The sequence below is a fragment of the Oncorhynchus nerka genome, linkage group LG2 (assembly GCF_034236695.1).
Source record: "Oncorhynchus nerka isolate Pitt River linkage group LG2, Oner_Uvic_2.0, whole genome shotgun sequence".
Classification (NCBI taxonomy): Eukaryota; Metazoa; Chordata; class Actinopteri; order Salmoniformes; family Salmonidae; genus Oncorhynchus; species Oncorhynchus nerka.
Genome location: NC_088397.1, coordinates 64804691 through 64865638, shown reverse-complemented (window position 1 = coordinate 64865638; position 60948 = coordinate 64804691). Strand labels below are relative to the sequence as shown.

At 40.8% G+C, this 60948-nt stretch overlaps 1 protein-coding gene across 1 annotated transcript; it reads right to left on the bottom strand.

Moving 5' to 3' along the window:
• Positions 1–1073: 1073 nt before the first annotated feature.
• LOC115139757 (complement C1q-like protein 4) lies at positions 1074–24821 on the bottom strand. The gene is made up of 2 exons (XM_065001562.1): positions 24070–24821; positions 1074–4213 (listed from the first exon to the last, which is right to left on the bottom strand). The coding sequence occupies exons 1-2, from the start codon at positions 24604–24606 to the stop codon at positions 4034–4036; spliced, it is 717 nt and encodes a 238-aa protein (XP_064857634.1). The 5' UTR covers positions 24607–24821; the 3' UTR covers positions 1074–4033.
• Positions 24822–60948: the final 36127 nt, after the last annotated feature.

Below are 60948 nucleotides of genomic sequence, written 5' to 3'. Positions count from 1 at the left end.
TACATTTTCCCTGACACCCAAAAAAGTACTCATTACATTTTGACAGGAAAATTGTCCACTTCACACACTAATCAAGAAAACTTCCCTGGTCATCCCTACTGCCTCTGATCTGGCAGACTCACTAAACAGAAATGCTTTGTTTGTAAATTATGTCTGAGTGTTGGAGTGTGCCCCTGGCTATCCGTCAATAAAAAAAGAAAATAACATTGTGCCGTCTGGTTTGGAAAACCTCCCTGGTCTTTGTGGTTGAATCTGCGTTTGAAATTCACTGCTCGACTGAGGGACCTTACAGAAATTGTGTGTGTGGTACAGAGATGAGGTAGTCATTCAACAATCATGTTAAACACTATTATTGCACACAGAGTGAGTCCATGCAACTTATAATGTGACTTGTTAATTAAGCAATTTTGTTACTCATTCATTTATTTAGGCTTGCCATAACAAATGGGTTGAATACGTATTGACTGTAGACATTTCAGCTTTTCATTTTGAATTAATTAGATTTGATATATTTATATATTTTTTACATAATTCCACTTTGACATTATGGGGTATTGTGTGTAGGCCAGTGACAATTAAAAAAATAAAAATAAATCCATTTTAAATTTGGTCTGTAACACAACAAAATATGGAAAAAGTCAAGAGGTGTAAATATTTTCTGAAGGCACCTAAGGTTTATCCATTAAATAGTTGGGAGCATATATAGAGTGAGCGACTTTCTTTACTTATTTTTAGACAGTTTACTCTTTGTTAGTCAGCACTTCTACAAAACAATGGTAGACTGAATGTAATGAACATCAGTGCTTGACTTGGACTGAAATAGCTGCCAGTGCTCATTTTGGGTGCCGGTACTAAAACATGTAGAAGCCAGTATTCAGTTCCTGTGAGCTCCTGAAGTACATACATAAATGCAGTATTAGTCCTTATGTCTGTAACATGTCATTTGTTTTCTCAACCCACTGCATATCAACAAAAGAGAATACATTACTGCAGTAAAAAATTGAATCATTCTTTTGAGATTGTAAATAATGACAGCTTTGGTGTAAGTCAGACAGTGACTCAGAGGCGTCTTCACATTGTTTTATTGTAGGTCTTATATATTACCTTAGGGTAGATTAAATTGTTGTTTATAATATTATACATAAGATATACACACAAGGTACAATGACAACAATCAATTCATACCGTTTATAAACAAAGACCAGGTTTCCTTTTCAACAGTAAGTTATTTAACATTATTTAGTGCCAGGGAACACAGTAGAATGCAGCATGACACAGAAGTCATGTACAGACAAACAAATCAGTACATTATGTTGGTTTAAATAAGATGGTAAGTGGTTATTGTAATACTGTCAGTTAAGATATAGTGCAGGAATAATGTTTTCATCTGACTGATGCAGTTTGATAATAACTGGTGTTCTGTCTTTAGATCAAGCCCAAAGCTCTGTCCTGTAGTTGGACCTGAGACACGACACACACACCGGTCATACTGTGTTGCAACAGTAATGCACACACATGGAGTAGCAGTATCATCCCTGCTGCAGCTGCATTTATTCAGTAGTTTTCCTAATACAACAACTTGTTACAATAGAGGCCTCCTCTGAAGTCCTGTAACATGTACAACTACTTACATTAGGTACATGTATGATGCTATGAACTACAGGAGAAGGACCTGCTTTTCATGGTATTGTCTAGGCAGGGCATTCACATTGATGTAAAGATATATATATATATTTTTTTTTAATGGCCTGACAAGGTAATAATGCCCCCAATCTAAAATGTCCATGAAATCCATTCTTGATCGATAACACAAGTGACACAATATAGTCTCATTGCCACTGTGTCAAGGGTTTGCATAACATATTTGACAGACAGCATCAACCTGAACCTGCATATTTGAATTGCATTTACACAATTAGTAATGTATGGTACATTCGATAACACACAAAGATGTACATTTCCATTGAAGACACTCAGTCCGTTTCTAGTTCTACGGTAGCAGCGTACATTTTAAAATGTGAAACTAGTTCTGTACAGAGTACAAGATGAATCCTCAATGTCCGTATCCACACTGTAAACAAACAGGCTGCTTTACCTTAGAAGAAAAGAAGACTCATCATTATACAAATAACCAACTGGCCATGAACAAAAGCATCATCTCTCCATGACCTAAAGCATCATCTCTCCATGACCTAAAGCATCATCTCTCCATGACCTAAAGCATCATCTCTCCATGATCTAAAGCATCATCTCTCCATGATCTAAAGCATCATCTCTCCATGACCTAAAGCATCATCTCTCCATGATCTAAAGCATAATCTCTCCATGATCTAAAGCATAATCTCTCCATGATCTAAAGCATCATCTCTCCATGATCTAAAGCATCATCTCTCCATGATCTAAAGCATCATCTCTCCATGATCTAAAGCATCATCTCTCCATGACCTAAAGCATCATCTCTCCATGATCTAAAGCATCATCTCTCCATGATCTAAAGCATCATCTCTCCATGATCTAAAGCATCATCTCTCCATGATCTAAAGCATCATCTCTCCATGACCTAAAGCATCATCTCTCCATGACCTAAAGCATCATCTCTCCATGATCTAAAGCATAATCTCTCCATGATCTAAAGCATAATCTCTCCATGATCTAAAGCATCATCTCTCCATGATCTAAAGCATCATCTCTCCATGATCTAAAGCATCATCTCTCCATGACCTAAAGCATCATCTCTCCATGATCTAAAGCATAATCTCTCCATGATCTAAAGCATCATCTCTCCATGATCTAAAGCATCATCTCTCCATGATCTAAAGCATAATCTCTCCATGAACTAAAGCATAATCTCTCCATGAACTAAAGCATCATCTCTCCATGATCTAAAGCTCCATCTCTGATTATGTCTGGGTTCGACACCCAGTTTAAATTGCTCCGTTATCAATTTAATGTAATGTGAATATAGGAATAGGGTTTGAGGGTTTAAACAAAGGATGGGCTCATTAGTGGAACACGATGATGCTCTGTCATCCACCATAAGGTCTGGAAAAATACTGTATCTGTCTACCATAAGCCTCATCATTGATATCCTGTGTGTGAGGGGACTACCATCACCCCTCCCCACCCCCCTTAGCTGTAGGCAGGGGCCATGTAGGTAAAACTAACAACATGATACTTATCTTACACACACCACACTGGATGATGTTCGTGGTGTTGGGTGTATTATCAGCTCCGATCAATATATTCATGACTTTTCTCATTTGGTGTCTTCAGCCGTATTGGAAATCCATCTTGGAGCGAAGAAGGGAGGCGGGAAGCCCCGCAACCAACCTCGCAGTCTTCCATTTACAGTCTGCAATCTGAGACCATTTTACTAAATTCCACACTGGTGGCTGAAATGGTCAGCTCATGTCAATGCAACACTAGATAGGGGAAGTTCAATGAATCACTGTGTATGTGTGTGAAAGAGTTGTATGCGAGTCATGTAGGTATACTTTCACATACATGATCATACCCACAGATGTGTGCGCATCAGAAGTGAATATATATGTAACTTTAAGAATACACACGATATCAAGATGATGTTTAAACAAGATTTTGTCTTGACATAATTCTTGTTTGTCACCCCATACTTACATGTTAGTTTCATTTACATATCTGTGATTCAATGATATCATGAGAATGACAAAACACATGACAAACAAATGGGTGTGTGTATTAAATAAAAATGTGTATAAACAAGGTCTATATGCACATTATATGCCTTGTAACTACACTTGGTTTGGAATGTTATGGTATGACCATTATCTAGATATTAAAAACACAGAGACATTATACATTCCCTTTTCCCATTGCATCTGTTTCTCTAAATACTGTGTGTTTTAGCAATGGCGTGAGAGAGAGGGGAAAAAAGAGAGAGAAGAGAGTGGTTGAGAGAATCAGATTGGATGAGTATCCTGAAAAAGTTGCTGTTTTTGTTTGCCTGGGAGAATGTGTGTGTAGTTGTGTGTGTGTGTGTGACATGTGGCTGCCTTCAGTCAGGGTAGATGAGGAAGCCAGAGAAGGTGCTGTATTTGTTGGTGTTTCCTCCGTGAACTTTGCCCCCGTCGAGCTGCACGCACACCTCGTCCCCCACATCCAGGTGCAGGATGACACTGTTGGAGGCATAGTCATAGTTCAGATCAGCATCCTGGGCAATGGCACTGGCCCTCACCTGAGAGACACACAGAGAGTGAAAGAAAGACGGGGCGGGGGGGTGAAGAAAGTGAATAACATGCTGACCACATAATCATTTGTTTTTACACATCCATGTTATCCAATCATTTCATCCAAATTGCTTGCGCATGTTAAAACCTGTTAGGGAAGCTGTGAATTTTCGCAGCTTTTTGTTAAAAATCGCGCAACATTTCAGCGCCCTGCTATTCATGCCAGGAATATAGTATATGCATATGATTAGTATGTGTGGATAGAAAACACTCAGACGTTTCTAAAACTGGTTAAATCACGGCTGTGACTATAACAGAACGTGCGTTTCATCGAAAAGTGCAGGAAAATCTGAAAATGGAAATAAATATCCATGCGCCACTTCCAGGAATTGTTAAAGGTGAACCGGATTAAATGAGGTGGAGGTTGCAGTACCTACAGCTTCCACACAATGTCTAGAGTCTTGTCATTTGCTTCGGCTTTGTTTCTTGGTCAAACCCACACAAGGGTGCCGATTTCCTCCGGTCTCCGACCGGATGTTTTGGTTGAGATTTCTCCGGACATTATTTCCAGACGGACACCTATAGAATTTACATCGCCTCCTGATGAATTTTATCGCTTATTAACGTGTACTAATACCTAAAGTTGCATTACAAAAGTATTTCGAAGTGTTTTGTGAAAGTTTATCATCGACTTTTTTAATTTAAAAAAATGACGTTTCGTTAGGAAACGCTATTTTTTTCCGTTGTTCACACAGTATTCATAGATCGATATCTAGGCTATATATGGACCGATTTAATCGAAAAAAGACCCAAAATGATGTTTATGGGACATCTAGGAGTGCCAAGAAAGAAGCTTGTCAAAGGTAATGAATGTTTTATATTTTATTTCTGAGTTTTGAGTAGCCCCCGGCTATCGCAAAATCTGTCGTTAGGTGACGTTGCTGTATTCTGGGGGATACATGCTATCAGATAATAGCTTCTCATGCTTTTGCCGAAAAGCATTTTACAAATCTGACTTGGTGGATAGATTCACAACGAGTGTAGCTTTAATTCAGTACATTGTATGTCCATTTTAATGAAAGTTTGAGTTTTATCAACCACTATAGGTGGCGCTCTTGAACATTTCCGCTGATTGATGTTCCCACCACGGGACCACGGCCCTAACAAGTTAACGAATGTCTGCGTAGCAAGGCGCTAAAATAGAACTTGCTTCTCCCTCCTCCTTGTTGGTTTTTAGGAGTATACAGTATACCCACGTGGATGATTGAAAGCTGAACCTTTCAGTTACTGGCCCAATGCTCTTAACCACTAGGATATCTGCCGCCCTATAGCCTGAGGTTGAGCCTTCATCATGGTCATCTAAATGTTAATTCCCAAGATGAGGAGGAAGAGGAAGACACATGGGGAATTATGGCTCATCCCTATGTCTTAATTTACAACTACCTTTCCAAGATGGCATCATCTCCCCCAACACAGATATACTATAAATCATAAATATTCACAGGTAATAGCCCAGAAGAAGGTATATCGGTATATACTGTACATATTACCAAATCCTCTTGGTGATATTTTCTTGTATTTTCCTCTTTCCTTTATTTTCACCTCTCTTTCTCTCAGCTTCCCTCACCAATCTTCCCTTTCTATTAATCAGTAATCTCTCTATTCCTCTCCCTCTCCTTCTCTATTCTCTCTCTCTGAGCCATTTAATATTATTTCCTCCTTCACTCAGGGGTCTTGGTATAATGTCATTGGTACAAAGGCCTTCCTGTCCAATGGGCATGTATCGCTCCAAATAGATGAGCTGTGCATTGACCGTTGACCCAGAACCTCCATTGAGAACACAAACTTGCACTCTATCGATTTACTGGGATGTTCAGCAACCTGTTGCAGTGGGACAATTCTAGAGATCGCCTCCTAGATGGTTTAGTTGGGGTCAGGGGAGACATGCTTCACCAGTGTCAATCTCAAAATCTGAAATTGTTGCATTTATATTTTTGTTCAGTATAGTATCTCACCAGTCATGCATTTATATGCCTCATAAAATTATACTAGTATATTCCATTTATATTCAATATACATGGTATAACACAGGAAAAGATAGTGCTCACGATATAACATTCTTTTGTACACAAATGGCCTGTAATGAGTTGCACTACATCTTAAGTTGTGCCATTTATTAATTGTATGTTTGTATGCCTAATAACTAAAGCTGCTTATAATGAATAGTACCATCACCAGATAAATAGCCAACTGCTCAAGCATGGGATCTATTTAATCCTGGAAAAAGAAAATACACATATTAATGATTGCAAATCTGACAACCTCACTCCATCCTTGTCTCTCTCCCAGGGTTTAGCCTGGCTGAGGATATGTTCCATCATCTCAACCTGTCAGACGAGACTAAACTAACCATTTCTCCACAAACTTGTTGGCAATAATGAGTTGTTTTCTTTTGCACATATAATACAATTAACTCATTAGTTTACTATAGTATAATAGCCAGGCTATCTGTTTCTATGTACAGCTTGTTGCTTGGGTCTTTTTTCTTCTTCCCGAAGACTCAAATTAATCAATACATTCCTGTTGTTTTTAATTCAGCTCACATCACTCCATTAATTGTTATGTCTCTCCCTCTCCATCTAACATCTCCTCTATCATCCTTCCTCCATCCGCACCCTCACTATCTCTTCATTCTGGACCCATCTATCCATCTTTTTTCCTTCTTTCCCCAGAATGAGATGCAGGTCACGCTCACAGTTTCTTCCCCCACCATGGCAGTGTTGGCGGGAGCTGCGGCTAAGCGTGTCCCTGTCCGCTCTAAATCGGATTGATTAACAGCGCGCTGCTGTGGCAGGTCTCCATGGACCCCCTCCACCAGCCCCCAGATGCGTTAGGCCAGGCTACAGGGTTCGGTAATTGGTAGTGGAACAGCCATGCCAGCTCCCTCCCTAATAGCTCCCACTCCTCAATAACTCCATACAATCACAATAAGTGGTACACACAATAGGCTACTGCGGTCAAATGGGCTCAAGAAACAGTGGTGGGAGGTCAGAATACAAATTCATTATTTTTGTCTATAAAAGCTGCTGGACTAGTAGTTTTTATTTTCCTTAGTAGTCTACATAGTTTATGTATCTCAGGTGGACTGTAGATATATACTGAACAAAGATATGAACGCAAAATGTAAAGTGTTGGTCCCATGGTTTCATGAGCTAACATTTGATTTGATTTGATTTGAAAAATAAAAGATCCCAGAATTTTTCCATACACACAAAAAGCCTATTTCTCTAAAATGTTGTGCACAAATTTGTTTACATCCCTGTTAGTGAGCATTTCTCCTTTGCAAAGATAATTGTGGGGTGGCAGGGTAGCCTAGTGGTTAGAGCAGTGGACTAGCAACCAGAAGGTTGCAAGTTCAAATCCCCGAGCTGACAAGGTACAAATCTGTTGTTCTGCCCCTGAACAGGCAGTTAACCCACTGTTCCTAGGCTGTCATTGAAAATGTTTTGTTCTTAACTGACTTGCCTAGTTAAATAAAGGTAAAATAAAATCAATCTACCTGACAGGTATCAAGAAGCTGTTTAAACAGCATGATCATTACATAAGTGCACCTTGTGCTTGGGCATTTTCTTGTGTGACAGAACTGCACCTTTTAGAGTGGCCTCAAGTTGAGGGAGTGTGCAATTAGTATGTTCACTGCAGGAATGTCCACCAGAGCTGATGCAAAGCTGTCATCAAGGCAAAGGGTGGCTACTTTAAAAAATATATTTAGATCTAGTTTTTGTAGTAACTAACACTTTTGGTTGGTGATTCCATGATTCCATATGTGTTATTTCATAGTTTTGATGTCTTCACTATTATTCTACAATGTAGAAAATAGTAAAACATTTTAGAAAAACCCTTGAATGAGTAGGTGTATCCAAACATTTTACTGGTAATGTATAACCTTGGAATGTTCCAACATTCACTAAAATATAGTGTACCACATCTGTAACAACCACCACATAACATTCCCCAAAAGTTCTCATTAGGCTTCCAGGTAAAGTAGTAAAACACATTTCCAAGTAATGTTTTAAGAACATACTGCCACAACAAAATATATTGCAACATCAGGTGAATGTTTTATACAAACATTGTATAATCATTAGCATAACTGGACAGTTGTGTTATGAGAACATTTGCAGCAACCTAACAAATGCTCTGGGAACTTTCACAGAAACCATTTTCAAACTTTCAGAGAAATTGACCAGATTTGATTTAACCTATGAAACTGCACACTCTTGAATTCAAGGGCAAATGCGATGAGCGTTCGGTCTATTTGAATAGCCCACATGTTAAAGGGTCACAACAAGAACTATGACAGTGCTGGTGTTTACCCCTCCTCCCTGCAATTACCCTTTAAACATGTCATTCAGTTAATTATATTAGCTAAGGCCTGGTTATTTATGACTTTTCTGGCATGGGTCCATAGGGGACATTACTTCACTAAGGCTCAGACAGCAGAAAATATATGCAGTCGCTGACATTTAATGTGTCATATTTTTGATTAATGTATGGTTGCATTGTACTTCCTATATAACCTAGTGGCTCAACAGCTATTCTTCCCAACAATGAAGCTTCATTATATTACATTTTAAAACTATGTTAGTGAAACCAATATATGAAAATGAGTGTACATGTATATATACAGTGTTATTTATGATATTACCCTCAACTCTAAAGTAATTGCATTGTCAAACAGCAAAGAGTAATTTGTGTAAATGAACAGAGCATAGGCTACCAATTACAGATGAAAGATGGTTCTGTTTTTGAGTCCACAAGCTCCAAAAAAAGTCAATATGAATCATAATTTAAAAGATTTCATTACCAAACACTGTATTTTGTCAAGCCAGGGGGCCAACAGGAACAGGCGGAGCAGTCTGAGAGAACCAGAGCAGTGAGTCTGATTTTGGTCTCTCAGTAACTATCAAAATGAAACCTTGTTTCCTTTAAGAGGGGAGGAGGGGGGGTGCAGTGGGAATGTGAAAGAGAGGAAGGAAAATCAGGATTATTGTCAACTGCAGTGGAGATTGATATCGACAAGGGAGTAAATTCTTGTCTGTTGGCCAAATGCTGTGCCGACTTGAGCTGCTGCTGGGGAGAGCCCGTGGGATGACAGGGAGGATAACACTGCCTCCACTTTCATATATATATATATGTGTATATATATATATATATGTGTATATGAATGAGAGAGAGAGAGAGATGTATGGCGAGGGGGAGCTAAAAACACAGAGTAGAGCTCTGAGAGGTGGTGCAAGGGCGCAAAAGACACGGGAGGTAGAGGTGGAGGCAGAGAGGCCGTGGAGAACAGGAGGCAGAGACGTAGAGGCAAGTACAGGGGAAAAAGGTAAAGAGAGGAGAGATACTTTGAAAAAGAGAGGAAGTGAGAGAGATTTAGAATGAGAGAACATAGGAGAGAGCAGCTGCGTGGCACTTTAACAGTCTAAGCACAAGACGGGGGTGAGGGGAGCCAAACTGGAGGGGGCCTGGAGGGATGGAGAGGGAGAGAGCCTGTTGGATAACAAACTGATCAAGAGAACCTATTTCTGGAAGGCAGGAATGAGACTTGGGAGGTGGGGGTCTGTGTAGTCTCTGTTATTTTGGTGTTTTGCAGTGGTGCCTTGCTCCTCTGGTAATAAAAGTGACAGGATTCATTCACCGTGATGTACAGACCTCTCAGAGCGGAGCGAGACGATTGAACTCACCTGTGGGACCACTATATATATGGGTAGAGAGGCAGGGGTCGAGGAGGGGGTATGGAGGACTGATGGAAATATCCAGTTTATACAATGCTGTGGTTCTCTCTCTCTCTCCTCTCTCTCTCTGTGCTGTGTTAAGGTGTGCTCTTATACCATTAGGGTGGTGGTTGTGGAAGCCTTTTAGCAGCCGTGTGGGTCTGACCCCTAATTGGCATGCTAAATGCTAATATATTGCCATGACACTCTGGACCTATGGGTGTCAAGACGTTGATTAGAAAGTCTCTAATTGGCTCTGGGCTGGAATGTTCCAATGGTGGAGACAGTTTAATTGGATATAAAGGGGTTTCAGCTACAGATGACTCTACCTGCAGAGCATCAACTATGAAGCAGCCAAAGGTTGTGCAATGACATTAAGTAATGTGCCACTTAGTCAGTGACTGGTCATTTGCTGGCTCCTATTAACAATTTGGAAAATATTAATATTGGAATTATTGGGATATTTACCAATACAAGCACGCAGGAAGGCAGACACACAAGCTTGCATGCCCGCAGACACGTACACATATTTTCTTGGGCCTTGCTAACCAGCGTTTTCTCCTCCATATCATCAGATTACAATGCCACCTATGTGTGTGGTCAGGTCATGCAAACATCACGTGACTGATTTACTTCACATGGTCAGCCAATTCTAAGACATCTCACACTGATGATATTTTCACAAAGTGATCAGGCTGTCATGGTGGGGAGAAATTATTAATTGTCTACCTTTAGGTAATGCCATACTATTAGCCTTTACTGTCTATTCTAGCAAATGTTATATTTCTAATGTCATATATATTTCCATGATCTCTAAGGGCTAAATGTTCTTTATCCCCCCTTACACAAAAAATGGCATTAATCAAACTAATTCTGACATTTGAACACTACTCAATGAGAAAACCCAACCTTTGGGATGAACTTTTGAAGGACTGTGCGAGGCAAAATGAGAAGGAAAACATAGATGAAACAAAAGAAGGAAAAATAAAGCGAAGGGAGGCCTAAGTCTGCAATGTATTAATGCCTCAGTGATAATTAAAGAAATTAATGGAAATACAGTATAATGGCTGTGTGTGTGAGAGAGAGAGATGGCAAAACTACATTTGTGGTGTACTGACTTATTAATATTAATAAGCTGGGTGATTATATTTGTCCTATTTCACACATGTACACGTGTGTATTAATACGCATGTGTGAATTGGAAATGAGACATTATCAACAGCGACCCGGGAGCAATTAGAATTAAGTGCCTTGCTCAAGGGCACATCGACAGATTTTTCACCTCATCAGCTTGGGCATTCGATTACTAGCTCAACGCTCTAAGTTAGGGATGGGCAACTGGCGGTCCCCTTTTGTAGGCCCACGGGTTCTCAACTTATTGTTAAGAGTTACAATTGTAGAGGTGCAATTTTGAAATTTGGTTGTGCATCAGCAGTTTTTCTCTTGTTATGTCAGTCACGGACAGTCAATCAATTAGCCCATGTCAGCTAACATGTTTTAGATTGGTAAGTTAGCTGGCTAGACTATCTAAACTTGTAGAAATCATTGTCAAATTACTGACCATGGGGCCCCCATTGACTTGTAGTGACTCACTCACTCCCCATTGATTTTGTTAGTAACTCTCACTCAGATATCATATTAAAAACAGCAAACATCACAATCTACCCTATGGCAAAATGTGTAGAATTGCGGGAAATTAGCTGTAAAACTGCAATTTTTTCTCACTGCCACATGGCAAAACGAGTATAATTGCAATTGCCTGATATTAGTTATACAATTGCAAAATCGTCTCTCTACCCCATGGCAAAGTGTGTACATTTGCAGGAAATTAACTCTAAACTTACTTTGTCTTTGATGTCAAGAGGGGCTGCTAAAATGTTTTGCTCAGAAGGTAGGGGGTGATCCCACAACAAAATTTCACTTGGGACCCCCAAAAGGGGCCAGCTCTGAATGCATGTGTGGATATAGATGTGAATACGCAGACCCGCGAGCCACTGTGACCCATTGTGATGAGTTCAGATTTTTTTGTGGCCCCCACCCCCATCAAAGTTGCCCATCCATGCTCTAACCACTAAGCTCCCTGCCACCCTGACTTATGAAACATTGTTTGGAAAATATGCCCTACTATATAATGTAGTGATGTAATGCAAAGTTGTGTTTATGGTTATACAATAAATGTACAGGAAGAGTAATGAATATGCTATTAAATATAAGCTTTGCTGTTACAGTTTCAAAGTCACCTGTATGTCTTACAAAAGCTGGATGACAAGTAATGTCACGGTCGTTTGTAGAATTAACGGAACAAGGCGCAGCGTACGTTGAGTTCCACATAATTTATTAAAGAAGTGAAACTTAACAAAACAATAAACAAACAAACCGTGACTACTGAGGTGCTATGCGCACTAACTCCAAACATAAACAATATCCCATAACCCACAGGTGGAAAAAATGCAATTAGAGACAACAATTACCAGCTGCCTCTAATGGTGAATCATACACCTCACCAACATAGAAAATAAACCTAGAACCCCACATAGAAAATATAAACTAGAACAACCCCTAGTCACACCCTGACCTACTCTACCATAGGAAATAAATGTTCTCTATGGTCATGACGTGACAAGCAAGGGAAAGGCAAAACAAATGTAGTCATTAATTCCTGTGTAGCAGACAATATCTGGAAGGCTGTTCTAAACCTCCACTGAAACCCACAGTGATTAGTAGCTACTAATCCTGACAGCGGACACGTCAGGCCCACTAAATAAGATATAGCGATTCACACAATGTGTCACACAGTTGCCCAGAAATGAGCTACTAGCATCCTTAATTAATGAGCTAATTGAGTTGATGTTGGACCGGATCCCTTCTGAAGTGAACATGACTGTGTTTTCGTATCAAAAACACTGATACGAAAACACAGTCATGTTCACTTTAGAAGGGATATGGTCCAACATTAGAGCAGAGGACATATTATGTCCCATATTGACACTGCACTATCCAACTGAATGGAAAATACACTAACTCTCCAGTTGTATATCCTCTGTGAGAAGTGCAAAGAGTTGAGCCATGTGAAGCAGGAATCAGGGCAGCAGTTCCAATGTTGTGTTGGGCTTAATCAGTGCTCGGTCTGTCCTCCAGGTCTCTTTTCCAATAGGTCAAATCAAACTAAATGCCACAGTCCTGTAATGGGGACATGGTGTCACAAGTGGCACAAAGCTTCTGAGCAGACATGTTGGGTCTAAATGGGTTAGCAGCAGCACTGCACTGGACTCATCATAAACTATTAGTCATAGAAGAAATATGCGGCCAACATGAGGGATGGGCCTAGACACTCCCAAAATGACCAATCCATGCACCGGCTATAAATATTCATGATAATCCCACTCCCAGCTCATCATCGCAAAAGGGCAAAATCTATATTGGTTGTAAATTATAAATTCATAGGAAAGGTCACTTGCTTTAACAAAAATCGTTTGGTGGCTTAAGAAACATGGAGAGTAGAGATCTGACGGCTCAGTAGGGTATGCAGGCTTGTCAGTTGTGAGGATCAGATGTAATTTCCCTCCTAATCATAGATGTCTAATAGGTACACTGGAAAGATGTCAAGGAACACGTGAAGGATTCATCATCCATTTAGCAATATCAGATATTCAGAGATCTACGATTGTCAATAAGGTCTTTGATTCATTTAACTTCTTCCACCTTTCTGTCCTTACACTGGCCTTGTTCTCTTTCACTCCATCTCCCCTTTTTCGTTCATTCTATCCATCTTCATCTTTCTTCTTTATGTTGATCTGATCCTACCCTCTCATGTTGGCCTTGCTGTAGCTGTGTCTCTTATCCCCCTATGTCCGCTTTCCTCTGTTTATCCATCCATCTTTCTCTCCTCTCCTGATCTCTCTGTCGCCCCACTTGTCTGCAGCCTGCCTCCCTTTACAGTCATCTCTCCCCCGGCTGTGTCTTAATCCCACCTCCCTTTGACATGCTGCGGATAAACTGCATCTCTGTGTCAATATGACATCATTTAAACACACAACCTAGATCTGCCCTTTGAGTTATAGTCAATGAAAATCACACTTACAGTACATAATAATTCTCCCCCCGATGAAAATCGGGGAGGGAACTGTATATCTGTCTCTGTCCGTTAGTACATTCGTACGTTAGTCACATGCGATATCTCAGACCGCACTGGCCTGATTTTAATGAAACTTGGGTGAATGTTGCATCTTGCCACGGCATTTATAACATTACACTGATTGGCCAGATGGTGGCTCTATATTGATTGAAAATGCTAACTTTGAAAGGCCAAGCCCCTCACCCGAATTGACCTAAAGTCATGAAATTCGGTACATAGGTCCCTCTCCTCACAAGGAACAAATATGCCTCAGGAACTCATTTGCTCCGCCGTGACAGATTTTTCACTTTTTAGGATTTTGTGAAAAACACTTAAAACGCTACTCTTCTGTTACGGTATGACCGATCTGCACGAAACTTATCATGTGGCATCTATGGACAAAGTTCTCTCAAGTCAATATTTTCCATACTAGTACCCAAAACAACACAACCGCTATTGACCAATAAGCAAATACGTGGGTGTGGTCTGGCACATAAATGCATATAAATCAGTCAAGGATATTCGTATTGTAACATGCATATAAATCAGTCAAGGATATTCGTATTGTAACATGCATATAAATCAGTCAAGGATATTCGTATTGTAACATGCATATAAATCAGTCAAGGATATTCGTATTGTACATGCATATAAATCAGTCAAGGATATTCGTATTGTAACATGCATATAAATCAGTCAAGGATATTCATATTGTACATGCATATAAATCAGTCAAGGATATTCATATTGTAACACACATATGTTGCAAACACTGTCAAGACTCAACATATGCAAGAACATTCATATCGACCACACTGTGGCGCTATAACGGGCACGTGTTTATATCTCTTGATCTGTTTGACTCTTACTGCTTTCACATAGGATTTACTGTATTTTGGCCTTAAAAATGTATTGGGCCATGTTTATATGACCCCCTTACAAACAGGCCCATTGTTACCACATTCTTGCCTGCATACAAATGTATACCTCCCGTGAACATGTCGGCAACAAGTTGTAGCAGTAGTAATATACACCATCAAAAATACATTCATTATTAATTTGTTTAGGCAGGTCCTAAGAAATATTATAAGACTAATAAAATGTATTTTCAAAACAATAGAATGGTATATTTTGGGTTTAATTATGTTATGTCCAAATGAATGAAATCAATAGTTTATTATTTTGTTCATTAATACCCCAATCACAGTTAACACACATATTTTGTAGAAAAAATATAATGGAATACAACAGAATAAAACACAAATAATATTTTTTCCTACACAACTTGTGTCACTGGAATGTGTGGAACCGCTGTCTTATAAAAAAGTGATATTTTGAAAAAGAGCCACAATTCATCTCTTTCCTACCCTCACTCCACTTCGTTAGGGTGCAGGCATACATTGACAATATCTTCATCATGATACCCATAGAAAATAATAGCAATCCTATTTTCAGAAGCATGTGAGACTCGTGTTCATATTTCATAACCTCTGCGGACTTTTGGAGTTGCCTATAAGTGATCGAGCAAAATAATAGGCCTCCACTTGGTTTCTGGTCAATTATTGCATGCTAAATGTGTCAGTGTTAGATGAACAAATAGATGAGCTACCACTTCCACGTATTTGCCCAGCCAGAAACTACTTAACCAAATAGCCTACAGACGGAGATTCAGTGAAACAAAATCACATTAATTGAGACAAGTCAGTGAAGTCACAGGCTTTTGGTCGAGAGTAGGCCTAGGATACTAAGCGACTGGGAGTGAAGAGCAAAATAATGTGTTAAACTACATAACATGTTGGAAAAATGTTCTAATAAATGAGCCAACTAGACAAGATGACCATGAGCAGCACTCACCTCAGCTAACATTTCCCCAGCCTAATTGTAGCCTAACCAATATCCAAACAGAGAATCAGTAAAAACAAAAATCTGACATTGATTGATTTATCAAGATGAGTCCCCAACGCTTGTCTCAAAGCAGCGCAATAGTGCTGTCCCAATAAAAATGATGCTGAAATTATTTTCTAATTGACCACAGGCGGGTAGCCTATTGCTTCAAATGTATTACAATGATTGGATAACTTTGGGAGTTTCAGTAAGCAACAATTTGATACATGTCTTCAATTGCATTAGCCCATTTTCTTCCAATATTTTTGTAATTCAGTGATATTTATTCACACAGTAATTCTTCTGTGGTTAAGAAAATAGTGGGCTATGCTAAGAGATGGGAGAAGTGACATGCCTCGCAAAGTTAGGGAGCCGGCAGGAGGATGGTTAACTGGCACTGCCTCGCAACCATCAAGAGTTTAAGAGCTTAGTGTGTGCCAATGCTGCCACAGCATTACGGGCACGTTTCATACTAAGCCCTAGGCAGAAATGTACCAAAATGATTACTAGGTCATTAGGCGGAAATAAATGTTTTAGCTTTGATACCGGCAATACCTTTCAGATACAAGGGCTGAAAAGAAGTTGGTGGTATGGTAAAGTTGGCAGAAAAAGTCAAAGTATCAGAGTGATGAAATTTGGCACACAGGCTCAGGGATATGAGTCTAGCTAACCCACACGATATCTCAGACACCACTGGCCCAATTCTTCCGAAACATCTTGCCAAAGAGATCCGTTATTTTGCTAAATTTGACTGATTGGCCAGATGATGGGGCTATAACAAGAGGTGGAAAATACCAACTTTGAAACGCCACGCCCCTCACCCCGATTTACCTAAAGTCATGAAGGTACATTGCATTCGGAAAGTATTCAGACCCTTTGACTTATTCCACATTTTGTTACATCACAGCCTTGTTCTAAAATCATTTTCCTCCTCATCAATCTACACCCAATACCCCATAATGGCAAAGCAAAATCAGGTTGTTGGAATTTTATTGACATTTACATAAGTATTCAGACCCTTTACTCAGTACTTTGTTGAAGCCCTTTTGGCAGCGAATACAGCCTCGAGTCTTCCTGGGTATGACGCTACTGTATTTGGAGAGTTTCTCCCATTCTTCTCTGCAGATCCTCTCAAGCTCTGTCAGGTTGGATGGGGAGCGACTGGGCACTCAAGGACATTCAGAGACTTGCCCCGAAGCCACTTCTGCATTGTCTTGGCTGTGTAGTGTTGGGAGGTGAGGTCTGAGGACCTGAGTGCTCTGGAGCAGGTTTTCATCAAGGATCTCTCTGTACTTTGCTCCGTTCATCTTTCCTTTGATCCTGACTAGTCTCCCAGTCCCTGCTGCTGAAAAACATCCCCACAACATGATGCTGCCACCACCATGCTTCACCGTAGGTATGGTGCCAGATTTCCTCTAGATGTGACGCTTGGCATTCAGGCCAAAGAGTTCATTCTTGGTTTCATCAGACCAGAGAATCTTGTTTCTCATGGTCTGAGTCCTTTAGGTGCCTTTTGGCAAACTCCAGGTGGGCTGTCATGTGCCTTTTACTGATTGGTGGAGTGCTGCAGAGATGGTTGTCAATCTGAAAGGTTCTCCCATCTCCAAAGAGGAACTCTGGAGCTCTGTCAGAGTGACCATCGGGTTCTTGGTCACTTCCCTGACCAAGGCCATTCTCCCCCAATTGCGCAGTTTGGTTGGGCGGCCAGCTCTAAGAAGAGCCTTGGTGGTTCCAAACTTCTTCCATTTAAGAATCAAATAAAATCTAATTGTGTTTGTCACATGCATCGAATACAACAGGGGTAGACCTTACAGTGAAATGCTTGCTTACAAGCCCTTAACCAACAATGCAGATTTAAGAAAAATACCTACAAAAAAATCAAGAAATTTAAGTAACAAATAATTAAAGAGCAGCAGTAAAATAACAATAGAGAGGCTATATACAGGGGGTACTGGTACAGAGTCAATGTGTGGGGGCACCAGTTATGTCGAGGTAATTGAGGTAATATGTACATGTACAGTAGGTAGAGTTATTAAAGTGACTATGCATAGATAATAACAGAGAGTAGCAGCAGCGTAAAGGGGGATGCATTGCAAATAGTCTGGATAGCCATTTGACTAGATGTTCAGGAGTCTTATGGCTTGTGCCTGGCTGTGTAGTCATGAGTGAATAAGGAGTACAGGAGGGGACTGAGTAAGCACCCCTGAGGGGCCCCCGTGTTGAGGATCAGCGTGGCAGACGTGTTGTTACCTACCCTTACCACCTGGGGAGGCCCGTCAGTTTAGTCCCAGGGTCCTTAGCTTAGTGATGAGCTTTGAGGGCCCTATGGTATTAAACACTGAGCTGTAGTCAATGAATAGCATTCTCACATAGGTGTTTTTTTGTCCAGGTGGGAAAGGGCAGTGTGGAGTGCAATAGAGATTGCATCATCTGTGGATCGGTTGGTGCGGTATGCAAATTGGAATGGGTCTAGAGTTTCTGGAATAATGGTGTTGATGTGAGCCATGACTAGCCTTTCAAAGCACTTCATGGCTACAGACGTTAGGGCTACGGGTCGGTAGTCTTTGCTTCTTTGGGCACAGGGACTATGGTGGTCTGCTTGAAACATGTTGGTATTACAGACTCAGACAGGGAGAGGTTGAAAATGTCAGTGAAGACACTTGACAGTTCGTCAGCGTATGCTCGAGAACTCTTCCTGGTAATCCATCTGGCCCTGCGGCCTTGTGAATGTTGACCTGTTTACAGGTCTTGCTCACATCGGCTGTGGAGAGCGTGATCACACAGTCATCCGGAACAGCTGTTGTTCTCATGCATGTTTCAGTGTTACTTGCCTCGAAGCAAGCATAGAAGTAATTTAGCTCGTCTGGTAGGCTCGTGTCACTGGGCAGCTCTCGGCTGTGCTTCCCTTTGTGGTCTTTAATAGTTTGCAAGCCCTGACACATCTGACGAGCGTCGGAGCCGGTGTAGTATTCAATCTTAGTCCTGTATTGATGCTATGCCTGTTTGATTGTTCGTCGGAGGGCATAGCGTGATTTCTTATAACATTCCGGGTTAGAGTTCCGCTCCTTGAAAGTGGCAGCCCTACCTTTTAGCTCAGTGTGGATGTTGCCTGTAATCCATGGCTTCTGGTTGGGGTATGTACGTACAGTCACTGTGGTGACGACATCATCGATGCACTTATTGATGAAGTCAGTGACTGATGAGGTGCACTCCTCAATGCCATCAGAAGAATCTTGGAACATATTCCAGTCTGTGCTAGCAAAACAGTCCTGTAGTTTAGAATCTGCTTAATCTGACCACTTTTTTATTGACCGAGTCACTAGAGCTTCCTGCTTTCATTTTTGTTTATAAGCAAGAATCAGGAGGATAGAATTCCCCAGATCTGTGCCTCAACAAAATCCTGTTTTGGTGATCTACGGACAATTCCTTCGACCTCATGGCTTGGTTTTTGTTCCGACATCCACAGTGGAATCTTATATAGGCAGGTGTGTACCTTTCCAAATCATGCCCAATCAATTGAATTTACCACAGGTGGACTCCAACCAAATTGTATAAACATCTCATGGATGATCAATGGAAACAGGATGCACCTGAGCTCAATTTCGAGTCTCATAGCAACATAGCAAAGGATCTGAATAGTTATGTAAATAAGGTATTTCTGTTTGCAAAAAAGGTCTATAAACCTGTTTTTTCGCTTTGTCATTATGGGGTATTGTGTGTAGATGGATGAGGAAATATTTTTGAAAGCAATTTTAGAATAAGGCTGTAACGTAACAAAATGTATAAAAGGTCAAGGGGTATCAATACTTTTCAAATGCACTGTACATAGGGTCCCTCTCCTCATAAGGAACAAATATGCCTCAGGGACCTATTAGGTCCACCATAATGGATTTTCGTGGGGGACGACATGTTTGCTGTTGCCTTGTTTAAAACTAGAGTTATTGACTGGATACTCAGATGGACAGGTACAACAACTCAAATGGGACATGGGAGGGGGAGCTACAACAGACAAATCACATTTTTCGATTTCTGACACAATCCAAACAGTATGCCTACACACGGCAAATACCAAACATTGACATTGATATTGGTACTCCTTGCTGTAACTTTGACGTTGATCTGTTGGTCTCTAGTGTTGGCTATGCAATGTTCTCCCAGGGTTGTGTTTTTGTAATTGATCCCATCAGTTAGCTCCCCTATAAGAGCTCTTGTCTATTCATTGCAAAGTGGGACCGCGAAGTGGAGTGGGCCTGTGAAAGGGGGATGGGCACTGAATTGGGTTAAATAATTTAGTTGATGGAAAAGATAATTAATGGGCAAGCCAATAGACAAGCCAGAAGCGATGGGGGGGGGGGTCTAATCTAAAGGCCATGAATTATTTAACGCCGGTACAGGACAGGAATGACAATTTCAGTGACAGCACGCAACAAACAAGGTCTACCAATTATCCCTGGCATTTTCCTGTCCGTCTTCTTTACTGTGCACTTTATTCACACCCTGTCAAATCAATGAGCGGGGAGGCAGAGCGGAATCTACCTCTTAATAGACCTGGTCAAATAAAAAGCCTGTGTTATGGGTATATTGGGAAAGCTGGGCGAAGTGTCAGGGTGGTACAGGATCCAAGGTTAAAAATTGAATGGTAACTTAGGGTGCATTCGTAAATTCAATCTGGAGTGCCAGAGTGTTGTCAGATTGTCCGTTCGTAACTTCTGAGCGTTTCGTTCTCGGAGCGTTCAGAGCGCACACTGGACACCCTGGCCGTGGAGTCGTGTAGGGTTGATCCGAGTGTTCTGGCTTCACAACGGCAGTCAAGCACCCAAGCTAACTGGCTAATATTGGCTAACTAGCTAGCTACTTCCAGACACAAATGAGAGAACCCCTCACTCTGACCATTTTACCCAACCTAGCAGAGCTGGTTAGGCTGTTTTCATGTTATCCAGAGCGTTGGTGACTAACTGTGCTGCCGGTAACAATTGAAATTTTAGTGACACCCGCCCTATTCAATTGGTGTTGAGTGTTTGGAAATTTGTCAGTGTTCGGAAATTTGTCAGACGAGCGTGTTCTGAAATAAGAGTAGATAGCCAGAATTATTTAACGAACGCGCCCTTATAATAGACGTTATCATTTAAAAATGTACCAGAACTAGACACATCCATTCCACCACCAATTGGGTAAGTAACATTTATATAATGGAGATGGTAACATGTACTCTGCCTATATGGTAACATGTACTCTGCCTATTTTTAAAGGGAGATGGTTAGATGATTGAGATACAGTATTACAGTAAGGCCAACACTTGAAATTTGACTAGAGTACGATGCGAAACCCCTAACATCCTTCCTTTATGGCTATAGTGGATAAGTGCTTGACTGGACTTGAGTTCTTTGGTTGGGGGTATACATTCAACCCAGTAAAAATTATCTGATGAAGACAGGTTAGTTACACTTACACTTAGTTGTAATTGTTTGTACTAATTTATAAAGGGTAAGAAATATTAAACTCTTATTAAACTCTATTAAAAGCTTTTCCCCTGAAGACAGTTTTATAGAGAATTTATGATGGATTGGTTCAAGTTGTTGATGCCTACCAATCTGTCCTGAATAAGCAGTAGCTATCAGGGTCAGGGTCGACTTAGCAACACACCGCTGCCTGACTACACAGCTTTTAAATTATGTGTAAAGAAATCAACCACCAGTGTTTCATCAAACACAATGCAAAGTGAGTCGTATTCTATTCCTCTATGGTAATCCCTCTGTGTAGCTCTTCTGTTCCACACCACACACGTCAAAATGAAACCTCAATAGAGTCAGGGTTTAATTCCTCAAGCTTGTCATCTCCAGATGGCTATTATTTGTATTTATTTTTTTGCTTGTTTATTTATTGATGTTAAAGCTGGAGATCCTCAGAGGATAGTAGCCAGCTGTTGCGTTTTGGCGTCACTCCACATAAATGTGGAGGATCGTTATCCTCTTGATCGCATAGCTGTCACTGCCTTCTCTCTCTCCTGCTGCCCAAATCAGGAGGTGGAACCTAGCAAAGTGTTACACTTTTTGTCTTCCATTCCAGCTTGGTGTGTGCAGTTTGCCGTTCAGGCACTTTAGGCCTTCATTTTCTCTGTGTCCTCCAGGAGCAATTCACTATATCTTTAGGGAACTTTTTTAAAGCCTTTTGATGATATCCAGAGGAAATGGATTGTTGAATTATTAAGTGAGGGCTTACCTGTTCTTATACAAATGTTGGACAAGTTATTTTATTCTCATTCTACTCTGTCTGCAAAATAATCTATTTTACCTCAACTTTCCTTGTTTAAATGTTTATGTTTAATCTAGATTGCTTTGCTAATTCATCCTTCATCCTTCAAACATCCCCATCCCACAATCTTACCAATAATAGAATACCAAATGGAAGTATGTTATGCCTACACGTTCAACCCATGTCATTCGGCCTAGCTAAAAGCTAAATGGTTAGTGTTGAAGGTTTAGAACGTGAAGGCACAACATACTTCCTAGTTGATTGGAATATGTAAGCGTTCCACTGTTCTAATTCTCTGTTCTTTCATGTTTAAACAATAACACTCTGGGTATACTTGTGTAAAATGTAGGTCCTCTGGTTAAGCTTCCTACCAGACAAAAATTGTCTCAAGGTACTTGGATATTCAATTAGGCAAACTGGCTTCTAAATCTCTTAACAAACCTCGCAAATGAACTTTGACTCAAAAGATAATGGGCAAATATATACCAAATTTCTCAGCCTTTTCCTTCAATAATATAATATGACACTTATATCCGAAGTGACTTACAGTCATGCGAGCCTAAATTTCACGTATGGATGGCCCCAACGGGAATCGAACCCACGACCTAAGCGCCGTGCTTAACTGACTGAGCATGAAGACACATATGCATACAACTCCAAAATACCTATTATAATCAGAGCTTGGAACCGGTTCAGGGAACAGAAACGAAAACCGAAAAATAATTAAATTGTTCAAGGAACGGAAACAGAACCGGCAATGAAAGTGAACTTTAGGTGCCTGACAACTCACCCTGAATTCCACTCTATCGATCGCTACATACATTCAGTATGAATCTGCCATCCTAGAAGTCGTTGTGTGACTTCAAAATGAGGGGCGATGTACAAAGCAAATTAATCAGCGATTGGATCGTCTCTAAGAAATCTAACCAATCAGAGTATCAAAGTTAATAACGTCATCGTGAAGGCCGGGTCTGGCCCAACCCATTGGTTTCTGGGACCAATCAGAATGGTCAGAATGTGTTAGCATTCTAGATATCGTAGGTGAGGGAGGCAAATACAGACTCATCGTGGAGAATAAACGTCAGTTTGGCCAGAGTGATGTGGCTGGGTAGTCTGGAAAGATCTGTATTCTTGTGGAACAGAACCGTTACTTTCAAATCTTGAGAACTGGTTAATAATGTTATTATTCCTGTTAAATTCCTAATGGCGGGTATATAATTATGTGAAGTTATCATGCTAATTATAACCTAAACACATTCCAGTTCAGGTCATTTCATGATGTTCAGCGCTTCAAGCCAAGCCTCCTCCATGTTTACTCCTAACTCTCGCCCCCTCCCCACTGGTGAAATTTCATTTGCATCTAGTGCCTGCACTTATCTGACAAATCAAACATGTAAACAACTAACTTCTCTGTTTCCGCTAACTGGTGAAGTAAATTAAGGAGGTATTTTTATAAAAAAATATGTTGATTTGATAGGTTTCAAAAAGTATGAACTGTTACTTTTTTGGTTTCGAACCAGTTCAGAACTTTATTTTCTGGTCGGAACACCGGAACGGAATGAAAGAAATAGGGGTTCTGTTCGGAACGAAAACATTGTAAAATAATTTTGGTTCCAAACCACGATTATAACCCTTTCTCTTTTTCAAAGCAGAGAGGCCTCTGACAAGAAGAAACACATATTATAGGATAATGGAAGTAGAAGTGATACAAGAAGGCATAGGTGTATCAGGGGTTCTTAGACTAAATCAGCTGAACTGTTTACTTTTAGTGTAGGATTAATTGTGTGCTAACCTAGCTCATCACACACACAACAACACACACCACTCTCTGTCTCACCTGTCCATTCTTTTTTAAGTCGGCCCACATGCTGGTCCCATCTCCGCCCCTCATCAGGACATGGTAGGTGAAGAAGTAGATGCCAGGTAGGGGGCAGGTGAACTTGCCAGTACTGGGTTCATAGTAGTTCCCCACATTGGTCACTACGTCGTCAAACCTCAACACCTCACTCCCTTCATGCTGTTTGCGGAGGCCAGCGTAGAAGGCGATCTTGGGGCTGTAGAAGGAGGGGATGTAGCCCCCTGGGCCAGGGCCGGGGGGACCAGGGGGGCCTGGCTTGCCTGGTTCTCCTGTGGGACCTCTGGGGCCTGGGGGGCCAGGGCTCCCACGAAACCCAGACTTGCCCCTTCTCCCTGTGAAGTCTGGGGGTTGGGGGGAGACAGCGGTCAGCTCGTGGCTGCCCTGTGGGGGGGTGAAAGAGTCGCACACCATCTTGCAGCTGCCGAGCATCTCATAATGGGTGTTCCCGCCTCCAGACGCCCCCCCTTTGGTGGTGTGAACCAATAAGGGGATGGCAACCAGCAGCACCAGCACCATAGCCACGCCCACTCCTGCCCCGATGACACGTTTCCTGCGGCTGAGCCGGGAGGCGGCCAGAGTGAGGAAGTCCTCCTCCCCCTTGGCCGGAATGGTGGTGCCGGCCAGAATGAACTCTGGGAAAACCAGGACTAGGGGGAGAGATGGTGAGAGAGGGGCTAAGGGGGGAAAGGCGATGGGACAGAGAGGTTCTACACTGGGAGTAGGGGGTGAAGTAGTTAATTTGACCTAAGGGAAATAAGATGTAAATGAGGGAGAGTGAAAAGGTAGGAGGGTTGTGAGGAAAGACTATAAATATAGGAGATTTCAACGTAAAGACAGGAATAAGATGATATAGGACACTTAAGGAACAGCAAAGCTCAATGTCGCAAAGTCAGGAGTCGTTGAAGTCAAATGTCAGGAAGAGAATACAAAACATGTTTTCATTCCGTTCATTTTTAAATTTGTTTTTCTAGGTTTATCCTCTAATTTGTCAAAATCTTTTTCTCCACATTTATTTTTTAACGTAAAATGTTTAATCCGCAAAACAATATTTATTCACTTTCTTCATCCTTCTTTTCAGTAAAGATCTCACTGATATCAAATGTAGTATGTTATTTTCTTTCAGAGGGCTAGAGGTGAAACCAGCCAGTTGAGTGTGGACACCTTCTCAGTGTTACAGACATGGGTTGAAACTGACTAAGTCCCACATCCAGTTCTTTGGAAGGTTAAATGCAAGGTTTTTCCCTGGGATGGAGTGTAGATTGTTCTAAAGGGTTCTCTAAAAATATAAATATTTTTCAGCCAGAATGGCAGCAGAATCTCCTGGTGGAATGTCCTTATATTTCTCAGTTGGAGAGCTGTCAGGTGGGGTCTGCTCCAGTATTCCCAAAGGAGTCCATCTCACCCACGGCATTCAGTGAAGGGCACTCACTTGTCTGGTCCAAGGATGAGTGGAGAGGAATGAAAGAGCGCTTAAATCTCTTGTATTTGTTCCTATTCCTCCTTCCTTGTGTTTCTCTTTCTCTATGTACTTTTCATCGCTTAATCCTGGGTCTGTTTTCCTCTTGGGCAGACTAACAAATTCCCCTCTCAGATATGGTTGTTGGAAGGTGATTTTTTTCAAAAGTCAGTATTTATTGAAACAGTACTGAGAAAATGTTCTGTTCCTCATAAAAACTTGCTTCTCTGTTTTTTTTGTGGTGAGTTGAGTCGTAGCAGAGAATATCTAAGGTTCCACTGCTCGCCTGTAAATCAGACATCTTGTGCCAGGAGCATTCTATTGGGGGAAGGAAATATATTTTGAGGTTGATGTACATTTAGGCCTACTAAATGAATAGAGTATTTGATTCCCTATATTAATTGCCTTGATTACTATAGCTCAACCATATGCATAAGATACAATGAAGTGTTGATAATATCTAACCATTAACACAATTCTAATAACTTACACAATTATTGCAAAGCAGAGTTTAAATATTGATATCCAATACAAATTGTTTAAATTCATCATTTTATGTGAAAATGAAAGAGGTTTAGTACTACTGTAGAGTAACTTGATTCAAAACTAGTAGACTTAAATGGTTACATTTGTGCAATACATGAATACATGTGAGACTACTTAATCTTTGGAATAATAACAAAACTAATTGTAATAATACAATTATGAATAACAGCCACGCCGAAAAATAATTTGAAACAAAAAAATGTGCTTTGCATAGTAGTCTAGATTAGTTCATTTTTAGGATATTCAATTAATTATCAGTAACTTTATTTAAGCATTTTTAATTACACACATTCCGATATTTAATGTGACCATATATGTTTCTTATGTTGGCCTAGTGAAAATATAAATATCTCCGAGAGATAGAGGCTATTTCAAACAAATCTTTAAAAATATATTTGTTTTATATCGCTCACCTTTTGCTCCTCGCTGCACAATAGAAATGTCGATGATCTGAGATACGCTGTGGGAAGGTGCTTCAGTTTCGCGCAGGTAGACTTTCAACGTGGTCGAGAAAACAGTGAAGACAGCGCATCCTCACCGTCGTCTCCGTGAGTTGTCAAGCTCTGGAATAGTCCGATGAACTCGAAAACTAACAGCAAATTCACTTTTGTTTTTCTCTTAATACAACGAATCGTCGTTATGCCGACTATGATTATTTTTCCAGTCAGTGCGTAACAGGTCACTAGTTGGTCATCAACACCCAAGGCAGACAGACGGAACAAAATAGTGACTTAGGCCACCACTTACCTAATTAACTTTTCACTTCCTTTCTATGCTCTAAAATATTCTAAAGAGAATTGTTGTAGATTTTCATATTTTAATCCACAGATAAGCGTGCAACAGTTTTCTCACTTGTTAGATTTCCTCCTCTCTCCTCTTGACAGTCGCGCGCTCTGCACCCCGCCCTCTCGCACAATGTTCCTGTGCTCCCTCTTTCCGCTCTTACACATCGTCCCATTCTGTATGACCTTAGTTGCTTTTCTGTGTCATTATAGTCTTATAAGCGCGTTGATAACTTATCTTAGCTCTAGAATAAACAAAAATGTTAGCATACACAGCAGTTTGTGTATATATTATTTCTGGCTCGTCACACATGGGGCAAAAGCCACGAGGCACGAGCAGCAATCAGCTACAGGTGAGGAGCCAAATGGCCTGAATAGAACTCTCACATACTAGTGACATGACTGTTTAGGCAACCATTATGTCCCTCCCCTATCGCCTCTTGTCATCACCACAATAGAGACATTTAGTTTTTGTCTTACTTCACATGGAGAAGAAAAAGTGTGTGTAGTGTTAATACAAATGATTATATTATGATTATGATAACTTTACAGGATTGTAATGACTAAAACATCCCTTTATCAAGGTCTTATTTCACCCAACCTCTTATGGTGTTTTTTATACAATGTGTTTTTTTCTGTCTAGTGCATTTTCAAAACCATTGCTTGTTAAAGATATGAGCAGATAAATAGCAGAATCTTTGTTAGCTCTAACTCTAGGCGGCATTCTGCCTTCTCCCTACAGTTTTTAGCCATTAGCTTCACCCACGACTGTCTCATGTGAACTACAATCCCTACGCTGTGTTTTAACGTTTACAAATGTCAATAATAATCACTTTCAATAAGGCTTTCGAAACATTTGGCCCATATCTTTCATCAGCGAGAAAGAATCCTTCAAATAAAAAAGATAACACTTACTGTAGCAGTTTTGCACAGATCCATACAGCTATGAGTGCCTCCATCCGACGATACTACACTTCCCGAGTTATGCTTACACACAGGTGTTCCGAGCATGCTAGATGGCTAATTAGCACAGATGGTCGCCGCTGATCTGCCGTCTGTTTTCCGTAAACAAGCACTGTATCATGGAGATATGGCCATGTGGGAACACTAACCGTAACGCTATCATTGTGTGTATCAAGTTAACCTTTTGTTTTTAGAACATTATTTCTTGCTGATATGAAAGATAAGGTTATTATGCTTCCAAAACCATACCGCAAGCGATGCATGTTAATGTCCGACCAAGCATCTGAGATCTTAACAAAAGGTACCCCTACAGAAGACGCCTTCATCCAATTACTCTTATGTGTAATGTAATGGAACTGAGAGTCATGATCAAGGGCTATATTTTTGTATAACATTTTAAGTTTTATTGGTGGTGGGAGGGTAGGTGAAAAGAGAGTGATGTGGATAGGAGATGTACTGATGTGAGACTGAGACACGGTGTGAAGAATGACAAACTGTGTATGTGTGTGTGAGAGAGAGGGAGAGGGTGAAACGAGGAGAGTGGTGTTCTCAGGGCTGTTGTCAGTGCCTCTGTGTTTCTCCAGCTTTCAGATCTCATTAGTGGTGAAAGACACATTGCTACTGACAACCTCCCGTTTTTCTTTTGCTCTCTCTCACTCTTTCATTCGTTCCTTCTCTCTTTGTTTCTCAACATATTCTATACCTTTAGCGCCTTCAGATGTCTCTGTAAATGTCAACAGGCCAGTGACGTGCGGTGAGGTCGGTGGCTGGGTAGGCACTGGCTATTATCCAAGCCAGATTTATTCACAAATAAACCTTGATGAAGCCCAAGTTCATCCATACAACAGATAGCTCCAAAAACCTGAGTGGCTATTAAAAGAAATTGACCAAAAATGTTCACCAAATGTAAATACCAATTTAGCCTAGATACACACACTTAAAATACACACACATAATAATAATATTATTATGTGAAATATTATTACACACACATGCACTGAGTATACCAAACACAATTTGTTGGGGCATGTACTCCACAAGGTTTCGAATGCATTCCACAGGGATGCCGGCCATGTTGACTCCAATGCTTCCCACAGTTGTGTTAAGTTGGCTGGATGTCCTTTCGGGTGGTGGACCATTCTTGATATACACTGGAAACTGTTGAGAGTGAAAAACCCAACAGCAATGCAGTTCTTGACACAAACCATTGCGTCTTGTCACCTACTACCATACCCCGTTCAAAGGCACTTACATGTTTTGTCTTGCCCATTCACCCCCTGAATTGCACACATACACAACCCATGTCTCAATTGTCTCAAGGCTTAGAAATCCTTCTTTAACCTGTCTCCTCCCCTTCATCTACACTGATTTAAAGTGGATTTATTTTAACAAGTGACATCAATAAGGGATCATAGCTTTCACCTGGATTCAGTTGGTCAGTCTATGTCATGTCTCAGGTTTAGGAGAGCAAGTGTTCTTAATGTTTGGAATAATATATGTATATATTAAATAAGATTCCAACACAATGTCAATATCAACAATTGAAATGACAGAAATCAGTTAAAAACATCAAAAAAGTGTCTCATCAAAACACAATTCTAGCTTGATAAATGAAGTGCTTCTACACCTGCATTGCTTGCTGTTTGCGGTTTTAGGCTGGGTTTCTGTACAGCACTTTGTGACATCAGCTGATGTAAGAAGGGCTTTATAAATACATTTGATTGATTGATCAAAGGGATGTTGTCTATTCTCATGTTCATTCAACAGTAGCCTAATCCCCAAATTGCAAAGGAAAATGTATTAGGCCTACCTTTACTTGTAAATTAAGTCTATTCGTTTGTCCTTCGTGCTGAACATCTTGGTGACAGCGTTGCAGAAGTCACAACAGAACCCCATGACCATTATTTTATTATGCATGGACACAGAAGAACCACGGTCGTGTGGGAGACACATCCCCAAGGCCTCCTTCGGTTCCATTTTCACACTGACACAAAAAGACAAACACACACAAACAGTAGCTGGTAGCACAGGTATTCTGCTCCATCCATTAGGGCATCCAGCCAGTCGGAGAGAAGAATCATTCCGCTCTAGTGCGCCCCCATGCAGCCATGCACACTGAATTGCTGTAGTTAGTTACATCCATCTTGTAGAAGCCACATACATTTCCAAGATTTGTAAAAGACTGGGTAAAAAGTATAAATAACAATTTTGTTTTTAATAACCATTTTGTTTCTGGTGTCCTTTGACAGCTCTTTGGTCTTGGCCATAGTGGAGTTTGGAGTGTGACTGTTTGAGGTTGTGGACAGGTGTCTTTTATACTGATAACAAGTTCAAACAGGTGCCATTAATACAGGTAACGAGTGGAGGACAGAGGAGCCTCTGTGAGAGCCAGAAATCTTGCTTGTTTGTAGGTGACCAAATACTTATTTTCCACCATAATTTGCAAATAAATTCATTAAAAATCCTACAATGTGATTTTCTGGATTGTTTTTGTTGTCATAGTTGAAGTGTACCTATGATGAAAATTACAGGCCTCTCTCATCTTTTTAATTGGGAGAACTTGCACAATTGGTGGCTGACTAAATACTTTTTTGCCCCACTGTATTTTTGTAAAAATAAATAAAGTCCATTTAAACCATGTTTTCCAATGAAATTGATTGAAAATAATTAAGTCTGAGTAAATTTGTTTGTAGAGAAAATCTAACAAGACTGGCCTCAGGCCTTTCGTTCGCACACTAGCATCTGGGCTGTTTTCAGCCTTTTGTGGCCTAAGTGTGGAATGTACTGTCAGTTCTACACTTTAGTTATTCATCGGCCAACTTTAGTGAGGGAGAAAGTGAAACACATATTGAATATGGATCAATAGATCACTCCCCAGGATGTATACTGTCAGCTGCTTGAGCCGCTGGGCGCCAGACAAGCCTCTGGTCACATTAGCATACGCAGGAAGAAAAAACTAGAGCATGACCGATATGGGTTTTTTGGGTCCGATTACGATTTGTTGGTGGGACAAAACATACAGATTCTACTATATCTGCTGATATTCCAGTTTTCAGTAGGGAAATGGGAAAAGTGAACATTTTCCATACTGAATTCTCATAAATTGCTATCCAAAAGAGCAATTGTCCAAGAAATATGTTGATTTCATACATTGTGACAATAATGACATGAAAATGGTCGCAAGTGTTCAGATAAGCATGATACCTTTTTTCATCCTATTTATTAAATATCAGTTATTGGTGGAATTATAAGCCGGTTATCAATATATCTATAAAAGACCAATACCAGCCGATAATATCGGGGAAACAATATATTGGTCATGTTCTAGACAAATAACAAGAGAGCTGAGAGTAAAACCAGAGAAAACTATGCTAGATCCATCTGCATTATAAAATAGATAATATATTATAGACAAGAGGACGTGTATAAGTGTAACTTCATAATTGGAGTGACACATGTTAGTCTCCATAGTTTGAAGGACAGATTTACAAAGTGTTTCAGTATTATAAGTCTGGCCCTTTGTGTGTGTGCGCATGCATGTGCACTGGTGTGTGCACATGCAGAGCATGTACTGTGCCTTCTGAAAGTATTCAGACTCCTTGACTTTTGTCACATTTTGTTACGTGACAGCCTTACTATAAAATTGATTAAATGAAACAATTTCCTCAGCAATGTACAGAATATGCCATAATGACAAAGTGAAAACAGGTTTTTAGGCATTTTTGCTAATTTATTCAAATCTGAAAACAGATACCTTATTTACATAAGCATTCAGACCCTTTTCTATGAGACTCGAAATTGAGCTCAGGTGCATCCTGTTTCCATTGATCATCCTTGAAATGTTTCTACAACTTGATTGAAGTCCAGCTGTGGTAAATTCAATTGATTGGACATGATTTAGAAAGGCACACACCTGTCTATATAAGGTCCCACAGTTAACAGTGCATGTCAGAGCAAAAACCAAGCCATGAGGTCGAAGGAATTGTCCGTAGAACTCCGAGACAGGATTGTGTCAAGGCACAGATCTGGGGAAGGGTACCAAAAAATGTCTGCAGCATTGAAGGTCTCCAAGAACACCATTGCCTCCATCATTCTTAAATTAAGAAGTTTGGAACAACCTAGACTCTTTCTAGAGCTGGCTACCCAGCCAAACTGAGCAATCGGGGGAGAAGGGCCTTGGTCGGAGAGGTGACCATGAACCCGATGGTCACTCTGAGAGAGCTCCAGAGCTCCTCTGTGGAGATGGGAGAACCTTCCAGAAGGACAATCATCTCTGTAGCACTACACCAATTAAGGCTATGACAGCCCGCTTGGAGTTTGCCAAAAGGCACCTAAAGATTATCAGAACATGAGAAACAAGATTCTCTGAACTGATGAAACCAAGATTAAACTATTTGGCCTGAATGCCAAGCGTCACATCTGGAGGAAACCTGGCACCATCCCTACTGGTGAAGTATGGTGGTGGTGGCAGCATCATGCTTTGGGGATGTTTTTCAGCATCAAGGACAGGGAGATTAGTCAGGATCGAGGCAAAGATGAACGGAGCAAAGTACAGAGAGATCCTTGATCAAAAGCTGCTCCAGAGCGCTCAGGACCTCAGACTGGGGTGAGGGATCATCTTCCAACAGGACAACGACCCTAAGCACACAGCCAAGACCAGGCAGGAGTGGCTTCAGGACAAGTCACTGAATGTCCTTGAATGGCCCAGTCAGAGCCCGTACTTGAACCTGATCAAACATCTCTGGAGAGACCTGAAAAAAGCTGTGCAGCAATATTCCCCATCCAACCTAACAGAGCTTGAGAGGATCTGCAGAGAAGAATGGGAGAAACTCCCCAAATACAGGTGTGCCAAGCTTGTAGCATCATACCCAAGAAGACTCAAGGCTGTAATCGCTGCCAAATGCTTTAACAAAGTCTTGAGTAAAGCGTCTGACTTCTTATGTTAATGACATTTATTTTTGAATTAGCAAAAATGCTTTGTTATTATTGGGTATTGTGTGTAGATTAATGAGGGGGAGAAAAACTATTTAATACATTTTAGAATAAGGCTGTTACAGACAAAATGTGGAAAAAGTCAAGGGGTCTGAATACTTTCCAAAGGCAATGTATGTAGCTGCTGACCTGACTGACTGCCCCAGGTTTAGATGAACGATGCCAAGAGGCGAAGACAATTGACAGAGAATTCGCTTTTTTGAGAGCTTTATAAAATATGAAGTGAGCTGATGAATATAGAAGTCTGTGATTTATATGTTTATCTTGTAATATGTGTCTCTTACATGCACCACTAACTGTAGTATGGTTAAAATGTTTAAATATGCTAAATAAATCTTGTTTAGATGATTATTGAAGTCATTCACCATTCAGAGAGAACTGTCCATTCCAACAGCAGATAAAACTAAACGTTTGAATATCATACTATTTCTAGATGGGGATATCGACAATCAAATCGCAATCTTCTGAGTCTTCTTTATGTTATTATTAAATAATAAACTGCTCTAAGGTGTACACACCTGACAACACATGGATACTCTTAACACCTTTCTCAATTTTCACCTAAAAGCTAAACCAAAGAGAGTCTTACCGATTTAAGGGAATACAGGTTGTGCAGAAAGTCAGTGGACCCTACAGTGTGGTCACGAATAGCTGGAATAGGGGGACACTGGTGCTCGTCCTGTAATATGACCGTTACATCCCACCACTTATCCTCTGGCCTTCACGTGTCTGACTGGTGATGACTGATAGGATGGCCTTCCCGCCAGGTGAATGGATGGAGCACCAGAGGGCTGCTGGGTCAAGTCTCAGGTGGGACATTCGGTTGTACAAATTACTAACATCCTTAACTGCCTGAGTAGGCTATACTGTATCTCATAACACCGAGACTGTCATTTTAGTTGTGCTCGATATAAAAGAGATTATGTTAAGCAAGTTATTGGTACAAAATTGATGTTGAGTAACTTTCCAAAATTGTCATTAGGATGAATAGGAAGTTGAGTGGGAGAGAGAGACCCCTGAGGTATGTGGAGTTGTCTTGGACCTCCTCTTAAAAACCTCCTCTTAACTCTCTTAGAGCTACCCCCCTACATTTTTTTCAATTTCCGCCTGAAGACATGCCCAAATCTAACTGCCTGTAGCTCAGGCACAGAACCAAGGATATGCATATTCTTGGTGCCATTTGAAAGAAAACACTCTGAAGTTTGTGTAAATGTGAATTGAATGTAGGAGAATATAACACAATAGATCTGGTTTAGATAATACAATGAAAAAACATACGTTTTTTATTTTTATTGTTGTATCATCATCTTTAAAATTAACAAGATAAAACAAACATTCTGATAGGATGATGGGGAAAATGTTAGTGAAAAACATAAGAGGGCAACAGTACTTGTGCAACATTTCAGAATGATAACTTCCAAAATGAGTGTGCTTACATGACATGTATCATGAAGTCACCCAGGTGTCCCACACAAGTAGCCCAAATGTACCCAAGTGGCCAAATTGGTGAAGTTGTACATTTTGAATGGAATAACTGTATACAAAATACCAAAATGGTATTCGAACCCCCCCCCCCCCCACACACACAAACAAAATGCAGAAAAAGCATTTTTTTTAAACATACACATTTACAAAATAACACTTTCAATATTTGGAAGACCCTCAGTCCTCTACACAATATTGTGCTGCTGATGCCAGGTGCCATAGCAGTCTCTTTCTGGGTCACCAAGCATGTGGTGCAGGTGATGGGGGACTTCATTTTGCAAAGAACACAGCGACGCCTCCATGCTGTGCCCTTTTGGCCCTGAGGCACATCCATGCCTGCAGAAATAAATTTGGGCAGATGAACACCACTTGTGGCAGGAGATGGATGAACCAGCTTCAGTGGGGGATGGACACCTTGGCACTGGGGGCTCCCATTCGGAGTCAGTGTCACTGTGAAAGAAAATGTTCAGTTAGAATAGTTTCACATATGAGCCCTGTATCAACAGGTATAATAAACATATACAGTACAGGGAACATAAGGTTGAATATATTATTATAGACCTGCTAAATCTACTGTCTCATTTATATTATGACATTTCAGCTAGATCTACTGTCTCTATTATATTATGACAGACCAGCTGTATCTACTGTCTCCATTTCACTTTGGCCATTGTTGTGGCCCTGCCCTCCCCTCAACAGCCTCAAATAGGCTATTTCATTTCACAAATAATATTTTATATTATTAATTTCAAACAACGGCATTAGCATGAGAAGAACTTACCAGTCCAAAACGATGTCCTCTCCGTTCAAAGAATATTCCTCCATTTGGGAATCGCTAAATTGAATCGTCCTCGATCAATTTCTTCTAAAATTGTGTGTACATCTGTATATCAAGACTTAGATTTAGCTTTCCCTGACTTAGTCACCATACTGATTGATATATAAACAGCTGAATATGCGCTTTACCAAAACAATGCTGTGCGCAACATGCGTGGCTCCTTCCGGTATGAATCGTCAATGGTGAATGAACCTCTTTACGCCGGAGTTTACTACATGGGTTGGTCTTCCAACACATAAACATAGCATATTTCTGTTTAGCTCAGCTCATTGGCTATCTACCCAGCCAGATTTCAAGGCGATCAGTGGTCATTGGGTTAAAATACAGTCAATCAACGAAACAGCAGTCATATCATTGGTGCACAATGATGTCATGACTTGTTGTCTTCAAATCGGTTTCTTTCAGTCAATACGTCCCGCGAAATGACCCATCAGGTTTGGTTGTGTTACAAACAAACCAGTTGATTGCAATGAAACCAAACATGACTGGAAAAGTCACGTTTTGTGTGTGTATTTACCTCGAATGTGTCGTCGAAAATGGAATGAGACGGAATTCACGACACAAGCGGTTCACAAAATGTTTGTGTTAGGCTATAAACATGGATTTTATCAAACAAAAGACCATTCATTGTGTAACAATGAGCATTGGGATTGCAAACAGAGGAAGATCGTCAAAGGTAAACTATTTATTTTATTGCAGTTTGTGATTTTGTTACGCCTGTGCTGGTTGAAATAGTTGTTTTTTATGGGGCTCTATCCTCAGATAATCGCATCGTATTCTTTCGCAGTAAATCCTTTTTTAAATGTATGTAGCGATCATCGTATATTGTCGAATTTCATCCCGTTACCGGGTTCTGTGCGCAGAGATGTTAAAAACAAACAATCAACAAACCAATCAGGTCTCGAACAGGAAGCCAACATGTTATCTGGGAGTTACCGCTGTGTGTGTTGCAGAGATGGCACCCAGACCAAATTATTATCTTTGGAAAGGGCCTGACCTGAACCAAAAGCTTGAGAGACAGAAAGCGATTGAGAGGGAGGGAGATTGAAATACAGTGCAGGCATGGTGCCATGTTGTCTATAGCAAGGCTTTGACACATCACGGACAAACTGAATTGGTCCACCCACACAGACAGTATGGTGAAGAAGGCGCAGCAGCACCCCTTCAACCACAGGAGGCTGAAGAAATTTGGATTGTCACCAAAAGCACTCACAAACTTTTACAGATGCATAATCGAGAGACTGAAAAACAGCTTCTATCTCAAGGCCATCAGACTGTTAAGCAGCCACCACTAACATTGAGTGTTACATACTCAATCAACTCCAGCCACTTTAATAATGGAAAAATGTATGTAAAAATGTATCACTAGCCAATTTAAATAATGCCACTTCATATAATGTTTACATACCCTACATTACTCATCTCATATGTACATACTGTACTCTATACCATCTACTGCATCTTACCACCTTTATGTAATACATGTATCACTAGCCACTTTAAACAATTCCACTTTTATATGTTTACATACCCTACATTACTCATCTCATATGTATATACTGTACTCTATACCATCTACTGCATCTTGCTATCTTTATGTAATACATGTATCACTAGCCACTTTAAACAATTCCACTTTTATATGTTTACATACCCTACATTACTCATCTCATATGTATATACTGTACTCTATACCATCTACTGCATCTTGCCTATGCCGTTCTGTACCATCACTCATTCATTTACATTCTTCATCCCTTTGCACTTGTGTGTATAAGGTAGTTGTTGTGGAATTGTTAGGTTAGATTACTCGTTGGTTATTACTGCATTGTCGGAACTAGAAGCACAAGCATTTCGCTACACTCGCATTAACATCTGCTAACCATGTGTATGTGATAAATCAAATTTAATTTGACATATTATTTAGACTGACCAAGTGTTTCTATATATGTGTGCGTGTGTGTGTGTGTGTGTGTACAGTTGGAGTCCAACTTAGGTTGGAGTCATTAAAACTCGTTTTTCAACCACTCCACAAATTTCTTGTTAACAAACTATAGTTTTGGCAAGTCGGTTAGGACATCTACTTTGTTTATGACACAAGTCATTTTTCCAACAATTGTTTACAGACAGATTATTTAACTTATAATTCACTGTATCACAATTCCAGTGGGTCAGAAGTTTACATACACTAAGGTGACTCTGCCTTTAAACAGCTTGTAAAATTCCAGAAAATTATGTCATGGCTTTAGAAGATTCTGATAGGCTAATTGACATCATTTGAGTCAATTGGAGGTGTACTTGTGGGTGTATTTCAAGGCCTACCTTCAAACTCAGTGCCTCTTTGCTTGACATCATGGGAAAATCAAAAGAAATCAGCCAAGACCTCAGAAAACAAAATGGAGACTTCCACAAGTCTGGTTCATCCTTGGGAGCAATTTCCAAATGATTGGAGGTACCACGTTCGTCTGTACAAACAATAGTATGCAAGTATAAACACCATGGGACCACGCAGTCATCATACCGCTCAGGAAGGAGACGTGGTCTGTCTCCTAGAGATGAACGTACTTTAGTGAGAAAAGTGCAAATCAATTCCAGAACAACAGCAAAGGACTTTATGAAGATGCTGGAGGAAACGGGTACAAAGTATCTACATCCACAGTAAAACGAGTCCTATATCGACATAAGCTTAAAGGCCGCTCAGCAAGGAAGAAGCCACTGCTCCAAAACCTCCCTAAAAAGCCTGTTTGCAACTGCACATGAGGACAAAGATAATACTTTTTGGAGAAATGTTCTCTGGTCTGATGAAACAAAAATAGAACTGTTTGGCCATAATGACCATCGTTATGTTTGGAGGAAAAAGGGGGAGGCTTGCAAGCTGAAGAACACCATCCCAACCATGACGCACGAGGGTGGCAGCATCATGTTGTGGGGGTGCTTTGCTGCAGGAGGGACTGTTGCACTTCACAAAATAGATGGCATCATGAGGCAGATTATGTGGATATATTGATGCAACATCTCAAGACATCAGTCAGGAAGTTAAAGCTTGGTCGCAAATGGCTCTTCCAAATGGACAATGACCCCACGCATACTTCCAAAGTTGTGGCAAAATGGCTTAAGGACAACAAAGGCAAGGTATTGGAGTGGCCATCACAAAGCCCTGACCTCAATCCTATAGAAAATGTGTGGGCAGAACTGAAAAAGCGTGTGCGAGCAAGGAGGCCTACAAACCTGACTCAGTTTCAGCAGCTCTGTCAGGAGGAATGAGGCCTACAAACCTGACTCAGTTACAGCAGCTCTGTCAGGAGGAATGGGCCAAAATTCACCCAACCTATTGTGGGAAGCTTGTGGAAGGCTACCTGAAATGTTTGACCCAAGTTAAACCATTTAAAGGCAATGCTACCAAATACTGAGTGTATGTAAACTTCTGACCCACTGGGAATGTGTTGAAAGAAATAAAAGCTGAAATAAATCATTCTCTCTACTATTATTCTGACATTTCACATTCTGAAAATAAAGTGGTGATCCTAACTGACCTAGGACAGGGAATTGTTACTTGGATTAAATGTCAGGAATTGTGAAAAACTGAGTTTAAATGTATTTGGATAAGGTGTATGTAAACTTCCGACTTCAACTGTATGTATCTGCGCGTGCCTGCGAGCTCACACACACACACACACACACACACACACACACACACACACACACACACGTGTAGGCCCATGTGTGTGTGCATGCACCTCTGCCTGTGTGTATATCTGATTATGGTCCCTGATTGCAAGTGGCAGTGTGCAGATTGAGTTACACAGCCTCTCTAATTCTCTCTATTAATGAGCAATGCTCTACACTGCTTCCCCGGACACCATCTATTAATCACAATTTGTCATCCGCCTCATGCTCTCCACTCCCTCCATCCCCCTCTCACCCCCTCCCGCCTTCTCTCTCACTCTCTCCATCCCCTTGCTCTTCACGTCTTGCCTCCTCTCTCCAACCAAATATGTCTACTTTACTTCTCTCCTTCAGTCTCAGTCTTAGTCTCTGTGTTCATTCATCCCATTCTATCCTACACCAACTCTCCTCTTCTTCCACTCCTTCCTTCTCTCCCTTCATTTTTCTCTCCTCTTACACCCTTCTCTCTTTCCCTCTCTTGCTGCCCATCCATTGCTCTTCCTTCCTCCTCAGCTGAGCAATATGGTCAAGCATACTGAGAGGGTTTCTCACTGAATTCTCAGGTTCTAATTCTGCTGACACGCTCAAGTAAACCGTTTCACACCAGCAAACAGTGATTTATTGGCCCAATTTATGTCTGTATCGATACTCTGTAATTACATATTTTTTTGTCATGGAGGTGTAGTTGTTTGGCAAAATGAAGATATTGAACAGTATGGAAGGCAAGACTAGTATTGGATGTGTTGGGGGGGAGCCTTGTAATTTGCTGCTGTAAGTCAGAGTAGTTACAGCCCAAGCCATGCATGCCTGTAACGAAGACGTTGGGAGTCAAACAGAGTGGATACAGGAACAAGAGTACCATCTGAACACAGAAACAATACTGCCTGATGGATGATAATAAAGGAGTGCTAGATAAAGGGTGAGTAATCAGGGAAGTGATGAAGTCCAGGTGTGCCTAATGAAGAGGCGCAGGTATGCGTAATGAAGGTTGCCAGGTGTGTGCAATGATGGGTTGCCAGGTGTGTGTAATAAAGGTTGCCAGGTGTGTGTAATGATGGGTTGCCAGGTGTGTGTGATGAAGGTTGTCAAGTGTGTGTAATGAAGGTTGCCAGGTGTGTGTAATGATGGGTTGCCAGGACCAGTGGTTAGTAGACCGGTAACATTGAGCGCCTCAGAGGGGGAGCTGGAGTAGACATGACAATGCCCCAAACATTGCTCATCCATTCAAAAAAATAAGATGCTTGCAAGATACATTATGCAGCTTTCAACACATGCGTGAGAGGAGTTGTGAAATGCTATATTTCATTTGTCAGTGTGTGTATGAGGGTGTGTTTGTGTATATGAAAGAGAGTGAAAGACAGAGGGAGAGAGTGCCCTGTACAGTTCATTAACCACTGATCAAAAGTATCTGCTGAATCCCTCCAGAACAATTTGTATCAGACATGTCCAACTTCCACCCCTCCTCCACCTCCCATAGTGAAGTATTAATTAAAGCTCTTGTCTAGCCACAGCCCCCCCTCTCCCACTCATGCCCCCACCATATCCATATTATCAATGTCTGAAATATGGACAGACGAGGGGACAATTAGAGGCATATGAAAAGAAAAAGACAATGGAAGAGTGAGAGTGAAACAGATTGGAATGGATAAAGAAACAGAGAGAAAGCTGAAACTCTTAAGGCAATTGATTGATTCTAATTACCATATTTATTATATTTGAGGCAGTATCTTGCTAGCGGAAATAATGATCATTATTTTGTGTATTGTACTGCTTTGGCAACATTGGATCATCCCTTTCATGCCAATAAAGCCTACTGGAATGATTGTGAAAGCAGGAGGATACTTGAAAAGAAAGGGAAAAGGGTCCGTTTTTTATTGCCAATAGACTTTATTCATGTGGCAGACATGATAGTTCTTACTCCAGGCCAAGAAGGAAGAAGTGGAAGTGCTCCATTGAAGTCTATGGAACAGCTCAAACATTCTTCAAGTTCTACCTTTAACCTAACTAATGACTAATAAACCAACCAACAATGGAAATAATCAGATTACATAAATTAACGACTGCAAACCACACCATACGTCTGATTTTAATCATCAATAGCATTATTGATTATTAGATTAGCATAAATACAACCTGCACAAATGTATAACGGCTTTCAAATGAATGAGATCTCTGGCACAGTTTCACAGTGCTTTGTTTCACCACGATTCAGATGCTCCTCTTCTCTGGTTCATCAACAAAATAAAAACAATAATAAATGTGCTGGGGCTAACAGTGGCGCTGTTTCCACCTACAGATTTTAGCTTTAAAGGCTGACGTCAGTGACGTGTATATTACGTCAATACGTAACTTGGGTCCCAACCCACTCAAAAAAAAAACTCCAAAAGAAACATACCACTTCAGCCTACACAGAGGTATAGGGATGTGTGTAAAACAGCACTGGTGTTTGGGGGGTAAGATTTTCATGTGCAAATGTCAGTCATGAGCAATCAGAGATCTACTCTCCCGGAGGAGGCAGGGACATACACACACACACACGTAAGGCCCAAAGGGAGAAGTGTGTGTGCTGAATAATTGAATATAGCCGCTCCTCTCACTGCTCAGAGGTCACAACCTTTCTAAAACGATGACAGGAGATGCATCCCCTGACCCCTCTCCCAGTCTCTCCCAATACATCTTATTCACTGGAATGAATGCCATCCACTCAGGGAGTAGCCTGAACTGGAAACTCTCTCTTAATTTACATTATGTATTCACCATAAATACCATCATTAGGCACATGCATCAGCTTTACATACTGTACAGGTTGATATAGGTGTTGTTGCCTAGAGAGAGGAATATGAATAAAATAATTTAGAAAGAGTTCAAAGATAAGACTCTTAAGTTGGACATAACGGAGAGAAGAAAACAGAGAAGAAACACTAACCCGTGATGAAGGACAGAAAGACAGCAGGGGAGGAAGAGAAGGCGAGGGATCATCTACCAGGGCTGACAAGGGCAGCAGAGAGGGAGGAGAAAGGGAGAGGGAAGCAAGACATTCGTGACCCTCTTCTTTAGCTCTTAAACCATGCTGTCCATGCCAACACATCACTGCCAGACAACACATCCTCCTATTCCACTACAGATGACAAGAACATGACAGCCTGTCTCATATAGTGGACAGTACTCACCAACACACACACACATACATACACTACCGTTCAAAAGTTTGGGGTCACTTAGAAATCTTTTGTCCATTAAAATAACATCAAATTGATCAGAAATACAATGTAGACATTGTTAATTTTGTAAATGACTATTGTATCTGGAAACAGCTGATTTGGTTTTTAATGGAAAATCTACATATGCGTACAGAGGCCCATTATCAGCAACCATCACTCCTGTTTTCCAATGTCACATTGTGTTAGCTAATCAAGGTTGATAATTTTAGAAGGCTAAATGAAAATTAGAAAACCCTTTTGCAATTCTGTTAGCAGAGCTGAAAACTGTTGTTCTTATTAAAGAAGCAATAAAACGGGCCTTCATTAGACTAGTTGAGTATCTGGAACATCAGCATTTGTGTGTTCGATTACAGGCTCGAAATGGCCAGAAATAAAGAACTTTCTTATGAAACTCGTCAGTCTATTCTTGTTCTGAGAAATGAAGTTTTCATGGAAAACAAAGACATTTCTAAGTGACCCCAAACATTTGAATGGTAGTGTACACACACACACACGAGGGATCATTGCCATAAACTGGGGCATGTGACATGACATACAATATTTATTCAAAGCAAAGATATTGAATTTGGCAATCATTGTGGCTACTTTGAAGAATCTCAAATATAAAATATATTTGGATTTGTTTAACAGTTTTTTGGGTTATTACATAACTCCATATGTGTTATATCGTAGTTTTGATGATTTCAATATTATTATACAATGTAGAAAATAGTAAAACAATAAAGAAAAACCCTTCAAATGAGTAGGTGTGTCCAAACTTTTGATTATCTGTGTGTGTGTGTATATATACAGTCTTGGCCAGAAGTTTTGAGAATGACACAAATATGAATTTTCACAGGGTCTGCTGCCTCAGTTTGTATGACGGCAATTTGCATATACTCCAGAATGTTATGAAGAGGGATCAGATGAATTGCAATTAATTGCAAAGTCCCTCTTTGCCATGCAAATGAACTGAATCCCCCCCCAAAAAATCCACTGCATTTCAGCCCTGCCACAAAAGGACCAGCAGACATCATGTCAGTGATTCTCTTGCTAACACAGGTGTGAGTGTTGACGAGGACAAGGCTTGAGATCACTCTGTCATGCTGATTGAGGTCGAATAACAGACTGGAAGCTTCAAAAGGAGGGTGGTGCTTGGAATCATTGTTCTTCCTCTGTCAATTATGGTTACCTGCAAGGAAACACTTGCCGTCATCATTGCTTTGCACAAAAAGGGCTTCACAGGCAAGGATATTGCTGCCAGTAAGATTGCACCTAAATTAAATGTCATGTCTTTACTATCATTAAATTGAAGACTTATAGTTTTATCCAAGATTCTCTGTAATTAGTATTATGCGATCAAACTGATTAATGGTGTAACTGTAATTAACTAGGAAGTCGGGGCACCAAGGAAAATATTCAGATTACAAAGTTATAATTTCCTAAAATAACTTTTCAGATATTTTCATATCTGATCCATAGTCTTCTGATTAATGAATGAATTACTTTACCTCATGTTAGTCTCATTCCAAACGTCGTAAATTGTTGGTCATCTGCACAAACCCAGTCTTCACTATGAGTCATCCATACATCAATTGTTTTAAATAATTTATTACTAACTAAGTAATTCACAGAAATGCATAAACAAACAGTAAATATGGTTCCAAGAAATGATAGGAGAATTTGCCCTAGTGGGTTAAACTGGCATCGCGACTTGTTAGACAAAAGGAGAAGTGGGGGTCAACTGAGATGAGACACTACAAAGTTGATAATTATAACAATTGAAATACTAATCCTTTGCACATGAACGCTCACTCATTCGGGAACAATTGCAATCAATATATATATTTACACTCAGTGTGTCGTCGGGATCTTTGTTGAAAAGTTTGTTTCTGTTGGAGAGCTTTGTCCGTCTCTCTCTCCCTCTGTCTTGGTTAGAGGGGATAGTTCAGAGCGACATTCATTAATTTCAATATAGAAGGTGTTTTGGCGGTTGTTGTTCTTCGCGTTCAATGATACCGAATTCCTAGCTGCAGACTAGTAATTAATATCAAAGACTTGTTCTTATTCTGTCGGTATCGAGAGTCTAAGAGTTTAACCACGTGGTATGGTTAAAAGATTCAGCAATGGTCTACAACCTTTGTACTCCCGTGATTGAGAGAAACATGGTCTGGTGATAATTTCTCAAAGTTGGGTTTTATTCGAATTGCAGAAAGGGGGCTGTCCCAGGATGCCTGACCCTAACTGGGCTCAGGGGCGGTCCTCTGATTTAGTTCAAATCAAAAGGGAATTGGATTTTCCTTCATTAAACAGTCCAAAATCATATTACACAATTTTACAAACAGTATCATACTCACTCATTCATCTTATACAACAATTAGATGTAAACCTCATATCTGAGGCTATTATTGTCACGTTCTGACCTTAGTTCTGCTATTATATCTTTGTTTTAGTATGGTCAGGGCGTGAGTTGGGTGGGCAGTCTGTTTGTTTTTCTATGTTGGTTTTTGAGTCCGGCCTAGTATGGTTCTCATTCAGAGGCAGCTGTCAATTGTTGTCCCTGATTAAGAATCATACTTAGGCAGCCTGTTTTCCCACTATGGGTTGTGGGTAGTTATTTTCTGTTCTGTGTTTTGTTGCACCGTTCAGGACTGTTCGTTTGTCGTGTATTGTTTTTGTTTAAGTATTCATTTTTTATTAAATTACAATGAATACTTACCACGCTGCACCTTGGTCCTCTCTTTTTCCCGACGACAGCCGTTACAATTATATGAACAGCGTTATGGTAATGTGGCCACACCGTCTCGCATGAGCTTCCCCAAATTGTAACAAACGGACCAGTTCGTAGCTGGATACTTTATACTTTATACTTTCTCCGGAACATGAAATTTGTTCGTACCTCAAGTTCTGTGAGGTGGAAGAAATTCCTTTGTTCTCTATGAAAATGTACTCTGCCTCTTATACTGTGTGGCCATGTGGCAGGGTCTTCTCCTCAGGAATTTACGACCTAACTCTGACCACTGCAGCCTACTTGAAGGAGGCAAGGGGGAGGCAGAGAGAGGGGGATGGGGCTTGCTATACCCAAAGAGGGCAACGTCATGACACAACCATTTACCGGATCATCAAGAACTTCAAGGAGAGCGGTTCAATTGTTGTGAAGAAGGCTTCAGGGCGCCCAATAAAGTCAAGCAAGCGCCAGGACCGTCTCCTAAAGTTGATTCAGCTGCAGGATCGGGGCACTACCAGTACAGAGCTTGCTCAGGAATGGCAGCAGGCAGGTGTGAGTGCATCTGCACGCACAGTGAGGCGAAGCCTTTTGGAGGATGGCCTGGTGTCAAGAAGGGCAGCAAAGAAGCCACTTCTCTCCCGGAAAAACATCAGGGACAGACTGATATTCTGCAAAAGGTATAGGGATTGGACTGCTGAGGACTGGGGTAAAGTCATTTTCTCTGATGAATCCCCTTTCCGATTGTTTGGGGCATCTGGAAAAAAGCTTGTCCGGAGAAGACAAGGAGAGCGCTACCATCAGTCCTATGTCACGCCAACAGTAAAGCATCCTGAGACCATTCATGTGTGGGGTTGCATCTCAGCCAAGGGAGTGGGCTCACTCACAATTTTGCCTAAGAACACAACCATGAGCCATGTGTGATCATTTTGACCCCACGGGGTGAGATCTTGTGTGGAGCCCCAGATCGAGGGAGATTATCAGTGGTCTTGTATGTCTTCCATTTCCTAAAAATTGCTCCCACTGTTGATTTCTTCAAACCAAGCTGCTTACCTATTGCAGATTCAGTCTTCCCAGCCTGGTGCAGGTCTACATGTAACAGTTTTCTTCCGCTGAAGGAGAGGACCAAAATGCAGCGTCGTTAGTGTTCAACATCTTTAATATAGATGATAAACGAGAACACTACAAAATACAGAACAACAAATGTGAAAACCGAAACAGTCCTATCTGGTACATAAACACAAAGACAGAAGACAATCACCCACAAAATACCCAAAGAACATGGCTGCCTAAATATGGTTCCCAATCAGAGACAACGACAGACAGCTGCCTCTAATTGAGAACCTATCTAGGCAACCATAGATATACAAAACTACCTAGAAAGGTGACAGCCCCATAAACATACAAAACCCCTAGACCAGATAAAACACATAAATCCCCCATGTCACACCCTGACCTAACCAAAATAATAAAGAAAACAAAGATAACTAAGGCCAGGGCGTGACACTACAATTTTGTTTCTGGTGTCCTTTGACAGCTCTTTGGTCTTGGCCATAGTGGAGTTTGGAGTGTGACTGTTTGAGGTTGTGGACAGGTGTCGTTTATACTGATAACAAGTTCAAACAGGTGCCATTAATACAGGTAACGAGTGGAGGACAGAGGAGCCTCTTAAAGAAGAAGTTACAGGTCTGTGAGAGCCAGAAATCTTGCTTGTTTGTAGGTGACCAAATACTTTTTTTTTTTTTTTTTTAATTCTCATTTTGTCTGTCATAGTTGAAGTGTACCTATGATGAAAATTACAGGCCTCTCTCATCTTTTTAAGTGGGAGAAATTGCACAATTGGTGGCTGACTAAATACTTTTTTGCCCCACTGTATGCCTCGGGGACCTATTAGGTCCGCCATAATGGATTTTTACATAATTGAAATGCATTTCAGGTGACTACCTCATGAAGCTGGTTGAAAGAATGCCAAGAGTATGCTAAGCTGTCATCAAGGCAAAGGGTATATAATATATTTGGATTTGTTTAACACCTTTTTGCTTATTGCATAATTCCATGTGTTATTTCATAATTCGATATGTGTTATTTCATAGATTCGATGTCTTCACTATTATTCTACAATGTAGAAAATAGTAAAAACAATAAAGAAACCATTAAATGACTATGACTGTCCAAACTTTTGACAGGTACTGTATGTGTGTATATGTGTATATATGTTTTCCTTTATTATTTACCCCTAACCCTATCACCCTCCCCTATTTGGAGTAAACTAAAGAACAACAACATTTAGGCTTCTAATTACAGTTTATACTTACTATACACATTTTATGGACACAGTATATTCTACAATAGTTATTTTGTTATTTTAATTCCCACTCTTCAGCTCCCTTTAACCCCTCCCATCTTTCTCTGAACACCATCCAGTTTTAATTTCGCCATATACAACTCTGCTGTGATGTTTCACAAAAGTTCTGAACCTTTCTATTATCATAGTTTATACAGATTGTAAATTAAAGATAAACATTTTTGCTAAGAGTAGTGATCCACCGATATGACAATTTTGTCCGATATCCAACATTTTCCTTGCCAAAATAACGAACACCGATAACCGATATTAAACATTTTAGCAGCTTTTTAAGCATTCAAGTACAGTTAAATAGTTAACACACCCACATGGACGCAGCGGTCTAAGGCACTGCATCTCAGTGCAAGAGGTGTCACTAGAGTCCCTTGTTCGAATCCAGGCTGTATCACATATCATATCTATATCACTACTGACTCTGAAAAACACCAAAGGAAAGATGCCCTGGGTCCCTGCTCATCTGCGTAAACTTGCCTTAGGCATGCTGTAAGGAGGCATGAGGACTGCAGATGTGGCCAGGGCAATAAATTGCAAAGTCCATACTGTGAGACGCCTAAGACAGCGCTACAGGGAGACAGGGTGGACAGCTGATCGTCCTCGCTGTGGCAGACCACGTGTAACAACACCTGCACAGGATCGGTACATCCAAACATTACATCTGCGGGACAGGTAAAGGATGGCAACAGTAACTGCCTGAGTTACACCAGGAACGCACAATCCTTCCATCAGTGCTCAGACTGTACACAATTGACTGAGAGAGGCTGGACTGAGGGCTTGTAGGCCTGTTGTAAGGCAGGTCCTCACCAGACATCACCGGCAACAACGTCGCCTATGGGCACAAACCCACCGTTGCTGGACGAGACAGGATTGGCAAAAAGTGCTCTTCACTGACGAGTTGTCTCAACAGGGGTGATGGTCGGATTCGCATTTATCGTCGAAGGACTGAGCGTTAAACCGAGGCCTGTACTCTGGATCTGGATAGATTTAAAGGTGGAGGGTCCATCATGGTCTGGGGCGGTATGTCACAGCCTCATTGGACTGAGCATGTTGTCATTGCAGGCAATCTCAACGCTGTGCGTTACAGGGAAGACATCCTCCTCCCTCATGTGGTACCCTTCCTGCAGGCTTCTTGACATGACCCTCCAGCATGACAATGCCACCAGCCATACTGCTCGTTCAGTGTGTGATTTCCTCCAAGACAGGAATGACAGTGTTCTGCCATGGCAAGCGAAGAGCCCAGATCTCAATCCCATTGAGCATGTCTGGGACCTGTTGGATCGGAGGGTGAGGGCTATGGCCATTCATCCCCAGAAATGTCTGGGAACTTGCAGGTGCCTTGGTGGAAGAATAGGGTAACATCTCACAGCAGGAATGGGCAAGTCTGGTGCCGTCCATGAGAAGGAGATGCGCTGCAGTACTTAACTTCTTGCGGCGAGCCATCCCGGATCCGGGATTGTGAATACAGCCTCAAGCTCATTACCATAACGCAACGTTAACTATTCATGAAAATCGCAAATGAAATGAAATCAATATGCTAGCTCTCAAGCTTAGCCTTTTGTTAACAACACTGTCATCTCATCTCAGCAAAAATATGCTTCTCAACCATAGCAAAACTATCATTTGTGTAACAGTATTGATAGCTATTGATAGCTAGCATTAGCATTTAGCGTTAGCATTCAGCAGGCAACATTTTCACAAAAACCAGAAAACCATTCAAATAAAATCATTTACCTTTGAAGAACATCGGATGTTTTCAATGAGGAGACTCTCAGATAGCAAATGTTCAGTTTTTCCTGAAAGATAATTTGTTTAGGAGAAATCGCTCCATTTTGTGAGTCACGTTTAGCTACTAAAAAAACCTGTCTCCAGGATTGTGTAAATCTATCCGCAAGCTCATTAGCATAACACAACGTTAACTATTCATGAAAATCGCAAATTAAATGAAATCAATATGCTAGCTCTCAAGCTTAGCCTTTTGTTTTAACAACACTGTCATCTCAGATTTTCAAAAATATGCTTCTCAACCATAGCAAAACTAGCATTTGTGTAACAGTATTGATAGCTATTGATAGCTAGCATTAGCATTTAGCGTTAGCATTCAGCAGGCAACATTTTCACAAAAACCAGAAAACCATTCAAATAAAATCATTTACCTTTGAAGAACATCGGATGTTTTCAATGAGGAGACTCTCAGATAGCAAATGTTCAGTTTTTCCTGAAAGATTATTTGTTTAGGAGAAATCGCTCCATTTTGTGAGTCACGTTTAGCTACTAAAAAAACCTGTCTCCAGGATTGTGTAAATCTATCCGCAAGCTCATTAGCATAACACAACGTTAACTATTCATGAAAATCGCAAATGAAATGAAATCAATATGCTAGCTCTCAAGCTTAGCCTTTTGTTTTAACAACACTGTCATCTCAGATTTTCAAAAATATGCTTCTCAACCATAGCAAAACTAGCATTTGTGTAACAGTATTGATAGCTATTGATAGCTAGCATTAGCATTTAGCGTTAGCATTCAGCAGGCAACATTTTCACAAAAACCAGAAAACCATTCAAATAAAATCATTTACCTTTGAAGAACTTCGGATGTTTTCAATGAGGAGACTCTCAGATAGCAAATGTTCAGTTTTTCCTGAAAGATTATTTGTGCAGGAGAAATCGGTCCGTTTTCTGCGTCATGTTTGGCTACAAAAAAAACTGAAAATTCAGTTATAAAAACGCCGAACTTTTTCCAAAATAACTCCATAATATCGACTGAAACATGGCAAACGTTGTTTAGAATCAATCCTCAAGGTGTTTTTCTACATATCTCTTCAAAGATATATCGTTTGTGGAAGTGTGCTTTCCCCTCTGTATCCCATGGGAAAATGCCAGCAGCTGAAAATTACGCACCAATTTAGACAAAGGACACCGGGCGGACCCCTGGCAAATGTAGTCTCTTATGGCCAATCTTCCAATGATATGCCTACAAATACGTCACAATGCTGCAGACATCTTGGACGAACGGCAGAGAGCTTAGGTTCATTCATGGCACATTCACAGCCATATGAGACGATGGGAAACAGAGCCTCAAATTCTGCTCATTTCCTGTTTGAGGTTTCATCTTGGTTTCGCCTGTAGCATGAGTTCTGTGGCACTCACAGATAATATCTTTGCAGTTTTGAAAACGTCAGAATGTTTTCTTTCCAAAGCTGCCAATTATATGCATAGTAGAGCATCTTTGTGACAAAATATTGCTCTTAAAACGGGCACGTTTTTTTATCCAATAATGACATAACGTCTTCAACCTATGGGGGCGCTAATGCAATTGGTTGCCACACCAGATACTGACTTTTATTTTTGATTTTGACCCCACCTTTGTTCAGGGACACATTATTCAATTTCTGTTAGTCACATGTCTGTGGAACTTGTTCAGTTTATGTCCCAGTTGTTGAATCGTGTTATGTTCATACAAATATTTACACGTGTTAAGTTTGCTGAAAATAAACACAGTTGACAGTGAGAGGACATTTCTTTTTTTTTGCTGAGTTTATATAGCTAGGTGTCATCATCTAAAATAATCCTAATTTATAAGACAGTTCATATTTGATCGATGGTGGTAGGACCCATCTTTGAAGCTAGAAACAATAAGGAATTGCCACAATAGTGGACTTTGTGGTTGGCCTTCAAGATAAAAGTATGGCATAATTCTACTACTTGTATTCATTTCATCATTCTAGAAGGACAACCATCTCTGCAGCACTCCACCAATCAGGCCTTTAGTCTCCTTACAGAAGCCACTCCTTAATAAAAGGCACCTGACAGCCCACTTAGAGTTTGCCAAAAATGCACCTAAAAACTCTGACCATGAGCATCACATCTGGAGGAAACTTGGCACCAACCCTATGGTGAAGCATGGTGGTGGCAGCATAATGCTGTGGGGATGTTTTTCAGCGACAGGGACTGGGAGACTAGTCAGGATCGAGGCAAAGATGAAAGGATCAAAGTACAGAGAGATCCTTGATGAAAACCTGCTCCAGAGCACTCAGGACCTCAGACTGGGGTGAAGGTTCACCTTCCAACAGGACAATAACCCTAAGCACACAGCCAAGACAACACAGGAGTGGCTTCGGGACAAGTCTCTGAATGTCCTTGAGTGACCCAGCCAGAGCCCGCACTTGAACCCGATCGAACATCTCTGGAGAGACCTGAAAATAGCTGTGCAGCAACACTCCCCATACAACCTGACAGAGCTTGAGAGGATCTGCAGAGAAGAATGGGAGAAACTCCTCAAATGCAGGTGTGCCAAGCTTGTAGCGTCATACCCTTGAAGAGTCGATGCTGTAATTGCTGCCAGGTGTTTTAACAAAATACTGAGTAAAGGGTCTGAATTCTTATGTAAATGTGAAATTTCCGTGTGCTATTTTTTAATAACTTTAATAACTGAAATTTACAACAACAAAAAATGTTTTTACTTTGTCATTATGGGGTATTGTGTGTAGATTGATGAGGGGGGAAAAACAATTTAATCAATTTTAGAATAAGGCTGTAACGTAACAAAATGTGGAAAAAATCAAGTGGTCTGAATACTCTCCGATGGCACTGTATATATAAATTCCAGTTGTACTTAATTAAAAGCCTTTTCAAAGTCAGCTATGAATACCAGGCCTGATTTTTCATAGTGTTCTATTTTTTCCAATGCTTGTCTTATATTATCTCCAATGTGTAGTCCATGTAAAAAACTTGATTAGGATGAATAATATCTGACAACACCTTTTTAAATCTATGTGCTCAGCATTTTTCTAGAATTATTGCATCACAACACTGAAGTGTAAGGCGCCTTCAATTTTTTAAGTGGACTGGATCTTTATATTTCCCACTTGGGTCCTGTTTCAGTAATAATGAAATCTGATAATTACCATTTTCATAGGAGTGGTTAAAACATGCTAATGACAGTCCTCTGAGTACATCAAAAACGTTTGATATTCCTCAACTGCTCTGCCATCCAGCCCTGGAGTTTTTCCGGACTTAAAGGCTTTAATTGCCTCAAGGTTCCTCATCTGTAATTTGGCCTTTACATAAGTATTTCTGTACAGCTGTTAATTTTATGTTAATAGAAAAAAATCCTTACAATTAACTTCGGTTAGTGGATATGGAGGAGACTGAAATGAAAATATGCTTAAAGTGATTTGCTTCCTCTTTCACAATATTGTTTGGTGAATCATGGGTGACTCCGTCACTTGTAACAAGTTTCAGTACATTCTTTTTGGTAGCATTTCTATGTTGAAGATACAAAAAATATTTGGTGCATTTTTCCCCATATTCCTTCCAGTTCACTTTATTTTTTATAATATATTACACTTGATCTTTCTTGAATAATTTGCTAAATGTTTTCCCCCCTTTGTTAATATGCTTTTTTAAAAGATGAGTATTGAATTGCTTGGCCTCTAAAGGCACATTTAAAAGGGTCACATACAATAAAGGGATCTGCTGTAGCCATATTATGTCAGAAAAAGTCCGTTATAAATTCTTCTGTCCTGTTTTAAAACAAGTTGGCATCCAATAGACTTTGAGCCGTTGAATTGCGACTCCACTTTTTCGCTGTACTGTACTGATGTTTTTCCTGAAGGCAATACAAACAGGCAAAACACCAGTACAGAGACAAAGTGGAGTCGCAATTCAACGGCTCAAACACGAGACGTATGTGGAAGGGTCTACAGACAATCATAGATTAGAAAGGGAAAACCAGCCCTTTCAAGCACACCAACGTCTTGCTACAGGACAAGCTAAACACCTTATTTTCCCACTTAAGGATAACAGTGTCACCGTCGCGGTATACTCCCAAGGGCTGTGGGCTCTCATTCTCCATGGCCGATGTGAATAAGACATTTAAACGTGTTAACCCTCGCAAGGGATGCCCAAACGGCATCCCTAGACGCGTCCTCAGAGCATGCACAGACCAGCTAGCTGGAGTGTTTACGGACATTTTCAATCTCTGTCTATTCCAGTCTGCTGTCCCCAATTCCTTCAAGATGTCTACCATTGTTCCTGTACCCAAGAAATCACAGGTAACTGAACTAAATGACTATCGCCCCGTAGCACTCACTTCTGTCATCATGAAATGCTTTGAGAGGCTAGTTAAGGATCATATCACCTGACACTAGGGTTGCAAACTTTCCAGTAACTTTTCCATGGGAAGTTAAGCCTAATTTTGCTTAAATTCATCAAAAAAGTTAGCTTATAATAGTGAACCTTTTTTGTGGGATACACATAAGGCAATTCTATGTCTTGTGGCATATTTTGGTTAAACTATCCCCAAGTCAACGGAATTGCCACCCTCCGCATGCACAGTGCATTCTTCCATCACATATGCAGTGCACTCTTCCATCACATGTACAGCTGATTCTCAAAATCTTGCACACTAAATGAGCCAAGGACTACATGCTTTCTGGTAAGTTTTGATTACAATACTGTGTGGGGTGAATATATTTTATATGACATATATGATTTTGTTAACTAGTAAATAGTAGCCTACAGCAAAGTGTGTTTAAATAATTTCTAACTTGTTAACAATTTCTGCTAGTTAGTGTTTGCTACCATGTGGGTTTTAGCTTGCTTGAGCCTGCTAACTGAGTGTTAATTACATTTACATTACATTTAAGTCATTTAGCAGACGCTCTTATCCAGAGCGACTTACAAATTGGTGCGTTCACCTTAAGACATCCAGTGGAACTGCCACTTTACAATAGTGCATCTAAATCTTTTAAGGGGGGGGGGGGTGAGAAGGATTACTTTATCCTATCCTAGGTATTCCTGAAAGAGGTGGGGTTTCAGGTGTCTCCGGAAGGTGGTGATTGACTCCGCTGTCCTGGCGTCGTGAGGGAGTTTGTTCCACCATTGGGGGGCCAGAGCCCCCAATAATTCACCTGTTCCCATACATATTCATTTTAAAACATTGCATACTAAGGAGTGGTTTAATCTAACTGCTTAACTATTTATCTGTAAATGGAATTGTATTTGTTGTTTTTTTACATTTTTTGTCTTCTAATCTTTACAGGAAAATGCCACGGGCACTATCTGATGTGTGGAGACATTTCACTGCAGCTAATATAGAAAGAAAAGCTGTGTACATTTTCAAATACTGTGCCAAATCATATGTGAAGAATGCAACAAAGATGCAGAATCATCTGGCCAAGTGCATAAAGTTCCCTCAGCGCTCACAACAAGCAACTTCTGACAAAAGTCCTATTCGAGGTGAAATGATGAATCAGACACATTATCGATAGCAACAGCTCATGGTCCTCCTGGAATCATATGTTTTTTTGACTCAATGGAGGAACATAGAGAAATGCTGGTGAATGTCTTGCTCAAGCTGTGTATGCAACTGGTTCACTGCTGATGCTCACAGGCAATGTGTATTGGTAGAGATTTCTGAATGTTTATCGCCCATCATACACCCCTCCAACCAGACAAGCTGTATCTACTTATTTGCTGGATGCAGAGTTCAACAGAGTTCAAGTGAAGGTCAAGCAAATCATAGAGAAAGCAGACTGTATTGAAATCATCTCTGATGGGTGGTTGAATGTTCGTGGGCAAGGAATAATTAGCTACATCATCTCCACCCCTCAACCAGTATTCTACAAGAGCACAGACACAAGGGATAACAGACACACCAGTCTCTACATTACAGATGAACTGAAGGCAGTCATTAATAACCTTGGCCACAGAAGGTACAGTTGAAGTCGGAAGTTTACATACACCTTAGCCAAATACATTTAAACTCAATTTTTCACAATTCCTGACATTTAATCCTATTTGTTCCAACTAAACTACTGAAAGAGCTGCTTCCTGTGCTTGGCCCTCCTATGTTGAACATAATAAACGGCTCTCTATCCACTGGATGCGTACCAAACTCACTAAAAGTGGCAGTAATAAAGCCTCTCTTGAAAAAGCCAAACCTTGACCCAGAAAATATAAAAAACTATCGGCCTATATCGAATCTTCCATTCCTCTCAAAAATTTTAGAGAAGGCTGTTGCGCAGCAACTCACTGCCTTCCTGAAGACAAACAATGTATACGAAATGCTTCAGTCTGGTTTTAGACCCCATCATAGCACTGAGACGGCACTTGTGAAGGTGGTAAATTACATTTTAATGGTATCGGACCGAGGCTCTGCATCTGTCCTCGTGCTCCTAGACCTTAGTGCTGCTTTTGATACCATCGATCACCACATTCTTTTGGAGAGATTGGAAACCCAAATTGGTCTACACGGACATGTTCTGGCCTGGTTTAGATCTTATCTGTCGGAAAGATATCAGTTTGTCTCTGTGAATGGTTTGTCCTCTGACAAATCAACTGTAAATTTCGGTGTTCCTTAAGGTTCCGTTTTAGGACCACTATTGTTTTCACTATATATTCTACCTCTTGGGGATGTTATTCGAAAACATAATGTAAACTTTCACTGCTATGCGGATGACACACAGCTGTACATTTCAATGAAACATGGTGAAGCCCCAAAATTGCCCTCCCTAGAAGCATGTGTTTCAGACATAAGGAAGTGGATGGCTGCAAACTTTCTACTATTAAACTCGGACAAAACAGAGATGCTTGTTCTAGGTCCCAAGAAACAAAGAGATCTTCTGTTGAATCTGACAATTAATCTTAATGGTTGTACAGTCGTCTCAAATAAAACTGTGAAGGACCTCGGCGTTACTCTGGACCCTGATCTCTCTTTTGAAGAACATATCAAGACCATTTCGAGGAGAGCATTTTTCCATCTACGTAACATTGCAAAAATCAGAAACTTTTTGTCCAAAAATGATGCAGAAAAATTAATCCATGCTTTTTGTCACTTCTAGGTTAGACTACTGCAATGCTCTATTTTCCGGCTACCCGGATAAAGCACTAAATAACCTTCAGTTAGTGCTAAATACGGCTGCTAGAATCCTGACTAGAACCAAAACATTTGATCATATTACTCCAGTGCTAGCCTCTCTACACTGGCTTCCTGTCAAAGCAAGGGCTAATTTCAAGGTTTTACTGCTAACCTACAAAGCATTACATGGGCTTGCTCCTACCTATCTCTCTGATTTGGTCCTGCCGTACATACCTACACGTACACTACGGTCACAAGACGCAGGCCTCCTAATTGTCCCTAGAATTTCTAAGCAAACAGCTGGAGGCAGGGCATTCTCCTATGGAGCTCCATTTTTATGGAATGGTCTGCCTACCCATGTGAGAGACGCAAACTCGGTCTCAACCTTTAAGTCTTTACTGAAGACTCATCTCTTCAGTGGGTCATATGATTGAGTGTAGTCTGGCCCAGGAGTGGGAAGGTGAACGGAAAGACTCTGGAGCAACGAACCGCCCTTGCTGTCTCTGCCTGGCCGGTTCCCCTCTTTCCACTGGGATTCTCTGCCTCTAACCCTATTACAGGGGCTGAGTCACTGGCTTACTGGGGCTCTCTCATGCCGTCCCTGGAGGGGGTGCGTCACCTGAGTGGGTTGATTCACTGTTGTGGTCATCCTGTCTGGGTTGGCGCCCCCCCCCCTTGGGTTGTGCCGTGGTGGAGATCTTTGTGGGCTATACTCAGCCTTGTCTCAGGATGGTAAGTTGGTGGTTGAAGATATCCCTCTAGTGGTGTGGGGGCTGTGCTTTGGCAAAGTGGGTGGGGTTATATCCTTCCTGTTTGGCCCTGTCCGGGGTGTCCTCGGATGGGGCCACAGTGTCTCCTGACCCCTCCTGTCTCAGCCTCCAGTATTTATGCTGCAGTAGTTTATGTGTGTCGGGGGCTGGGGTCAGTTTGTTATATCTGGAGTACTTCTCCTGTCCTATTCGGTGTCCTGTGTGAATCTATGTGTGCGTTCTCTAATTCTCTCCTTCTCTCTTTCTTTCTCTCTCTCGGAGGACCTGAGCCCTAGGACCATGCCCCAGGACTACCTGACATGATGACTCCTTGCTGTCCCCAGTCCACCTGGCCATGCTGCTGTTCCAGTTTCAACTGACCTGAGCCCTAGGACCATGCCCCAGGACTACCTGACATGATGACTCCTTGCTGTCCCCAGTCCACCTGGCCATGCTGCTGCTCCAGTTTCAACTTCCACCTGACTGTGCTGCTGCTCCAGTTTCAACTGTTCTGCCTTATTATTATTCGACCATTCTGGTCATTTATGAACATTTGAACATCTTGGCCATGTTCTGTTATAATCTCCACCCGGCACAGCCAGAAGAGGACTGGCCACCCCACATAGCCTGGTTCCTCTCTAGGTTTCTTCCTAGGTTTTGGCCTTTCTAGGGAGTTTTTCCTAGCCACCGTGCTTCTACACCTGCATTGCTTGCTGTTTGGGGTTTTAGGCTGGGTTTCTGTACAGCACTTTGAGATATCAGCTGATGTACGAAGGGCTATATAAATAAATTTTATTTGAGTGGTATAAGCAGAGAGTTCAGGGTAGCGCCACTTTTTAATGCACCACAACGGTGAACAGACGCCAACCCAAACAAATGCCCCAAACACGGGGTACTTAAACAGTCCAGCAAAATCCAAACACACGGACAACCGTGACATACAGCCGTGTACAACATGTACACTGAAAATAATCCCGCACAACCAGCAGGCAGGCCGGCTGGTAAATAAAGCCCAACCAATTAGCCTAAACTAAACACAGGTGCAACCAATAAACAGAAAAGGGGGAAAAGGGATCAGTGGCAGCTAGTAGGCAGGCTTCCCAGCGCCACCCGAACAGGAAGGGGAGCCACCTTTGGTAGGAGTCGTGACAAGTGGTTGAAAAACTAATTTTATTGACTCCAACCTAAGTGTATGTAAACCTCCGACTTCAACTGTATATACTGTATTCTAGTCTATCCTACTGTATCTTAGTCTATGCCGCTCTGAGATTGCTTGTCCATATATTTATACAGTTGAATTTGGAAGTTTACATACACTTAGGTTGGAGTCATTAACCACTCCACAAATTTCTTGTTGACAAACTATAGTTTTGGCAAGTCTGTTAGGACATCTACTTTGTGCATGACACAAGTCATTTTCTAACAATTGTTTACAGACAGATTATTACACTTATAATTCACTGTTTCACAATTCCAGTGGGTCAGAAGTTCACATACACTAAGTTGACGGTGCATTTAAACAGCTTGGAAGATTCCAGAAAATGATGTCATGGCTTTGGAAGCTTCTGATAGGCTAATTGACATAATTTGAGTCAATTGGAGGTGTACTTGTGGATGTATTTCAAGCCCTACTGTCACGTTCTGACCTTAGTTCTTTTGTTATGTCTTTGTTTTAGTATGGTCAGGGCGTGAGTTTGGTGGGTTGTCTATGTTCGTTTTTCTATGATTTGCTATTTCTGTGTTTGGCCTGGTATGGTTCTCAAATTGTGTTTCGTGGGTGATTGTTTTGTTTTGTGTCTACACCAGACAGGACTGTTTCGTTCATTCTTCATTGTTATTTTGTTCTTATGATAATAAATTATCAATATGGACACTTACCACGCAGCATTTTCCTTCATATGACGACCGTTACACTTACCTTCAAACTCAGTGCCTCTTTGCTTGACATCATGGGAAAATAAAGAAATCAGCCAAGACCTCAGAAAAAGAATTGTAGACTTCCACAAGTCTGGTTCATCCTTGGGAGCAATTTCCAAATGACTGAATGTACCACGTTCATCTGTACAAACAATAGTACGCAAGTATAAACACCATGGGACCACGCAGCCATCATACCGCTCAGGAAGGAGACACGTTGTGTCCTAGAGATGAACGTATTTTGGTGCGAAAAGTGCAAATCAATCCCAGAATAACAGCAAAGGACCTTGTGAAGATGCTGGACGGAACAGGTACAAAAGTATCTATATCCACAGTAAAAATTAGTCCTATATCGACAACCTGAAAGGCCGCTCAGCAAGGAAGAAGCCACTGCTCCAAAACCTCCATAAAAAAAGCCAGACTACGGTTTGCAACTGCACATGTGGAGAAAGATTGTACTTTGGAGAAATGTCCTCGGGTCTGATGGAACAAAAATAGAACTGTTTGGCCATAATGACCATTGTTAATGTTTGGAGGAAAAAGGGGGATGCTTACAAGCCGAAGAACACCATCCCAACCGTGAAGCACGGGGGTGGCAGCATCATGTTGTGGGGCTGCTTTGCTGCAGGAGGGACTGGTGCACTTCACAAAATAGATGGCATCATGAGGAAAGAAAAATTATGTGGATATATTGAAGCAACATCTCAAGACATCAGTCAGGAAGTTCAAGCTTGGTCGCAAATGGGTCTTCCAAATGGACAATGACCCCAAGCATACTTCCCCAAGCCTACTTGGCAAAATGGCTTAAGGACAACAAAGTCAAGGCATTGGAATGTCCATCACAAAGCCCGGACCTCAATCCTATAGAAAATGTGTGGGCAGAACTGAAAAAGTGTGTGCGAGCAAGGAGACCTACAAACCTGACTCAGTTACAGCAGCTCTGTCAGGAGGAATGGGCCAAAATTCACCCAACTTATTGTGGGAAGGTTGTAAAAGGCCACCCGAAACATTTGACCCAAATTAAACAATTTAAAGGAAATGCTACCAAATACTAATTGAGTGTATGTAAACTTCTGACCCACTGGGAATGTGATGGAAGAAATAAAAGCTGAAATAAATCATTCTCTCTACTATTATTCTGACATTTCACATTCTTGAAATATAGTGGTGATCCTAATTGACCTAGGACAGGCAATTTTTACTTGGATTAAATGTCAGGAATTGTGAAAAACTGAGTTTAAATGTGTTTGTCTGAGGTGTATGTAAACTTCCGACTTCAACTGTATATTATTAATTCCATTCCTTTACTTAGATTTGTGTGTATTGCTTATAAGTTGTGAAATTGTTATATATTACTTGTTAGATATTACTGCACTGTCGGAGTTAGAAACACAAGCATTTCCCTACACCTGCAATAACATCTGCTCAACACGTGTATGTGACCAAAATATTTTTATTTGTTTTGAACATTTCATCTCCTCCCCTTCTTCTGACCTCCTCCCCTTTCTCCTCTTCCTGGTACGCTATGTCATCTTAAAAGGCACTATTTTCTCCTGTGGGTTGAAGCTCAGTGTATCTTAGAAGGGTTTGAATGAAAACTATGAAGACTTGACACAGGATTTAAAAGATATATTGAATGCACTTAGCAGATGACTTATCATTCCCTGCATTCACAGGCATGACAGTAAATCTCCAACAACACAAATTGCTTTCTCTCTCTCTACTTTCTTTCTTTTTTTTCTTTCCATCTATCTTTCCTGTGACATCCTTTCTCCATTCCTCCTAGTCTGCTAGTGTAACTCTTTTTGCAGAATAATGAGTTTGGTGTCACAGTAACTTTATTTTAGGATACCGCCGATGTCATCAACTGTTTTGACATATTTACCTCTCTCTCACTCTAACTCTCACACACACACACTTTACAGTATTTCTCTATCCTGATATACTGATCTGTGCATCTATCCTTGTATCTTATTGCATATTCATTTGACCTAATCTCCATGTCAGATATTTCTGAAGCTGCATTCCCCTTTTAACATGTCAAATAAACCCATACAACATATAGCAGCATTTCCCCTCAACTCTGTGTTCACCAGTATGTCACTAACTGTGCTAACAACTGAGGGAATATCCCATTTTGAGTGTAAAAAGAGTGAATTAATAAATAATGCACACCTGGTCTGGCTATCCATATCCATTTCTATATGAGGCTGTTTTAAATACCTGACTGGCTTTAGATATGGAGGCTATGAATCATTCATTGACTTTGATTCATGTTTGCTTATAATTACCCCTCACCCTCTCACAGTAGTGGGAAG

What these genes read in the sequence shown, in the direction of transcription:
- LOC115139757 (XM_065001562.1), bottom strand. Translation starts at nt 24,606, where the DNA reads ATGGTGCTGGTGCTGCTGGTTGCCATCCCCTTATTGGTTCACACCACC. An exon ending in ACTTAAAAAAGAATGGACAG is followed by an intron (nt 4,214 to 24,069) that starts GTGAGACAGAGA and finishes TGTGTCTCTCAG; the next exon opens with GTGAGGGCCAGTGCCATTGC.